Below are 72,089 nucleotides of genomic sequence, written 5' to 3' on the forward strand. Positions count from 1 at the left end.
AGGTCTTGTACATCTCATTGTTACAGTGGGTCAGCCTGTATCCCTATTTAAGCATTTTGTTTTTTCCCTTCCCCTCCCCAAATAAGAAAAATGTATATACAAGATGCAGAGATTTATTGGTGGTGGTTTAGGATTTTTTTAAAACCAGAATTGAAAATAACTGACTTCACATGAGCCCACACTGCAACTAGACATTAAAGTCTAAACTATTTAGGCACAGGTTAATGCCACATTAACAATGGAGATTAAAATATCAAAGAGACATCCAATGGCTGCCCCAGAAAAACAAGCCACAAAGTTTCTAGGACCAACTGCATGGTCATATCACCCTTTACTTTACTGTCACCTGTTTAATTTTCCAGAGGAAGGATGAGCCTTTAAAATGTACTAGGGTTTGAACTTGGGACCTTATACTTTCTAGGCAGGTACTATATACTATACCACTGGGCCATACCTCCAGCCCTGCCTTTTTTCTAGTATGACATGAACTGTTCAATATACTAAGGCAATCTTTTTCTCCTCTGAAGATCTGGTTTCAGAATAGAAGAGCGAAGTGGAGACGAGAACAGAGGACCCGAGTATATAGTCATCTAATTCCTACCGCTCTGAGCCCCCCGATTGGTATAATCATCAATGGGCCTTTTGGTCCAATTCCTGTTGTGGAGGCTACTTGGAAATATTTTCCTGTGGTGCCCCAGCCCATACGCTTCCCTCTAATGCCTGTGGTAACTCAGCCATTTCCACCACCCAGGATGCCCTGGCCGCCCATAGTGCCTGTGCCTATGTTTCCTGGGCATCCTGGGTTTTCTGGGCCTCTTGGTCCTGCTGAGTATCCTGGATTTCCTGGTCCTGCTGGTCCTGCTGGGTTTCCTGGGCCTCTTGGGTTTCCGATGTGTGTTGGCCCTGCTAGACCTCCTGAGGCTCTTGACCATCCTGGGTTTCCTGGGCATGTTGGTCCCCTTGGTCCCATTGATCCCTTTGGCCCCCTTGGTCCCTTTGGTCCAGTTGGTCCCCTTGGTCCCATTGGTCCTCTTGGTCCTCTTGGTCCCCTTGGTCCCATAGATCCCATGGGTCCCATGGGTCCCATGGGTCCCATGGGTCCTGTTGGACCTTCTGAGCCTCTTGGGCTGCCTGGGCTTCTTGGGTTACCTGGGCCTGCTGGGTTTCTGGAGCATGCTGATCCTGGGCTTCCTCTGCTTCCTGGGCCTCCCTTGGACATGGGCCCTCAAGATATGTCTAAGAACCCCTTCCACAACAATCATTTCCACGCTCCTCAATAAAACACAGTTTGCATGGCAACTTTTGTCCCAAAGTATTTTTCTGCCAGATTTAAAAAGTATCCACACAGGAACCAAGATTAGTTCACCAAATACCTCTCAAATGAAATCCTGACAACTATGTTAGTGCCTTGTTTATTTTTGTTGTTGGCCTTATGCTTATATGTTGTTCAATAAAGTTTTCCATCAGCCTCTTTTGTGTATTGGTTTTGAGTGCCAAATAGGGATGGTGGAGGATAGGTCGGAATTGCTAAGGGGATGTGATATGCATGGAATAATAAACAGGTTTCCTTTTATAAGATAACATAGGTAAGTCAGTATTGCTAGGCTGTGCACACCACAGCATTCTCCAATTGCCCAAAGCACGTTTACAGTGAGCTGCCAAGTGTCCTTCCACTCCCTCAAAGCCTCCCCATTCACATTTTCTCATTTCCCAGTTGGGAGAAAAGGTGGGAGGTGCTGATTCTGTAAGGAACAAATGGTATTTCCAGGTCATGGGAGTCATGGGAGGAGGCTAGGTGGGAGGAACTGAATCTCATGGGTAAAAATGATTTTTTTTTCCAGGTAGGATCATGTTCCAATGGTGCTTAGAAGGCCATGCCAAACCCTAAGCTCTTGGGGAAGCTTCCTAAAAGGCTATTATTCATGGAGCTCTAAGGGAGGGTAACGGCCAAACAGCTGCACAGTATTTTTTATATGCCAGTACCACTCCTGCCCAGTATTTTTTTGCGGGTCCAGGGGCTTGAACCTGCTCAGGGCTTGGTCTCTGAGCTTCTCTGTGCTCAAGGCTAGCATTCTACCACTTAAGGCACAGCTCTCCTTCTGCCTTTTTCTTTTCCTTTTTTATTGGTCAGTCCTGGGGCTTCAACTCAGGGCCTGGGCACTGTCCCTGAGCTGCTTTTTTGCTCAAGGCTAGCAGTCTACCACTTGAGTCACAGTGCCACTTCGGGCTTTTCTGTTTATTTGGTACTGAGGAATCAAAACCAGGACTTCATACATGCTAGGCAAGCATTCTACCACTAAGCCATATTCCCAGCCCCTCTGGCTTTTTCTGAGTAGTTTATTGGAGATAAAGAGTCTCACGGTCTTTGCTTGGGCTGGCTTCAAACCATGATCCTCAGATCTGGGTCTCTTGCGTAGCTAGGATTACAGGTGTGAGCCACCAGCACCCAGCTCCAGTATTCTTAATTCTGTAATCCACTTCCCTCCATTCTGTGGAGAAGATAGGGAAATAGGAGCCATTGTGGTCCTCAGACCCCCATCACACCAAAGGAGCTACAGGAAGGACCTCTATCAAGACAGAAAATAGTCCTTCACACCAGGCACTGTTGGCTCATTCTTATAATCCTACACACATGCCTAATGGCATCGTTAACAGGTGATTCTGAAACAACCACTCTAACTTCCTGCTATTGGTTTCTTTCTTGTTAGACAATGCATTTTTTGATGCTTTAAGTCTTAAAAACCATGGGGTCAGTGCAAATAAAAATTCCAGAAGCCTATTAGGATTTATCACCATTAGCTTAAAGGCCAAACAGCATCCAGCACATAAAATCATATCCAATCTGACACATACAAACAGAGCATTTATTTTAACTCAGGTTGCCTGGAAGATATATGTGGAAATATTCTACTCCACAAGTACATGAGGTATTCAAGAGACATTTATACTTGTGTATGTGTAGATGTGCATATGAGCATGCACATACAATACTTCTGGGATTGAACTAAGGGCTTGGGTGCCTTCCCTGAGCATTTTTGCACCCTAAAACTTGAGCTACATCTCAATTTCTGGCTTTTTAGTGGTTAATTGGAGGTAAGAGTCGCATGAACTTTTCCTGCCGAGGCTGGCTTTGAACCATGATCCTCAGATCTCAGCCTCCTCAGTAGCTAGGATTGCAGTCCTGAGGCACTGGCTCCTAGCTCACTTATAATGTCTCTAAACTCATTTTTACCTGCAGCAGTTTAAATGTTCCCCTCATTCTAAGTTTAGTATGTATGTATGCATGCATGCATGCGTTTTTGTGCCAGTCCTAGGCCTTGAACTCAGGGCCTGTTCCTTAACATTTTCCCTCAGGGCTGGCTGCCTTCCATTTGAGCTATAGGTCCATTCCTAGCTTTTTGCCATCCCCTTTCCCATTCACTGCCACCAGTGAGAAATGAGAATGCCCCAGAGTAAATTAACTAACAAAGGTTAACTACCATCCCACCTTAAACTATGTACTTCAGTAATGGGGTGGGGAGGGTTTGCATGAAACTGTAGAGCTTCTGCATGGCAAAGGACAAAGCTAGCAAGATCAATAGAAAACCCACGGATTGGGAGAAGATCTTCACTAGCCCTACAACAGACAAGGGCCTCATATCTCAAATATACTTAAACTCAAAAAAATTAAATCACCCAAGAATAAATCCTCAAAGAAACAACCACGCCATTAATAAATGGGCTAAAGACTTAAAGAGAGACTTCTCTGAAGAGGAAATAAGAATGGCCAATAGACACATAAAGAAAGGCTCAACTTCTCTAGCCATAAAAGAAATGCAAATCAAACCAACATTGAGATTCCACCTCACCCCACTTAGAATGGCTGTAATCAAGAAATCTAATAACAACAGATGCTGGAGGCAATGTGGCCAAAAGGGAAGCCTAACCCATTGTTGGTGGGGGTGTAAACTTGTTCAACCACTTTGGAAGGCAGTATGGAGGTTCCTTAAGACTCCACATAGAGCTCCCCTATGACCCAGCAATCCCACTTTTGGGCATTTACCCAAAGGATAACAAACAAGGTCATACTAAAGCTACCAGCACAACTATGTTTATTGCAGCATTATTTACCATAGCTAAGATATGGAACCAAGCCAGATGCCCCTCAGTAGATGAGTGGATCAAGAAAATGTGACATATATATGTGTATATATATATACATATATATGTATACACACACACACACACACACACACACACACACACACACACAATGGAATTCTATGCCTCCATCAAAAAGAATGACATTGCCCCATTTGTTAGGAAATGGAAAAACTTGGAAAAAATCATAGTAAGTTAAGTAAGCCAGGCCCAAAGAAACATAGGTCCCATGGTTTCCTTTACTTGCAATAACTAGTATATGTCTAGGATAATCTTACCAGACAAGCAGAAAAGGTCAAAAGCTATGTACATATGACCATATGACATGATTCAAAGTGAAATGAACCCCAAGATTGGGACACAAGTGGGTTTTTTTTCTTTTCTGTTGGTTTTACTGTACTATGTGATTTTCTTTGTTTCTTTTGCATGTTCTTCCCCCATGGTATAACATCTGTTGTCACTGTATTTGATTCTGGTGCCCTGCATCTTGTATATAGTTTTTCTGTGGTTACTATTATTGGTGTGATTCTTCTTTTATTTTGAAAATACCTTACAGAGGGGTTACAATTACATGAGCAAGGTAATGAGTGCATTTCTTATCAAGCATCTTTGCCTCCTCCATTGTTTCCCCTTACCATCCCTTCCCATTCTCCCCCCATCCCCTCTCCCTGCGCCCCCCTCCCCAGGCCAAACTTGTAACATTCATTTTTAACATCTTGTACATCTCATTGTTGCAATGGGTCCACCTGTATCCCTAGTTAAACGATTTGTTTTTTCCCTTCCCCTCCACAAATTATACCAACATCAAATACAGTGAGAACAGGGGTAATACCGTGGGGAGGGACATACAAAGCAACAAAGAAATATCTTATAAATATGTTAGACACAATAGGAAGAAAGAAAAAACATTTGAGTCCTTAATTTGCGATTCATTTCGCTTAACATCAACTTATCTGACCATTTCTGCTTGTCTCAGACATATACTAGTTATTGCAAATAAGGGAAACCATGGGGCCTATGTTTCTTTGCACCTGGCTTACTTAACATAATTTTTTCCAAGTCTTTCCATTTCCTAACAAATGGGGCAATGTCATTCTTTCTGATGGAGGCATAGAATTCCATTATGTATATATACCACAATTTCTTGATCCATTCATCTACTGAGGAACATCTGGGTTGGTTCCATATCTTAGCTATGGTAAATAATGCTGCAATAAGCATAGTTGTGCTGGTAGCTTTAGTATGGTATTGTTTGTGATCACTCCAAAAGTGGGATTGCTGGATCATAGGGGAGCTCTATGTGGAATCTTTTGAGGAACCTCCATACTGCTTTCCAAAGTGGTTGAACAAGTTTACACTCCCACCAACAATAATGCAGTAAGGTTCCCTACTGTCCACATCCCCTCCAGCATCTGTTGTTATTAGAGTTCTTGATTATAGCCATTCTAACTGAGGTGAGGTGGAATCTCAATGTTGTTTTGATTTGCATTTCTTTTATGGCTAGGGAGGTTGAGCATTTCTGCATGTGTCTATTTTCCATCCTTCTTTCCTCTTCAGAGAAGTTTCTCTGTAAGTCTTTAGCCCTCTTTTTTTACCGGGCAGTGTTTCTTTGAGGATTTGTTGTTGGGGATTTAATTTTTTGAGTTCCAGGTATAGTTTAGATATGAAACCCTTGTCGGTTGTATGACTAGTGAAGATCTTCTAACTATCCGTAGACTCTCTATTGATCTTGCTAGCTATGTCCTTTGGCATGCAGAAGCTCTGCCATTTCATGCAATCCCATTTGTCCAACCTTCCTTGGATTTCTTGTGTTTCTGAGTCTCTTTTAAGAAAATTTCGGCCTTGGCCAAGAAGACCTAGGGTTTCTCCTATACCATCCTGTAATGTTTTCAGAGTGTCTTTTTGGACTCCGAGGTCTTTGATCCATTTGGAGTTGATTCTGGTGCAGGGTGATATATAAGGATCTAGCTTTCATTTTCTACAAGTGATTAACCAATTTTGCCAGCACCATTTACTGAAGAGGCTGTCTTTCTTCCATTCTATCAAAGATTAGACGGCTATAGGACTGTGGGTTCATTTCTGGGTTTTCAATTCTATTCCATTGGTCCTGAGGTCTGTTCTTGTGCCAGGACCAAGCTGTTTTGAGTACTTATTTTTCTAATTTGGGGAAGGGAAGGGAAATAGCAAAATGCTGAAACAAAGACACAAGTTGACCCATTGTAACAGTGAGATGTATAAGACACTATGTTGAAAATGAACCTTACAACTTCTGGTGGAGGGGGAGGAGGTGAGGAGGTGGGGAGGGATGGGGTACTTGGGGAAAAAACAAAGGAGGGGGTGACAATGCTCCATAGGAAATGTACTCATTATCTTAGTCATGTAACTGTAATCCCTCTGTACAGTAACTTTATAATAATAATATTTTTCAAAATTTAGGATTAATATATCCTGGATTTGTGTGTGTGTGTGTGTGTGTGTGTGTGTGTTTGTGTTTGCACTAGCATGCCCACACGCTAGTCCTGAAGCTTGAAGTCAAGGCTGTCCTTGTTTTTTGTGCACAAAGCTGGTGCTCTACCACCTGAGCCACAGCTCCACTTTGCAGCTCTTTGGAAATCATCTCTCAGACTTTTCCTGATTGGGCTGGCTCCTCAGATCTCAGCCTCCTGAGTAGCTACAGTTACAGGAATATGCTACCAGCCCAGGGCCCTTTTTTCAAACACCTAACCAGAATCTTATAAATCTAACTTGACAATGCCTGATAATCAAAAAACGAACATTTTAAGCCATCATGTGGTCTCCCATTAGTTAAGGAAAAGGGAGTACAGTTGTTTTCTTGTGGCTCACACCTGTAATCCTAGTTACTCAGGAGGCTGGTGTGAAGCCATCCCAGACAGAAAAGTCTGTACGATTCTAATCTCCAATTGACCACCCAAAAAGCTAGAAACGGAGCTGTGGCTCAAATGGTAAAGAGCTAGCCTTGAGCAAAAAATCCAAGTGAGATCTAGAAGCCCTGAGATCAAGCCCTAGTAATGGCACAACATAAAAACATCTACAAATAATAATTTCGTTGAGAATATAAGGATCTGCCCTGGGCTGAGGAGGTGGTTCAGTGGTAGAGCGCTTGCCTTGCATGCATGAGGCCCTGGGTTCGATTGCTCAGCACCACATAAGCAGAAAAAAAAGCCAGAAGTGGTGCTGTGGCTCAAGTGGTAGAGTGCTAGCCTTGAGCTGAAGAGCTGAGGGACAGCATCCAGGCACAGAGTTCAGGCCCCAGGAACGGACCAAAAAAAAAAAAAAGGCTCTCCGCTGAAATAGGTGAGGAAATGGTTACTTGTTTTTTAATTTTGATCGGTCGTGGGCCTTGAACTCTGGGCTTGGGCGCTGTCCCTCAGCTCTTCAGCTCAAGGTGAGCAATCGACCGCTTGAGCCACAGTGCCATTTCGAGTTTTCTAGTGGTTTTTTGGGGATAAGAGTCTCATGGACTTTCCTTCCCTGGCTGGCTTTGAACAATGATCCTCAGATCTCAGCCTCCTGAGTAGCTAGGATTACAGGTGTGAGCGACCAGCCTCTGGCAAAGATGACTTTTTTATAGGGGGGGGGGGGGTGGAAGGGGTCCGGTCGTGGGCCTGAACTCTGGGCCTGGGCGCTGTCCCTCAGCTCTTCAGCTCAAGGCTAGCGCTCTATTACTTGAGCCACAGCACCACTTCCGGCTTTTTTTCTTTTTGCTTATGTGGTGCTGAGGAATGGAACCCAGGGCCTCATGCATGCAAGGCAAGCGCTCTACTACTGAGCCACCTTCCCAGACCAAAGGTGACTTTTTATAACAAAGGAAGAAGTTACTGTAAATATATCCTAAGCAGGGGAACACACTTTGATCTGATCTGTTTTCAGAAGAACAGACATGTGCCTGAAGTCTGATCTTCCAGTTGCTATTCCTAACAGTGGCAGTGCTCTGAGTACATATAGACGCATTACTTTTTCTTTTCTTTCTTTGCTTGTGCCACTCCTGGGGCTTGAACTCAGGGGCTGAGCATTGTCCCTGCGTTTTTTGTATTTGTTTTTGTTCTGTGTTTTGTTTTTCTGCAGGCTAGTGTTCTCCACTTGAACTATAGTTCTACTTCTTGTTTTTATGGTCCTTAATTGGACCTAAGAGTCTCACACACTTTCCTGCCTTGACTGACTTCAAACCACAACCCTCTCATCTCCGTGGCTAGGATTATAGGTGTGAGCCACCAATGCCCAGCTCTTTTTTATTAAATACCAATGCTTGGGCTTCAACTCAGGGCCTTTCTCTCTAGCTTCACTTGTTTGCTCAAATCTGACGTGTTCTACCACTTGAGCCACATCTCCTCTTCCAGCTTTTTGGTGCTTAAATGAACCTGAGCGTCTTGAAGAATTTTCTGTGCTGGCTAGTTTTGAACTGTGATCCTCAGATTTCTGCCTCCTGAACGACTAGAATAATTGGTGTGAGCCACTAGCACCTGGCAGAAGGTGCCAAATCATTCAAGCTGGTTCAATTCCCCCAAAACTGCTGAAATATGTAAAAACTTGAAATAGGTAAAATATGGTGCCCAAATACAATCCTTTGTAGTATTTCCTGATTGGCCACCTAACTTTACTAATTTGAATTCCCATAGCTCAGGGCCTCCTATAGGTAAAAGTGGAGGAGTTAGTACAAAGTGTGGCCCACAGAGCTTGTACTGGAGTTCCCAAACCTTGAGTGGGCACACTTGCTAGAGGTAAATGGTATCACAATATAGTCCTAGTCACATACCCTTTTTCCAGAGAATACCGTATTCACCAATATAAGTTGGGGATGGAGATTCATTTGAGATGTTCCTAATGTTCTAATCTCTCAAGGGAATAGGCTCTGTCAAAGAGAATGAGCGTTCTCCTCAGCTCCTCTCTTTGAATGAGAACTTTCTCATTTTACTTTGAGGTACCTTAACATAAGATCACTTTAATTTGGAAAATGAGACTGATGGTTCATCAGGTCTACCCAAAAGGAATGACAACAGGGTCAGGTGCCAGTGGCTCAAGCCTTTGATCCTAGCTACTCAGGAAGGCAAGACCTGGAGGATCATGGTTTGAACCCATCTTGGGCAGAAAAATCTGCTAGATTTCATCTCCAATTCAACAGCCAAATGGCAGATTGGAGCTGTGGCTCAAATGGGAGAGCACCAGCCAAGCGATCAAAGTGACCAAGCACAAGGTCCTGACTTCAAACCTCAGTCCCACCAAAATAAAAATAAAATAATCTTCTGGAAGATACCCAATTCAAAGACAATATAGGCTCACAGTCCCTCAGCACACTCCCTGTATTTTACAGATGAGGGAGCACAGGTCTGCAGAAGTGGAACAGCCTATCTAAGACAGCATGCAGAATACATCCCCCAAAAGCCAGCTTCTGAGTGGCCAGGTGTTCCCTTGATGCCCAGGATGCCCACCTCATCAGGCCCAGGTTCTCATCATCTACATCATTCCAGACTGCTTTCTCAAAAGAGATTGTAATCTTGGGGCTCCACCCCAAGTCTTGGCACTAGGCCATTTTACCTCAAGGAAAAGTAAGCAACTTCTGATGGCACACAATCTCGTGGTGTTTATGCTCCAGTGCTGAGCAGCAGGGGCTTGAGAGAGTGATGCAATTTGTACCCTCCTCACAAAAGGCTGAGTATGCTCCCACTGGGATAACCCTCACTTCCCCCAATCCCTTTGCAAAGCTGGGTCTGCCAACTGGCAGCTCAACACATAAGCAACAGCCAACTCTGGGCTTGTGTTGAATTAACTTTTTTTGTAAAGTAGGCTAATAGTTTGAAAACTGTTCTTGTGCAATTTGTATTCGTTTTAAAGTGTGGTTACTTATGCTTTGCCTCAATCAATGTCACACTTTCTCCTCACATGCTAATGTGGTGTTGTGGGCACCCCAAGGCACAACCGGTATAAGTTTAATGTTCAAATATACCCCAGTGGTCTGTATGCCTCCCCATGAGAAGTGAAGATCTTAAGGAGACTGTCTGGATTCCCAACATTTACATGCAAATATTTTTCAACTCTAGGAATACAAAAGACTCCTTCTGAAAGCACACTCTGTGGTCCTTCACAAACAAGGGAACACAAAGTGATTGAAGAGGCAGCAAATAGGCATGGGCACCTGGACACCTCGGAAGTGCAGCCCCCAGCCCAAACTAGGGGTTCAGAGAACTGAAAGTGAGAATATGATTTTCTATCCCAGGCCAAGAGTCTGGGTTTAAGAAATAGACAAGGGTAGCCAGGCACCGGTGGCTCACGCCTGCAATCTTAGCTACTCAGGTGGCTGAGATCTGAGGATCGAGGTTCAAAGCCAACTCACACAGGAAAGATCGTGAAACTCTCATCTCCAATAAACAACCAGAAAACTGGGAGTGGGGCTGTAGTTCAATGTAGCAGAGCACTCGCCTTAAGCTGAAGAGCTCAGGGACAGTGCTCAGGCCAAGTATCAGCCCCACGACTGAGGAGGAAAAAGTAAGGAAAGAAAGAAAGAGACAAGGGCTGGGCACTAGTAGCTCACACCTGTAATCCTAGCTACTCAGGAGGGAGAGATCTGAGGATTGCAGATCATACCAGCCCCCCACCCCCCCCACCCCCACCCCAGTGACATTTTTATCTCCAATAACCACCATAAAGCCAGAAATGGAGCTATGTCTCAAGTGGTAGAGTACCAGTCTTAAGCAATAAAGAAAAGGGACAGTACCCAGGCCCCGAGTTCAGGACTCAGTACCAAAAAAGAAAAAGAAAAAGAGACAAGGGTCAGAACAGAGACCAAGAAAAAGTGTCTAGTCAGTTCTCCTTGAACAAGGGAGTCAAGGAGACAAAGCAGGTGTTTTGGAGACCAGACAGAAAAATCAGCCTCTGGTGACCCAACATTGAAAGAAGTCCGTGCTCACAGCCTGGTTTCTGAGCTAATGGTGAGGTGTAGGGAGTTAGGTGTATAGAGAGTGGCGCTGAACCAGTGGTGTTCAAGGAGGTGGTTCTGGTCAGCTGTGCTTTCCAAAGAGAAAGGAAAAAATCACTTGTGTTCATGTGCACACCAGTGCCTAGAATCTTCTTCAGTCCTTATGACAAGGTAAATCAATGAGGTAGTCCTTTGTCTTTTTCTATCATCCCTGTGCTCCCATAACTGATCGCCTTCAGGTAAGTCTCACCAGGACTGAAATATCATGAAGAAAGTGGGAACATCAGGATACAGTTGGAGGAGGGGACATCCTAGAATGTGATTGTCCCTAGTGGAAGTCTCCATTTTCAACACCTTCTAAAACACCCAGGATAATTCTATTTCTTGAATTTGACCAGAGAGAATTTCCAAACACGTCCAGTGAATTCCATGGGCCCATCTGCCACTTCAAAACTCAATTTCAATAGGCGAACAAATATTGCAAGGCACAAGGTTATTCTGCATCTTCAAGGTCAAATCTGGCTTTCCATTGGGTAAACCTATCAAATTTGTAAATTCTGCTTAATATTCTACTTAAGTGTTCCGTTCCTTTATTCTAAGTCATTTTATCCCTGTTCAAACATCATAGAGTGTACTCACACAAATTGAAATGGCCCTGATGTCACTGGATGATATAACCTCATGGGACTACCACTGTACATGTATGTGGTCAATAGCTCACCAAACCGTCATTTTGTGGACCGTGACTGTAATTGTTATACACCACTTTTTCAAAAAAACACCATTAGACTTACAGGGCAGCATTGGTTCAACAGGATTGTATATTTATTACAGGAAAAATTGTCAGGAAAACTGTTTTTCCTACTTTTGTATCTCATTTTCATTTTATTGTTGTTCCTGTTTGTGTTGTGCTTTGAATGGCATTTAAAGAGGGCATGCCACACAATCAGGCTAATTGTATACATGCTTTTCAGCTATAGTCCTAGCGAGGAGTTGGATCTCCAGAGTAATGAGTCTGAGAAGACACCTCCCAGCAGGTCCCCACAGCACCACAGCATGCCATGCTCATTTCTGCTCTACCCTGCCTTTCCTCCTCCCCTTTCCTCCTCCCTTTTGCTTCTTTTCCAAAATCTCACCTCCCCAGCTATTTACTCCATCTCAGAACTCCTGTAGGCCCAAAAGGTGCTTTATGCATTTATCAAGAACCTCCATAACCTGTAGCATCCCACTGACTCTTCAGTGGCTATAACTCACCCTTTAACTGGACTGTAAGCACCTGCGAGTTCTCAATGGGACTCCTAGTTTTCTTTTTGGTGTGTGTGTGTGGGGGGGGGGTCATAGGGGTTAAAATCTGGGCCTGGGCGCTGTCCCTCACCTCTTCAGCTCAAGGCTTGTGCTCTACCACACTGAACTACAGCACCACTTCCAGTTTTCTTGGTTTATTGGAGAAAAGAGTTTCAGGGACTTTCCCGCCCAGGCTGGCTTTGAAGCGCGATCCTCAGATCTCAGACTCCTGAGTCGGTGGCATGAGCCACGGACACCTGGCTAGTTTTCTTTTTCTTATTATTATCTTCAAATAGTTGTACAAAGGAGTTGCCATTTAACAAAAGTTTAAAAATAGACTATATCTGGATCCCGGTCACTCCTTTCAACATTCTCACCCATTGCTCCCCTGTTTCTTTCTTCCTTCCTTCCTTTTTTTTTTGTTAGCAGGTGGGCTTGAACTCAGGGCCTCATGCTTGCTCAACATTTTTACTCACAGTTGGTGCTCTATAACCTGTGCTAAGCCTCCAGTCTACATTTTGCTGGCTAATTGGAGATGAAGTCTCAAGGATTTTTCTACCTGGGCTGACATTAAACCAAGATCCTTGAGGTCTCAGCCTCCTGAGTAGCTAGGATTTCAGGTGTGAGCTGCCAGTACCTAGCTACTTACTTACTGTTCTTCTAAGATGTTGCTTTACAATTAACATTAGTCAACAGTGATATTGGTAGGAGCAAAATTTTTTCTGAATCCGGTGCTGGTGGTGCGGGCCTGTCTTTTAGCTACTTGGGAGGTTGAGGCTGGGAGGATAGAGGTTCAAATGTAGCCCACATCAAAAAGTCCGTGAGACTTCATCTAGCTGTAGCACATGCCTATTATTCTGGCTTTGATACAGAGCCTAATATCGGTGGACCGTGTGCAGGTGTATGCCAAGGAAAGAAGCAAGAACTTGTCTCAAAAAATAAATAGCAAAAAACCAGGGCTATTTCCATGGCTCAGCAATATGAGAACCAGCCTAATAACGAGAGGCCCAGAGTCCAAGCCCCACTCCAAAAAAGATAAAATGCTGAAGGTTTATAACACATTAAATACAGGCTAGGCAATCTTCATGAGTTATGGGTTTTTTGAAGATGAAGAAACTAAGGATCTGCCCCAATTCACACAGCTAACAAGTAGCTGTGATAGAATTCAAACCAATCTTTGTCACTTTGTTTAATATATAACCTTTGAATTAAGTATTTCCTTCTATTTTCTAGAGGGAAGATGGTCTGCTAAATGTTTTTACAACTTTTCCAACAGAAAAGATCTGAGGATCATGTTGGTTCAAAGCCAGCCTAGGCAGATAAATTCAAGAGGCTTTTATCACAAATTAACTAGCAAAAAGCTGGAAGTGATGGTGTGGTTCATGTGGTAGAGCTCCAGCCTTGAGGGGAAAAAAGTCAGAGTGAGAGGCACAGAGTTCAAGCTACAGTATCAGTATACAAATAGCAAGGTACCATTTGCACAAATAAGCCTGTTATGATGGGTCTTGACTGTAATTCCAGCTATGTGGGAAGCACCGTAGTTCAGGTATGACACCACATCTAAAAACATAACACAAAAAAGAGCCAAGGAATGGCTCAAGTGTAGAATGCCTGCCTAGCAAGGACAAGGCCCTGAGTTCAAATCCTAGTAATGACCCACAAAAGAAAAGTGATAGACGCCTTTCTCTAGGTGAAGAATGGGCATTGTGTACTTGTGCTATCATTACAATCTTGAATTTTCATACTTACAAAAGCAACGCACAAATATTACCTATAATGTTCATTTGAAACCAGCATTTCTGATCAATTGATTGTTTGATAGTAGCTATTTTAATAGATGTCGAGTTTATGGTTTTGCTTTGCATTTTTCTAGTCATTAGTACTGTGGATTTTCACTTTTTTCTCTTTCTAAGAATCTGAAGCCTGTGGCCTGAGGCCAAGCAGGGCAAAAAGCTCATGAGATTCCCATTTCAACCAGTAAAAACCTGGGTGTCCATGGAACACTTTTCATCCTAGCAACATAGGAAATATAAATAGAAGGACCACTGTCCAGGCTAGCCCCAGTAATAAAGTGAAATCCTATTTGAAAAACAGAGGAAAAAAAGGCTGGCTGGAGACATGGTTCAAGTGGTAGAGCCTCTGCCAAGAAATCACCGGGCTTCTCACTAGATGAATGGATCAAGAAAATGTGGTATATATACACAATGGAATTCTATGCCTCCATCAGGAAGAATGACATTGCCCCATTTGTTAGGAAATGGAAAGACTTGGAGAAAATTTTATTAAGTGAAGTAAGCCAAGCCCAAAGAAACATAGGTCCCATGGTTTCCCTTATTTGCAATATCTAGTATATGTATGAGTCAAGCAGAAAAGGTCAGATAAGGTGATGTTAGGAAAATGAACTCTAAGATAAGTATTTAAATGTTGTTTTCTTTCATGCATTTGTTTCTAACGCATTTATAAGATTATTTCTTTGTTGCTTTGTATGTTCCTCCCCCACAGTATAACCCCTGCTTTGACTGCATTTGATGTTGGTATAATTTGTGGAGGGGAAGGGGAAAAACAAGTCGTTTAAGTAAGGATACAGGTGGACCTGTTGCAACAATGAGAATTACAAGTTTTCATGTCGAAAACGAACTTTACAACTTGGGGGGGGAGGATTAGGTGGAGAGAGAGGGAGGATGGGAAGGGATGGGAAGGGTAAACAAAGAGGAGGCTACAATGCTTGATAAGAAATGTACTCACTATCTTGCCCATGTAATTGTAACCCCTCTGTACAGTATTTTCACAATAAAAAAAAAAGAAATCACCGGGCTTTGGGTGCAAATCTAAGTACCATCAAAGAATAAAAATAAAATCCAGGGGCGGTCACTAATGGCTCACATCTGCAATCCTAGCTACTCAGGAGGTTCAAATCCAGCTTAGCAGGGAGCCCATGAGACTTTTATCTCCAAGTAATCTCCAGAAAGTGAGAAGCAGAGCTGTGACTCAAGTGGTAGAGCACTAGCCTTGAGCAAAAAAGCTCAGGGACAGCACCCAGGCCCTGAGTTCAAGCCTAATGACAAGTACCAAAATATAAAAGGAAAATCCAAAAGCTTGAGAAATATTGTGTCAATATAATGGCCTCAACAAAAAGAGCAATTCTTCATCAGAGAACCCCTGGGAAGCCAGGTGTTAGAAGGACCAGCAAATGTGACATCCAAGACTCACAAGTCTGTCTTGATTAAGAAATATTGAGGAAGAAACCTACCTAACATTTAAAAGAACCTTCAACCAGACTTGATGATGTACACCCATAACTCTAGCAATTAGGAGGTAGAGGCACAAGGATTGGGAGTTTGATGCCAATCTGGGCTACAAAGGTACATTGTCACACATACACAAAAGGAATACTTCGAATACAGATTTGTGATTTAAAATGTTTGTGTGTGTGTGTGTGTGTGTGTGTGTGTGTGTGTGTGTGCGCGCGCACGCGCGAGTGTCCCAGTCTCTTAAACAATCAGTGTCAGTATTGAAAATGGCCTACAAATTCAAAGGGACACAGAACATAAAAGCATCCCCATTCCCTCACTTCTTCAACCTCACCCCAGAATCCTGCCATGTTCTTTTTAGTGGCAACCTTGTACCTGCCTTGAGGAAGGTCTCAGCTTGTGTGGAGGGCTAAGAATTGGTAGCCAAATATTTCCTGTAGCTTATTTAAGTCTAGTTGAGTATTTAAATAAGTATTTAAGTCTAGTGAGGAAGGGATCAGCGACATAACTATGTCACTGATATAGTTCCTCCCAAGCACTTAATAAACCCAAGGAATGGCACCCCAGCTAGGATTCCACGGGGAGGCATTTGGGAGCGCCTGACCAGCCCAGCGCCTTTCCAACAGTGATTGGTCTATGTCCTCCTTGGTTGATGGGTATGCCCATAGTTTAGTCCCTGCGAACAATACAAGCCATCCTTTGGAAACCCTCCAATGAGCAGCATTGCTGTTTCCTGGGAGCAAGAAACAGGAACCATAGGCAGGCAGGTGCAGGCCACTGGTGGAGTAGGGTTGCCATGGGCAGCTCCCGTGAAAGTGCAGTACATTCCAGATACAGAAACCATTTTCTTTTCTTTTTTCATTCATTCATCCGCTCACTTTTTCAAGCCCCAGTACTGGGGCTTGAACTCAGAGTCTGGGTGCTGACCTGAACTTTTGTATTCAATGCCAGAACTCTACCACTAGAGACACAGCTCCACTGCCTGCCTTTTTCTGGTTCACTGGAGATAAGACTGGCACAGACTTTGCTGCCCACGTTGCTTTTGAGCCTCGATTCTCAGATCTCAGCTCTTTTATTTTCGTTTTTACGGCTCAGAAAGAACCCAAATTGTTATTGTTTTTTAATTTCTAAGTCTTTAATCTCCATATACAGACATGAATACACATGTATTTCTTCAAAAACATTGTTTTGTAAGCAATTTTTACAACATGAGCAGTTCCTTTTGTTTTCCTATGAATTTCATTTTATTGGCTGCAAAGTATTACATGCAAAGATACTTATGATTTGTTTAACTTTTTGTCATTTGTTTAAATTTACACACTTTTTTTTTTGCCAGTCCGGTGCTTGAACTCAGGGCCTGGGCACTGTCCCTGAGCTTCTTTTGCTCAAGACTAGCACTCTACCACTTGAGCCACAGCACCCCTTCCAGCTTTTTCTGTTTATGTGGTTCTGAGGAATCGAACATGCTAGGCAAGCACTCTGCCACTAAGCCACATTCCCGGTCCAAACTTTACCCTTTTTTGTTATTTGAGTGGTTTCTGATCTTTCATATACTTGCTAATAGTGTCTGATCATTTCCTTACTATAGGGAAGAGGGAGAGAAGTCAAGTCACTAAATGTTTTGTTGTTTTCATTTGAAAACACAGCTTTAAGTTTTTATTTGAACATTTCTGCTTCTCAATATGTACTACTTTACATATAATTTCCATTCTCATTTTAACAATTATTAAAAATTTTATAAAGAAAGAAATCTAGAAATACTTCAGCTGGTGCCGTCCGTGCTACCAAGAAACTCTGAGCTTTGACTTAAGGATTGGGAATTCCAGATTTTTGAACCTGATTTCAATAAAAAGCTCAATCTGGTATCTTCTGAATTCTTTGAAGATTTTGATTCCTATTAAAGCAGTAGTGGGTAAGTGTATATGTTGTTTGTGTGTGTATGTGTTTATGTGTGTTCTGAGTGCTGGTGATACATAGTCAAGTCTAAGACCACGGATGTAATTATTTTCACTTCATATACTTTAACAGATAATAATAGTTAGGATGAACTAAACTTACAAGAAAATGTCCCCAAATTCCTGACGTCCAACAAAATAGAGGCTAATTCTTCACCATGCCTTATGTGAGTGGGACTGCCAAGATGCCATGTTTCACTCAGCTACTCAGGGACCCAAGCTTCCCACACCATGTGTTCACAGCACATTTCCTCATTGGACACAATCAAAGGAAGAAAATGAGAAAGTTAATTCAATAGGTGCTTAATTGTTCAACAGAGCATGGGACTATTGTCCCCTCTCTACCCGTATCATATTGAACAACATGTTCTTGAGCAATAAATATCACCTGGTTCAAATTACACACATTGGAGACTGAAAGAGTTTTTCTTTTTTTCCAGAATGTAAATATATATACACCTACAATAGCTTTTTTTTTTTTTGGTTGGTTGTAGGGCTTGAACTCTGGGCCTGGGTGCTGTCTACCACATTGAACAAAAACACCACTTCCAATATTCTGGTGGATAATTGGAGACAAGAGTCTCACAGACGTTACTGCACAGGCTGGCTTTGAACCATGATCCGCAGACCTCTGCCTCCTGAGTAGCTAGGATAATAGGTGGAGCCACTGGCACTGGTTAGCGTTTTTTTTTAAACCTCGTTTTCATTTGCTGGAGTTGATTTCGGTAAGTATTATTTTATGTAGATTAGTGGAACAAAGAAATTGTGCCTTTGGGGCTGGGAAGGTGGCTCAGTGGTAGAGCGCTTGCCTTGCATGCATGAAGCCCTGGGTTCGATTCCTCAGCACCACATAAGCAAAAAGAAAAAAAGCCAGCAATGGCGCTGTGGCTTAAGTGGTAGAGCGCTAGCCTTGAGCTGAAAAGCTCAGGGACAGCGCCCAGGCCCAGAGTTCAGGCCCCATGACCGGATCTAAAAAAAAAAAAAAAAAAGAAATTGTGCCTTTGTGCTCCTCCCCTAAGAATATCCTCCTTTGGTCTCACTGTGGATTTCAGCCTCTTGAATAGTTAGGAATAACAGGCATGAGCCACTGGCTTCTGGCACGTACAGAAGTTTTTGTAGCAAGAGACAGACTTACAGAGAAAGCTGCATGGAAGCAGTATGCAGTAATAAAAACTGAGAACCTGTGTGCCTAGGGTACAGCTCAATAATAGAGGAAACGCTTAATGTGTTCTCAGCCGTGGATTCAATCCCCAGCACCAAAACAAACGACAAACGACACCAAAATTCTCACATTCTGAAATATTGAACATTTTTCAGTTAAATGAAAAAGTCAGTGTTTGAGAAATTCCACTCAGTTCCTAACTTTGGCAGTGGCTTTAATGAAACATTAAATGAAATGCAGTTTTTTCTTTCCCCCTCCTACCAATCACTTACCACATTCAATTGTGGGCAGCAATTTTTAGCCACTGCTTATTGTTTATTGGCAAAATAATTATCAACAGCTACAATAGAAACCATCGTGCCTCTAGAGTAGCACTGTCTAAAAGAACTCTCTGTAATGACAGAAATGGTTGACATCTTGTATTTACTAATACATGTCTCATATGGCCAAGTAACAAGCAAACCATTGCTATAAGACCGAGGAACATTTGAAATATTATTTAATTTTAGATCACTTAAGTAGACTACTGTGAAGACAATATGTCACTATATTACCCAAAAGAAATACACACATGGTGGGTGCCGGTGGCTCACACCTCTATTCCTAGCTACTCAGGAGGCTGAGATCTGAGGATTGTGGTTCAAAGCCAGCCGGGGCAGTAAAGTCCATGAGACACTTAGCTCCAATTTGCAACCAGGAAACCGGAAGTGTATTGGTACACTTGCCTTGAGCAAAAGAGCTCAGGAAAAGTGCCCCTGCCCAGGGGCTGGGAAGGTGGCTCAGTGGTAGAGCGCTTGCCTTGCATGCATGAGGCCCTGGGTTCGATTCCTCAGTACCACATAAGCAAAGAGAAAAGAGCCAGAAGTGGCGCTGTGTCTCAAGTGGTAGAGCACCAGCCTTGAGCTGAAAAGTTGAAGGACAGTGCCCAGGCCCAGAGTTCAGGCCCCACGACCAGAACCACCCCCCCAAAAAAGTGCCCCTGTCCTGAGTTCAAACCCCACAACCAACAAAAAAAGAAAAAAGAAAACACACACACACACACACACACACACACACACACACACACACACACACAATTTTAATATCTAACTCACATTTATTAAAAATTGAAGATTACAGAAAGCATGAGCAAGACTGCCTTCATTAAACAAGCTTCATTAACCTGCGTTTGACTAATAAAGTAATATCACAAAAAGAAAATTGGAGAATAAGTCTACACCAACTTCTGAAATTAAAAATAAAAGCAGCCAAGACAGACATTGTCCAAAGAAGGACAACCATAGACTGCCCTCTAGTGGCAAGAGATAAAGTTGCTGCCAAGAAGCTGAGCTGTCTGTGCGCCAACAGAAAACTGCTCAGAGATTTCTTTTACAAAATTGTAACTTGAATAGATTCCAGGGCAATATATAAAGAAAACATCATTTTTGTCAACAAAAATTAGGCCTAATTTTCACTTACTTTAAATGTGCTCTCTCTTACTAGAAATTTGATCTCTTCAGGAAAAATGTGTTTTGTTAATAATATTTGGGAAACAGAAGTGAGTTTATAGATCCCTAATCAAATTGTGAGCAGAATTTTAGACAAAAAAACTCTGTGGGTAAATGTTCTGGAATGGAACATGAAAGCAGCTGACTCGGAAATAAAATAGTGAGCAGCAATGGAATTTATAAAAGGTCAAGATATATTGACAAAAAAAAAACCTTATTATTACAAGAGATTTTCATTCAGCTATGCAGCTCAAAAGACAGCTCTCTTCCACATGGCCAGTTTTAATAACAACCATACATATTCATTTAGAATTAACTACTGAACTACCTTCACGTACACGAAGTAACTCAAAACAGAAATGACTTGTGTTACAACTATAGTTTTTCCCTTACGGGATTAAGGAAAAAGCAGACTCTATATACACCGCATTTAAGTACAGAATGTACAGAGGACAGATATATTGATAGATACACACACACAGATGTGTGTATATATTATGTGTATATATATATATATATATATATATATATATACACCCACATACACACAAAAGTGCATTAATAGGTAATACATTTAGCAGGAATACAGGAAAAAAAATCCTGGTTAACAATGATACATTACAGTATTTAAGACTATTTGGAGAATCTCCAAGTCAGTCAATTTTCTAATTGCTTTGGTTATGATAATGATGCTACATAACTAATTTTTGAAACTAAAAACAAAAACAAAAGCAAACCTGAAAAAAATTTGAAATTTTTAACCATCTCTGAAATGTTTTACATATACTTGTATTTGTTAACTTTTGACCACACTCCTATTAAGATTCCCAACACAGATTTAGACTGTGAATTAGTGTACTCAAACAGGAAATTAAATTTACCCAATATCAGGAACAAACATGACCAGATACACACTTAAAAGCCTCAGTTGGACAACCTAACCCCAGTCTCAATTTAAATTCAACAGATTAGCTACCGTTAAAGAGCAAGCAGCTCAACAAGACAGGTCATGGCTTTAGTCCATCATTCTTTAGAATAATTGAGCATCGTTAAGCATTAACTTGGCTACTATACATGTTAATTCTACAACTAGTTTTAAGAATCAAACTGGATACATAATTAAGCAAGTCTCCCTTTTCCACCTCAATCCTCACCACAAAAAAGGGACAGATTTCCACAGGTTTCATTCACCACAAAGGTTTAACAGAGACATGAGAGTACAGATAATGTAATATATGTGGAAGTCAACAAAAAGCAAACTAGGTTTTCTGAGTTTGGCATGAATGTCATACTAAAATGTAATCCACCAATATTTAATCTAGATATAAACATTGATAACTTCAATTTAAAAAAAGGAAGTGGAGAGCCGACAACAAATACTCACACTAAAACCTGAAAATAAAATTGTAGTGAGTCAATTCACATCTTCAGCTATGCCATGCAACTCAACTTCCTTACTCTTAACAGCCAGTTGGAAGAATTCTGAGCTGCTTCTAAGACTTTTGGAGTAAGAAAATAATTATCCAAAGAAACAATGCCTTAATATTCTAAAGAATATACTCTAGAAATTATGCTGACAAAAAGTGCCTACTAGCTCAAAATCTCAGATGGTTCTTACTAACTCCATGTTTAAGATAGGTTTCTTTTACCATATAAACTTACATGCAATAAACCCATTCCAAAGTTACCACAGTACATTTGTATTCAAATATCTTTTTAACTGACAGTCTTAGAGATTACATTCACCTCTACTTTAGACATGTTGAATGTCAGTGCCCTCAACATCAATATTATTTAATGCAAATAGGAACTTAACTATCAGCTACCCAAAACCATAAACTAAGTACCCCCCATGAATTTCAAACAAGCATCTTCAGAAGTGCTAAAGGTAACCTGTTCATTAAAAGAGGATTGAAAAAACAATTACACAAATGGTTTTTTAAATACCTAAAATTAGCAAAACAATCTAATCTCAGTTCTTGAAGTACCTTCCCTTACACCTTAAGAATTGTCTTTCCAGATAAGTAAAAGCTATCTAGTTTAATATAATATCCTTCCCAGGTGTGGTGGTGCACACCTGTAATCCCAGCACTTGGAAGGGTAAAACAGACCCTGCATGTTCAAAGCCTGCTATCCTGGCCTTTGGCTTCCTTCAGGGGAAAAAATTTGTTAAGCCATACTTTAGATAACTTCCAATGATCTAGCTGGCTGAAAACCAAGTTATGCAAATGAAATTTACGATCTGAAGTTTACATTTCATTTTACACTCTAGTAGTACCAATTGATTCAACTGAATGAGTTTGCTTGTTGATATCCAAACACCATGGGCCTAACATAAACCAAATCATAATACATCAATTGTTTTGGAGTTTGGAAAAAGCCTGATATCAGAGTTCATCACCTGTAAGGCACATGAGGTTGCACAGAGTAATACATGAACAAAAACTTTGTTAGAGAACCCAAAACAAACATGACTTCTATAATGTTTATGTATGAACATTTTTGGCTTAAATATGAAGATATTGGATAAACTTTACAATTGTTAAAGCTCATCAGAATCTGGACCTTTATATAAGTTTTGTGTGTGTGTGTGTGTGTGTGTGTGTGAGTATATGTGTGTGCAGGGCCTGGGCACTGACCCTGAGCTTTTTTGCTCAAAGCTAACCATCTACCACTTGAGCCACAGCTCCACTTCCTGCTTTCCCAGTATTTAATTAACTGGAGATAGTCTTATGGATTTTCCTGCCCCAGCTGGCTTCAAATGGAGACCCTCAGATCTCAGCCTTGTGAGTAGCAAGGATTACAGGCTTGTGCTACTGGTGCCCGGATTCATACAAGTTTTTCCTTTATGAGGGGATTTAGCACTTGCTAAATAAGAGGAGACATGCACTCAATTGAAAGGTTATTATTTTATAGGTCAGATTCTGGGCTTAGTTCAGCAACAACTAATTTACCTTAGGGACAGAGGAACTGGATTAAACTGTCAAGTGTCATTTTATGCTAAGTTCCTATTGGGACAGAATGAACTAAGCACTGCACTATGCATCGTGATATATTGCTTCCTTTAATAGTTGCAAAGCTAAGGAAAACAAACACATCATCTTAAGGTTCCTATTTTAAAAAAGCTGTGGTAAGGACTGACATAATATTATGATGTCTCTATTTAACAAACTGTCTGTGATTAGATTTGTGGGGACAATACCATACCCTCAGCTAAAAAGGTATATTTTTAAAGCAGAGACTTATTTGTTCTAGGGTAAGTTATCTTCAGATCAAAGAAACAGCACTGGAGCAGTAAGTCTTATCTTTTATTAATTTACACTTAAGAAATACTGACTTGGATTTGTTTTAAATTTAACTCAGGGAGATACCAGAGTAAATAAATGATTACTTATTCCAAGACAGATATAATTCAAACCTGATCTACATGAGGCATTAAAAACGGAACGAAAACACAGAACATTATCAAAGACTGGTTTCTGTTTTGAAGGCTGGTTTCTGTTTTGAAGGGAGAAACATTCCATAAGGGCCTTCTTGGATCCCAAGCAATGTCAAGTTATTTAATTTTGTAATAGGAGATTTCAGATGGGCGCCAGTGGGTCATGCCTGTAATCCTAACTCAGGAGGCTGAGATGTAAGGATGGCAGTTGAAGCCAATCCTAGGCAGGAAAGTCTTGTGAGACTCTTATCTCCAATTATGCACCAAAAAAGCTGGAACTGGAGCTATGGTTCAAGTGGCAGAGCACTAGCCTTGAGCAAAAAGCTCAGGGACAGTGCCCAGACCCTGAGTTCAAGCCCCAGAAAAACTGTTTTCAGTCTCTTTCAAATCCAGCTTATGTACAGTTTTTAACTTATACAATTTACACAAAACTTCACAGTGCACTTTTCTAAATACTGAAACCTTCATAAACTTTTAAAAATCAGCTTTGTGGCACTTTGGTAAACATGTTTAATAGTGACTTCAGTTAAATCTAAGGTAAATAAGACTATATGGTTGTTGAGAGAGCAGTGATCAGTCTTAAATCCTATTATAACCCTGTTCAGGAGTTTCTTTTACAGATCACCATCAAAGCGTTTCCAAGTAGGTGACATCTAAATGCTGCTCTATCTCTCAGAATGTGGCTTACTTCCCATAAAGAATAGGTAAATAGAGCAAGTAATCACTAGGTGGAACTCAGCACTTGTTAAGAGCAGGTAAAGGATACAGGTGTATTTTGCTCATCTCTCCCTTTGCTCTTCCTATACTTGGAAGGGAAATGAGGTGGACCCTTTGCATCTTCCTTCATGTTTTCTGGGGTCTCTCTCCAAGAATTTTTTGAGCGCTCCAAGTTGGTAAGGACCATCAAACAAGGAGCATGAGGAAAGTCAGAAAGACTGCTCCTATTAACAAACCTATATACATACACATTTTCATTTAAACTCTGACTGCATCTTCAAAACATTACGACCATTCATACTATAGAACTTAGCGGAACTGCAATGCATTTTTATTCTGTTTTAATTATTTTAAATTTCAAGGAACCAAAATGAAATTAAAAATTCAAAATACATGGTAATTTTGGTTTTAAGTAAACAAAGTTTAAGCTTTTATCAACTGAAAATTAAGAATTTATATTAGCCGGGCCCTGGTGGCTTACACCTGTAATCCTAGCTACTCAAGAGGCTGAGATCTGAGGATCGTGGCTTGAAGCCCACCTAGGCAGGAAAGTCCTTGAGATCCTTACCTCCAATTAACCACCAAAAAACCAGAAGGGGAGCTGTAGCTCAAAGTGGTAGAGCGCTAGCCTTGAGCGCAAAAGGTCAGGGATATCACCCATGCCCCAATTCAAGGCCCATGACTATCACCAACAACAACAAAAAAGAATTTAAATTGCTAGCTGAGCACTGGTGGCTCATACCTGCAATCTTAGCTACTTAGGAAGCTGAGATCTGAGGACTGAAGTTTAAAGCCAGCCCGAGCAGGAAAAAGTCCATGAGACTTTAACCACCCAAAGGCTGGAAGTGGTGCTGCACTTCAAACTTCAAGTGGTAGACCACTAGCCTTGAAGAAAAGAAAAAAAAGCAGCTCAGGGATAGCTCCTAGGTACTGAATTAAGCCCCAGGACCAATACAAAGAAAAAATTTTAATTGCTCATCTTTTTAACAAGCTAATGTTTAGAAAAGGTAGAAACCCTATTAGCCTAGAGACTCTATAATTTTTAAATGTTGTCTACAACTATTTCTACAGATTCAAAATATCCTCCTAAATGTTACCCCCAAGAACATTACAAAACTAACTCAGAAAGCAGCTTGATTGTCAGTAGTATCACTTTCCACCTTTTTTACCCACATGGATGTTGAAAGATATGGTAGGAGATAAGGATTCATATCATTTCTAACTTCTTGATAACAAACTCTGAAAATACTTAAAGAAATTCCATGTTATATTTAAAATTAGGGCTCTATTAATAACCAACAAGCTAAGGTGCCTTCTATATAACAATTCACAAAGGTTAAGAGAACTCTAAGGGGGTTCAACAGTTCAGTTAGAACATGAACCTGCTCACTATCATAAGCCCGAAACTGCTACACTAAATATTTCAAAATTAGAGCTGTGCTGGATTAAAAGAAAACCTACCAAAATAATTTAGACAGAGAAGAGAGATCAATCAATTTAGGTCTTTAGGATCATTTTACAGCCTAAAATTTCAGAAAGCAATTGAAAAGGGGAATAGTTATTGTTTAGCATATTGCAGTGTCCATTTCAATATTAATCAGCCTAGCCGTCAGTCTAAAATTCAGCTACTAGTAACATCATTTCTTCAGTAGTTATCACTTACAGAAAGAATTCCGATTTTTACGGAAGGAGAAAAACAGAGGCAAATCAAACTGAGAAAAGATTTGGGCCAATTCTTATACCCTTGAGTTACTAATGAGTGGAAACAGAACAAAACCTAATAAAGGCACTATTGTAAACAGCAATTGAACTTTGTGTGCACACTCACTTCCATACAGATTTCCATCTGGAATTGAAAATTATGCTATGGCCTTTTAGAAAAAGTAAACTAAGAAATATTGACATTAAGGGAACTGAATTACGATCCCTACACATGTACACACACTGATATAATAAACTACTTGTCAGTACTTTGAAATCTCTAAAATTGTAGAAATACTAGTCTTTGAAAAATCCCACCATAAAGTTTAAATGGTCAAAACACTTATTTAAACCAATGGTTCTTAAACCAAAATGTGTACCAGAATAATCTGACACTGGTTAAAACAAAACACAATTATGCTGCCACTCTTGTGGTTTGATTGGTCTGAAGTAGAACCAATAGCATGCATTTCTAACAAGTTGTTGAGTGATGCTGAAGCTGCAGGTCCTGGGACCACTCTCTTAGAACCACTGGTTTAAACTGTTAAAGGTACACCAGCAAAACCCTAACCAAAATTTTGGCCAAGATGCATGTAAACTAATAAAGATAGAATAATGCTTGGAAAGAATGCTCATAGAATCATTCTTATTACATCAGAACGTCAACATCTGCTTCATGGTCTTCCTCTGTCACTTTCAAGGACAGCACTTCTTCATTAAGGAAAAGCCCACTGAGCCTCTCCTTCCGGGCCTGCCTCTGCTCCTTCAGTTGCCTTTTGCGGAAGGCCTTCTGCTGTAACTTCCGCTGCTTGGATCTCTTCTGTCAAAGTAAAAAGTTTTAGATTAGTAAGGTTTAGTTCTTGGACCCAATGTGTTTTGTAGATCAAATTCTCTATTTTCTGAATGGTAAGACTTATGAAAATTTCCCTGAAGTACTATTCTTATAACAATTGAAGTGAGATATGGCTTAGAACTGCAAATGATATTTTAAGATTCTACTTTCATGCTGTTTGACTAGGCAGGGTTGATTCTTGATCATTTGCCCTCATATAGGTAACGAGACACTTTGAAAACTTAGTGTACTGTAGTACACATTGGTATCAATTCATGGCAAATTCAAAATTAATACGGCGGGGGAGGGGGCAATACTGAATATAAAATGAAGGGAACATTGACCCAATCTCTTCACCTTATACTTCTCACTTTTTTTAAAAAGGGCTAGCCATTTTACAAGTACTGGGAAAGGATGATGCCTTTCTCATAACAGCAAATACCATCTTAAAAGGCCATTAGAGGAAGCAGTGTGGCTCAAGTGGTAGAGTGCTAGCCTTCAGCTGAAGAGCTGAAGGACAGCTCCCAGGCCCAGAGTTCAAGCCCCACGACTGACCAAAAAAAAAAAAAAAGGCCAAAAATAAAAGGCCATTAGAATCCTAGTGGATACTCCAGGCTTTGTTACTGAATAGATGGAAAAATAGAACGATTACATTTCCACAAAGATAGCTTGGTAACTCACAAAGCCTGCTGTTCCTGGTACTTTGATTTAAGAGCCAGGGAAGAGTTTATTGTGTATCCTCAAGTGACCATTAGTTTCCCAAAGAGGGTTCCCTTTCATCTTTAAATTGGTTCCAGATTCTATGCAACTGCAAAGGACCTAACTCCTCTGCTTAGCCATGTACATATACACTAACACCTTTTTGTTTTTTTTTAAGTATACAAGGATATCACAGAGGATTTTTTTTCCAATTTTGAAAGTCAAACAAATTACAGAAATCATTATTACATTTAAAAATTACCTAAGAAGAAAATGGTCAAGATTAAAACATAAAGAAGACATTTAACAAGTACACAAAAGACATACACAACATTCTTAGGAGCAAATAGACAGCAACATCAGCAACATAGTGAGATTCGCTCAATTATGAGTTGCAGTCAATAAAGCAATTTTGAAGATTACTCATTATTTCCATCAATATCTTACTTAAAACAGACATAAAATCAGGAAAAATTGAAATTGATAGATGTGGGTCAAAAAAAAGTACTTGAAAGCACTCAATCTAGAGTGCTTTGTTCAACAGTAGAGCATCCAATTCAATTAAAACCAAAACCCACAGGCATCTAGATAGCAGGGAAAATTTCACTCTTGAAGAGATTTAAATCAAAGAGTACTAATATTAGTATTGAAAGATAGAGTTTTGTATTGATTAGGCATTTTACTTTTGAATCCCGAATCCGCTCTGCTGCACTTGCAGACAGGTTGCTGTCACTGTGTGCTCGACTCATGTTGGCACTGGAGTTTGAAGCAGAGTTTCCAACACTGGACCCACTGCTGCTTGCAGAACTGACCATGCTGGCACTGCTGCTGCTGGCACTGGCACTGGCACCGCTTACTCCACTGGTGCTTGCACAACTAAAGTTGCTTCTCTTCCAGGCCTCTCTTGCAGGCCGTTGACGAGGACTATGCTCCTTGATATAGTTTCTGACCTTCAGATACAAATAAAACTGGTTAGTGCTGTACCGTGATGTTCTATCCTCAAGATGCTGGAGGAAAAAAAAAATCATATTGTCCTTAATCCAAAAGATTGTCTAAATTCTGCAGATACAGAAGTTAAAATATAAGGACACAGGGGCTGGGAAGGTGGCTCAGTGGTAGAGCGCTTGCCTTGCATGCCTGAGGCCCTGGGTTCGATTCCTCAGCACCACATAAGCAAAAAAAAAAAAAAAGCCGGAAGTGGCGCTATGGCTCAAGTGGTAGAGCGCTAGCCTTGAGCTGAAGAGCTGAGGGACAGCACCCAGGCCCAGAATTCAGGCCCCACGACCGGACCCCCCCCCCCCAAAAAAAATATAAGGACACAAGAAATCTCTGAATTTGAGTCAGGCACCAATGACCTATACCTGTCATTCTAGCTATTCAGGAAGTTGAGATCCTCAGAAAGTTTTATTGCTAATTAATCACCAAAAAGCCAGAAGTGCAACTGTGGCTCTAGTGACAGAGCACTGGCCTTGAGAGATAAGGCTCAGGAACAGCATCCACGTCCCGAGTTCCAGCCTCAAGACTAGAAACAAAAAAATAAAAATAAAATAAAATAAAGGAAGATGCACCTATTTATTGCACCTTGGTGATCCTGTCCTAAGAATATTCTCCTTTGGTCTCATTCTGTGTGAATGCCTAGCAACCTGTATAATTTATCATGCCGTATTGTATTTTTTTTTTTTTTTTACCATCTAGTGTGTTTACTTGAAGATTTATAGGCACATTCTAGTTACTACAAATGAGGGAATAATATTTACTGAAATGCACTCCAAGAAATGAAAACAAGGTTTTTTACTATTCTTTGTTGCTATTTTTGTTTTATTTTGCTCTTATTTAGGTGTCTTTGAGCAGGTAAGGGGGAACACAGAAATGAAGGGACTGAGGGAGAACAAATGAGCAGTGGTGCTCACTGCACACTATGTTAAAAATGAACTATACAACTTGTGGATGGGGATGGGAGGGAAAAACTGGAAGAAAGCAAAGGAAGGGGTGACATTGTCCTGACCTATATAACTGCAATCCCTTCTGTAGATCACCTTTACAAAAACGATTTTAAAATGCCAAAAGAGGAAGAAATTGTGAAATTTAGAAAGTTATCTCAAAAAGGAAGAAATCACAGAATTCAGAAACAGTTAATCTCAAAACTGATAATGTTCACAACTCTAGAAAACACCATGGGGATGTGGATATTAAAATCATTACAAATTGTGATCAGTGGTGGATGGAAGGCTATTAGCTTTCAGAATTTAGGACTTACAGAAACTGAAACAATTCAATCGATGAAAAGAAGCATTTGGTAAAGATCTTTACTAATGATGACTTAATTATTGATGGTATCTATGATTATGGTGTTATTTTGCTAAATTTCAGCAGAGGCTAATGGTATTAGTCTGAAATGCTAGACCTCAATTTACCATACTAATTAAAATGGCTGGAGTGTGGGAAAGTCTGTATCTGTTGGGAGAAATACTATAAATTTCCATAAATTTAAGTGCAAAACAAACCTAAAGTAGAAAATAGCTAGGAGTGTGCCTCAGCAGTCGAAAGCTTGCCTAGCAAGCATGAGACCATGAGCTCAAACCTAGTACAATCAAAAAGCATTTTTGAAAGTAGAAGCCAAATATCAAGGAAAAACACAACAAAACTCTATTTGAAAAGTAACAAAAATGCTCACTTCAGAATAGCTAAGAGAAAATTCATTAGGCCTCACTCTAGTCAAAATTTAATTACTCTGTAACTATTCAAATCTCCCAGCTCGAATGTTTACCAAAGTATAATTCTTGTGCACAGCCGTTAGTTAGTGCTTTGGTTTTTTTCAATACATCTCTTGTATGCTTAACAATCCCTTAAATGATGCATTAAGCTGTAAAGTCTATACAACTGAGGAGCAAGTTCTAGATTCACATTAACCAGAAAGGTACTTTCAGGTGAGATGGCCATAACAGTTTTAAAACCATGAGGTTCTCAAATGTTACCACCAATTTACTTTTTCTTCACAGGACTAGTAATCAAGCCCAGGGAACCGTATATGCTAGGCTGTATCACTAAACTACATTCCCAGCCCTAGCATTCGTTTTGCTAATTTACATTTCACAACAGTGATTTTGTTCTTAACTTCTAGGTACATATGATTATCCAAGTCTACATTTTATAAGTTGGTAGTATCTTTAATAGCTATATAACATGCATTTACTATACATACCTGCTTCAGTTTTTCACCTGTGAGACAGTTAAGTTCAATAATAAACTCATCGCCTATTGCTCTTCCTCTCTATACTCTTCAGGGTTTTCACCACAGTCACGCACACGGATTCATCTTCCTCTAAACTGTCCTCTCCATTGCGCATCGTCATTCCACCCCTACCCCCCAGTCACATCCCCTCCACAGGGCTCTTTTTCCCCCTCTCTGTGGTTAGCATTACCCTGCCTCCTTTAGGGCCGGTGCCTCTCTTTTCATTCTTCTGCTTTCTTGTTGTGCTTGTGTCACCCCATCTGTCTTTCCACTGCTTTTCCTCAATTGGTAGAATCTCTTACAGTACCCTTCTTTGCGAAGGAGAACCGCTGCAGGGTCCTTTTGAGGCTGGCAGGCGCTACTCCAGCGCAGTCACGCCCCCTCGCGTCGCCGGATGGTTCGTCTTCCTCATACTCGGAGCTGCGTCACAGTGACGTGTGTGCAGGTGCGCCAGCCGTCCAACCGAATGCGACCGGCGGTGACGCTGCCCTACGCCGCGTCTCGGAACACACAAAGTCACTCCCACTCAATCCCATGCTTAGAACCGCACATACCTACAGACTTCCATTTAGACGCACAGAGACAAACACCCCAGACACGATCTTGTATTCATGGTGCGGGAAGGTGAAGCCTCCACCCCTTCTCAGGTGATAGGCAAAGCTGAACCCTTGGTGTCAGAGACAGGCCCTTGGCCAATAGGTTACCGAACCTGTTAGTCCAGTGCCTGGGACTGGGAGTTTCAGGTGACCCTGCCCTCTGGCCTGACCTTATTTATGTCTGGACCAGCTCAGGGATGAGGATTCCATGCCTCCTGCCCCTGTGATCATGCCCCATCTCCTGTCTCCTGTCTCATCTCTGGTCACCATGGTATCCTACTTCAGCTCTCCATTGATTTGTTGGTATTGTTTTTGTTCTTTATGTCCTCTCTAGCCTGTTTCCTAACCGTGTTAAGTGTGTTTGTGGGCAGCAGGCCTTTGTAACAATTGGCACCTGCAGACCGCTAGTGTTCCAATAAAGACTCCAAGATTCGATCCTTCACAATGTGGCTTCTTAGCTGAGTGCCGGTGGCTCATGCCTATAATCCTAGCTACTCAGGAGGCTGAGATCTAACGATCTTAGTTCAAAGTCAGCCCTGGCAGGAAAGTCCATGAGATTCTTATTTCCAATTAACCTCCACAAAATTAGAAGTGGCTCTGTAGCTCAAACTGGTAGAGTGCCAGTACTCAGGGACAGTACTCAGGCCCAGAGTTCAATCCCTGTGACGGAAAGCACACACACACACACACACACACACACACACACCCCTACACACACACACACACCCAAAGTGTGGATTCTCCATTTTCTAACCTTACAACAATAGATACTTTTACTGTAATAGCACGAATGCTAAATTGATTCAACTGTTTATTGTTTTATTTCTATTTAATGCAAATCCTCTTGTTTTTGAAGAGAGTCAAAATGAGCCTGAAGTGGGATACTTGATAAGAACGATCTGATTAACTTAGAAGTGTTAAAAAAAAAAAAACCCAACAGACTAACTAGATTAGTAATTTGCAAAGAATAAAAATATACTCTGAGCCTGATGTAGTGGTGAATCCCTTTAATCCCAGTATTGAAAAGACTGAAACTGGAGGACCTTGAGTTTGAGGACAGAATGAGCTACATAGTGAGGCCTTGCCATATATATATATATATATATATATTAGGATATATATCAAATTTAATAACTGATATGATTCAGAAGACATAGCAGGTCCTCATTAGGAGCATTAGTTAGAATATTGTAGAAGTATTCCATTAGTATGTACGGCTAATGTTAAAACAAATAAAAAGACTGAAAAAAAATCATGTTCCAAAAGAAAAAATGTGGATTGAAAATTACCAGATTTAAAAAATATATTTACATGAAAGGATCAAAATTTCAAAATATCTGGCATCTCATTCATTTATTTTCTCCAACATTAACTAAATCATTTTTCTAGCTTACCTACATTTACATCTATGTACAAACCCATTTGAAAAGAATGCTGGGATAAGGCACTTTTCTTCTGTTTGGGTACATGTCCACTCGTAGCCTAATCAAGCTTCTGTCATTATAAGAGAACAGGGAGAAGGGCTATGTGTTGGACAACTAGCAATCTCTGCCACATTTTTTCCCCAACATATCTGCCTCCTTACCTGAACTAGGAGATTTGGAGTGTGCTGCGTTTATTTTATATATCTACATATTTACTGTTTATTTAATGTACATTAATGAAGCTTATTCTGTGTAATCTGAATAGAAGTGATTCCATCTTTTACCTGTGCAATTTTCTATACTTTATCTTAATTTTATTGTGTCCTTGATTATTTAAGAAAACTTTGCTCTCTCTCTGACTCTCTCTGTCTCTCTCTCTTTTCTTTGTACTGGCCTGGGCCCTATTCTTAAGCTTGTTTCACTCAAGGCTAGGACTCGACCACTTGAGCCACAGTTCTACTTCTGGCTTTTTGGTAGTAAATTGGAAATAACAGTCACACAGCCTTTCTTGCCTGGGCTGGCTTCAAACTGAGATCCTCAGATCTCAGCCTCCTGTGTAGTTAGAAGTATAGGCATGAGGTCCTGGTGCCCGGGTAAGAAACACTTTCTCATTTATGAGCTATTATTTTGGTGGTACTGGGGCTCTAACCCAGGGCCTTACTCATACTAGGCAAGTGCTCTATCAGTGAGCCACAGAGCTATGGTTCTTAATAACCATACAATTTTCTATGTTTATTTTAAAATGTTTAATATACTTTATATGAGCAGCCAACTATCCTATTTTTGTATATAAATGTCCCAGTTACCTTTTCCTTCCAAAAATTGAATCCTAAATCTAAAATGAAATAAAATAACTTGCAAGATACCTTTTGCAACTAAAAACCATCTTTAAATTTTTCAGAGGCCCTTGGACAAAGACTTATTACTTTATCTTATAAACAAAGGGAGTTGAGGAGGCAACAATGCTTGATAAGAAATGTACTCGTTATCTTGCCCATGTAATTGTAACCCCTCTGTATGGTATTTTCACAATAAAAAAAAAAAACAAAGGGAGCTGATTAAGTTATGTTCAATTGATATTACAGTACTACTGACTGTATGGGAGGGAGTGTTAGAACAAAAGCGTTGGTCAGTCTTTCCCCTGGTAGATTGTGTGAAAAAAACCTTAGTAATATAAAATGTCAGAGATTGTGTGCAGTATGGGAGGCACCTAGAGATTTCTCAGTGTCCTAGTTCTCCATGATCTTTGTATTTATCTGAGTTTTGATGGTGCTTTTTCCAGGGCTGTGGAAACTGTAGCAGGGCTATCAGTCCTTTCAGTTACTATTTCAAATGTTTGCTTAGGCACAACCTTGATATTCATTTGAAATTGGCTTGTTTTAGGCCAGGAGTTATCTCAGGTCCTGAGAAATTGTGAGAACTGTACTGGATCAACATTTATATAGCAAGCCATGAAGTATGGGGCTCACCTCATTTGTTTGCTCACTAACTCAGGACAATTAAAGTAATATTACATTGTGCTGTTTTGAAATGATACTCAAATAAACGTTCTAATTATGTGGCAGGAGCTAGTTATCATGTGATCATCCACATAATCTAGAATATAATTGCAATTAAATGCAAAACTATTCCTGTAGAAAACTCTTAAACGATTTTATCTAGCTTGAAAAATACCTACTTCTTAGAGAAAGTGTAAGATGCATGTATATTTAAAATAAGTTGTATTGTTAGTTTGTGACTACCAGATTCTGGTGCTATAACCTGAGACACTAACATTGTCATTCAGCACTTGACTCTTGTTTCTTTGAACAATCCAGTTTCTTGTTTCTAGAGTAAGCCAAGGTCCATTGGTCCTCAGTAGCTCCAGGATCCTGGCATTTATGCATTTGGAGGTCATACCATAACCATTTTTTAATTCTGTAAAGTTTTTGTCTGTTTGTGGGGCTGGTACTCAGGGCCTGGGTGCTGTGCCTGAGCTCTTTTGCTCAAGGCTTAATGCTCTACCCACTGTGAGCCACAGCTCCACTTCTGTTTACTTGGGGTTTCTTTGGTAGGCCATGGCGCTTGAACTCAGGACCCGGGTGTAGTTTCTGATCTCTATTGCTCAGGTCTGGCATTCTACCACTTTGAGCATAACATCACTTCCGGTTTTTGAGTGGTTAATTGGAGATAAGTGTGTCACTGGGAGTTTTCTGCCCTGGGGTGTGTCTTTGAACGGAGATCCTCAAATCTCAGCCTCTTGTGTAGCTAGAATTACAGGGGCAAATTACCAGCACCTGGCCACTTCTGGTGTTTGAGTGGTTAGTTGATGAGTGTCACAGGGACTTTTCGGCCCAGACTAGCACTGAATTGTGATCCTTAGATCTCAGCCTCCTAAGTAGCTAGGATTACAGGCATGAGCCACCAGCACCTGGCTCCTTCTATAATTTTAAGTTGGTCATTCCCAATTAGATATTAATGATTGTTTTTCAAAGACTCATTTCCAGTGCTCTCTATCTTGTTACAATTGAAATGAAAGGAAATGGTCATGCCCATCAGGTAACTAAATAACTGAAGCAAGTCGACCAACACTCCTTAGCCGCAGGTTTCTTTTTTTCATATTCAATCACTATGGTTAAGAAGTATTTGAGGAGCTGGGAAGGTGGGCTCAGTGGTAGAGAGCTTTGCCTTGCATGCAGAGGCCCTTGGTTAGATTCCTCAGCATCACATAAGCAGAAAAAGTCAGAAGTGACACTGTGACTCAAGTGGTAGAGCACTAGCCTTGAGTTGAAGAGCTGAGGGACAGCGCCCAGGCCCAGAGTTCAGGCCCCATGACCAACAAAACAAAAACGAAAACAAAAAAGAAGTATTTGAGGGGAAAAAGAAGAAGTATTTGAGGGGGGAAAAGTATCTTATATAGACAGATTTTTTTTCTTCTTATGTCCCCAAAGGATGGAGATTAATATCTATTTTCAAGGCATTTATATTGTAACAGTCACTGAAGGAATGTAGGAGCTGATATAAAGTATATGAGATGTGTGTATCTATTGTGCAAATGCCGTGCCATTTTATTTGACACTTGGAGCATTCATGGATTTCCCTGTGTTTGGGGGTCTTGGTAGCAACCATTTCTCTCAGGGATGACTGTACATAAAATTTTAAGGAAAATACTGTGCCATTTTATATAAGAGACTTCGAGCATTCATGATTTTTCCTGGGTTTTGGGGTCCTGGAACTAACCCATTAATCTCAGGAACTAGTATATATAAAATTTTAAGGAGAGTCTGAGTTGTTGTTGTTGTTTGGGGGGTCCAGTCCTGGGGCCTGAACTCTGGGCCTGGGCGCTGTCCCTCAGCTCTTCAGATCAAGGCTAGTGCTCTACCACTTGAGCTACAGCACCACTTCCGACTTTTTTCTTTTTGCTTATGTGGTGCTGAGGAATCGAACCCAGGGCCTCAGGCATGCAAGGCAAGCACTCTACCACTGAGCCACCTTTCCAACCCTGAGGAGTTGAGTTGTTTCATTGTGTGTTATATTGGTAGGGCACAGTGTCCAGCAGAATAGCTTGTGGAACAACCTTGCGAGCACAGGGTGCTTGTTTACTGCCGGTTTCCTCCCCTTACTCCTGAGTTCTTTCACTCCCACATGTCTCTGTTTTAGTTCTCTGCTTCCCTTTAGATCAATGTAAAGAGGTTTTCCATAAAGCCAAATGAATTTCATGCAAGGAATTTTTTTTTATCAAACTATTCTTTTCATTTTATATGAACATATATGCTTCATTTTATAAAATAGTAGTGGGTTGTTAAATTGTATTCATTTGGTAAAGAATTTGGCATTGTTGGGTTTTCCTGTGAATATATATATTTAAAAGTTATACATTGAAAATCTGGAGGTGTTTGCCTAGAATACAGAAAAGAGAAGTGGTAGGAGGAAAGAACAGTATGTGACACCTAGTAAGTTGAACAACTTAAGTTCCATAATGTAGTTTCAGTGGTGGTGGGGAGTCATATCTGGTGTGTGTAAGCTTCTTTGGGAGTTGGGGAAGGCTTCCCAGAGGAGGAAGCATTTGGAATGAGGCTTTAAGGATAAGAGGGGGAGAACTGGCCAGGGAATTCCAAGCAGAGTGCATAATTCACATCAAGACATCAAGTAGAAAAGAGCTGTATATGTCCCACAGTTCTGATTAGCTGGGTGGCTGAAGTGTAGGGTTCCTGCCTTGAGGCACCAGAGAGCAAAGTAGGGATTTTTTTTCTACTTGACCGCTTTCTCCTTTTGCTCATTGCACAGTTCTGGGCACACAGACTACTGGAGCTCAATAAATACTTGTTGAACTGGCAGAGAGTGATGGGAACAGGGCATGTGGATGCTTTTCTCACGCACCTGCCGTATAACTCTGGCAAAGCCCTTTTCTAAGGGGCTGCTGTTTGCTATTTAGTCATCCAGCAGTAGTGGAAAAACAGAGGAACAAGTTTGGGAGAGGCCTCGGCCTTCCTAGAGTTGAATCCTCGATTCAAGGGGGTTAGAAGGCGGGGCCAAGCTGAGGCCAGAAGGGCCAAGTCATGCGGGTCTGCAGCAGCGAAGGCTCAGTTCCTCCTCCGCTCCAGCAGGGGGCGAGGGGAGCGGTTCCTACTGTCCTTCCCCTCCAGATCGACGTCAGGCGGGCTGCAGCGAGTGGCGAGCGCAGTGGGCGGGGTCCAGGCCGGGCGGCGGCGCTGAGCTCGTGGGCTGGGCTGGAGCGCAGCGGTGGCGACGACGGCGGCGGCGGCTGCGGAGGCCACTGAGGTGCTGACTGGGTGGCTGCCGGCTGTTTTAGTCTCGAGTAGCTTCGGTACGGCCACTCATATCTCCCGTAGCCGCGAGCTACCGGGCTCGGCCTGCCTGTGAGCTGACGCGGGTGCCCTCGGGAGCGGCGACCGCGGATAGGTTAAGAGTGGGGGCAGGGGCAGGCGCGCGAACAGCCCAAAGCCAGAGAGGGAGCTCAAACCCGGCTGTCTTGAACCATGTCCGACGAGGCGTCGGCCACTACTTCCTATGAGAAGTTTCTCACCCCCGAGGAACCCTTCCCGCTCCTGGGACCCCCTCGTGGCGTGGGCGCCTGCTCCAGCGAGGAGCCAGGTTGTCTGGACATCAGCGACTTCGGGTGCCAGCTGTCCTCCTGCCACCGCACCGATCCGCTCCATCGCTTCCACACCAACAGGTACGAAGGGCTTCGAAGGGCCAGGGTGGGCTCCGCACACCTCTGCAACGTGCCAGGGAACAGAGTCGCGCCCTCGCTCGGTTCCGGCTTGGTCACTGTGGACTGAGTTTCTGGTCGTCCCCTCCCCCACCTTCTACTACTATCCTTCCCCTGGCTCCCTCCCTGCACTCTGATTCTCCTTAGGACTGACTCTACTGGCGTTCTATCTTCATTTCTTCCCTTCCCTACATTTTCCTCCAACCCTTTCCGTCCCCCCCCTCCCAATATGTATCCTGAGTATCTCAAACCCGCACTCTAAAATTTTAGGTGCTCTTCTATTTACACTCATTTCTAAAAGTTTAACCCCTTCCATTTGCGCAGTGCATAGGGCTCAACATCTACCTATTGGTCGTTTGAAAGTATTTTTAAAGATAGCACTCCCTTGCCCCAAATTTTACTCTTACAGTCCTCTCCTCACCACTACCCCAACCACAGTTTTGTTGTTTTTTTTTTTTAAATTAGAGCACTTGGAAATTATTCCATTCTTCTTTTTCCTCCCCCTTTTTGAACTGTTTGCCTTATTTTTGTGAACTCTCCCACAAGGTATAAACATAAATCTGAAACATTCTTTTCTGTAACATACCCACCAGGGTTGCTCCCCCAGTGCACTCGGAGAGAGGGAGGGGCAGAACAAGGCTTAGATGCATTTGTTTGGAAGATTTATCAGACAGTGCATCTTCTATCTTGTTTTATTAGAAGACAGTGTTTGGGACGATTGTCTCTTGCACATATTCTCTCATGCTTGTATTACAGCAAAAGTTGAAGGAAATTTGAAGATGCATTAGATATAGCCTTCACTTTTAAAACAGCCTGGTATTTGAGAGCCATGTAAATGCATTGACTAGTGTGTGGACAAATGACTAGGACCACAGTTCGTCTATGGAAATCCTGGAGATAGAGTCGTTATGATTTTTGACAACTTTCCTGAATTTGATCAGATTCTTCCACATTTTAAAATCTTTTGTCTATTTCCCCCTCATCTCAATCTAGATTTACCTAGGTCTTATGCAAAGCACAAGGATCAGGATTCTTAAACAAAAACTCTAGTCTTCAGAAACAAGATACTATAGTTAAACATTCAGAACATCAGCATAACATTTCTAAAGGAGATGGCAATGTGTTTCTTACAGGCACTCTATATCCTCCTTACAAAAATGAACAAGCCAGGCGCCGGTGGCTCATGCCTGTAATCCTAGCTACTCAGGAGGCTGAGATCTGAAGATCACGGTTTAAAGCCAGCCAGGGCATGAAAGTCCGAGATTCTCTTTATCTCCAATAAACCACTCGAAAACAGGAAGTGGCGCTGTGGCTCAAGTGGTAGAGTGGTCGTATTGAACTGAAGAGCACAGGGACAGCACCAAAGCCCAGAGTTCAAGCCCCATAACCGACAAAAAAAAAAAAAAAATGAAGAAACAGGCCCAGAGGAGGAAAAAAAAGAAATGAACCTAGATTACCCTTTTGGACCCAGAGATGGATCTTGGATCAGAACTAATGGATCCAGTGTTATCAGTGCTCACAGTAGTTTCATAGACTAACTCACAGAAACTTGTTTAATCGGTGGTGTAACCAACACGCTTGTAATATTGCTGAAATGAAGTGTTTAAAGTTATTTACATAGAAAAAGAATATAAAATTATTTTTGCAGATATTTGATATTTAAGTATTGTAGTAGCAGCAGAACAAATACCATACCCAAGAAAGTAAAATGTTTTCAGAATTAGCCTGCTGTGATGATTGAGGGCCAGAGTGAATATACAGGTTAAGGGTAAGCATTGCTAAAATGGATGGTGATGGAGAGTGAAGCAGTGAAAATAGTGTATTACTTACAGTATGTTCTGTTCTTTCTCCTCCAGAGGTTTTTCTTGTGTTTTCCCCTTAAAGATTGGTAAGGTCAAGGCTGTTTGCCAGAATGGGTCATTGAAGGTAGTAAGAGGAGGTTCCTGTTAAGCTCTACTTTATCCAAGTCAAGCATTATTTTTCCTACTTAACTGTCAGCTTTTAAAAAGCTCTCTGTCTTCTACCCTACTTTGGAATGGGAACAGGGGGTCTTATTTTCTGTATGCTTTTCAGCAGAAAGGAGAAGCAGAATTAGCAATATTTACAACAGATGATGTTTCTGCCCTAAGCCGCCTTGTTTGTTTTTTTAAATCTTTTTTCCTAGAATGTTCTGCCTCTTTATCACTCAAAATGTTTTGATAGAACTATATGCTATGAGACATTTCTTTTCAGGGAGCTGCAAATGACTGAAAATACATATGTGGGCACAGTTTAATTTGTGGTCTTTTATTTTAGAGGTGAATATGTCAGTTTTTTTTCACATAATTTGCAAAATTCAGCAACAAACCAAAATAAATAGTATAAATAGTTTTATACTAAATTCTGCTTTGGGTTTTATTCATTACAAAACTTTTATTGTGTATAGAAAGCTTATCAGTGGGTAGGTAACTTTACCTTTATTTTGCTTATTTGTTATAGGATAAGAAAATAGGGAGAGGGGCTGGGAAGGTGGCTCAGTGGTAGAGCGCTTGCCTTGCATGCATGACGCCCTGGGTTCGATTCCTCAGCACCACATAAGCAAAAAGCAAAAAGCCAGAAGTGGCGCTGTGGCTCAAGTGGTAGAGCGCTAGCCTTGAGCTGAAGAGCTGAGGGACAGCGCCCAGGCCCAGAGTTCAGGCCCCACAACTGGACCCAAAAATAAAAAATAAAAAAAAAGAAAATAGGGAGATTGTTTTAATAAGGCCCTTTATACAGGCCTGGTGAAAATGACAACTTCATGCCTGCTCATTTAATGAACTCTGGGCTATATTTGCAGTGTCACTAACCAAGAGAGTCATGGCACTATTACTAATGACCTCTAAAGTTGAATGCATGCACCTTTCTGATTAGTCAGCATGTAACAGAAGTTGGCATGTCACTTTTGTAGGCTTAGTAGGAAATAAAAACAGCCTTTTTTTTAGAACTCCATTTTCCAGGTGCAGTAGTCTATACCTGTAGTCTCAGCTACTCACGAAACAGGTGGGAGGATCCTTGGAGACCAACCTGGAAAAAAGTAAGATGCTATTTCCTCCAAAAAAATAAGGAGTTTATTATCTAATTGGGTTTGTCTAGAATTTTGGAAAAATAGAGTACAAAATTAATAGACTTAAACCTTAAATAAATGTCATTGTTAAAATAAGCATGTGTTTAAGACATTTTATTTGGTTTGGGGGACAGAGTTTTTCTGTTTTAGAGTTTCTGATATTGATAGGTCCTATCATTAAATTGTGAGATGAAAGAGGTTGATACAAATTACTAGATGAGGTATTCTCTTCATCTTTCAGAAGTACATCAATACTTTGACTTTACACTATTTTGAAAAAAATGTGTGCCATTTGTACACTTTAGGAATACTTGAACACTCAGAATAAGTCATTTGTGTAGGATTTTAAAGCCCATTTCAGTCACCATTAACTAGAAAAATCCCCAAACTATTGTGTGTCTGTTTTGTGGTGCTGGGATCAGCTCAGGCATGCCAAGCATTTGCCTTAACCAATAAGCTACATCTGGCCCCAGCCTGTTTGGTGTGCCTCTTGTCCCAGCCCTATTTTTCCTATCTAGGTATAGAATTAGAGATAGAGAGCAGCTATAGGTTGTTGGTGGGAGAGCTACATGGAAGAAATTTGGTTTAGGGACTTTGAAACAAGTAGTGAGGGCGGGTGCAGCTTTGGCAAAACATCCACATTAATAATACAAATTTGGGAGTAATCAACAGAAATTCTACTAGTGTGATAGGCATGAAACCATAGGTTATAATAGTTGAGAGACTAAGATTATTTAGTAAATTTAGCAGTGAATGTAGTGATAATATTTTTCTTTGTTTGATTTTTCTTAGAATAAAGATTTTAGCTCCTTGGAAGCAAGCCACAAGAAAGGAAAAAGTTGGGAATACACAGAGGGTGGAATGAGTAAATCAAGTTATTAAGTTAAATACCATATCATTAGGGTTCGTATCAGCGTTTTTCTTTTCAAGTTTTGGAGAAAGTTGTACTTAGAAAATGTTATACTTGTTGCTAGAATTCTAATGTTAGGTAGTTTTCTCATAGTGTAATGGGATGTAAGGGCCTGTAAACTTGAATGATTTAATGCTGAGCTGACATTGGCTTAAAAATGTCACATCAGTTTAAAAGAGTTGCACTTAAATTTTTTGGTAAAAGCCCACTAAGACAATTGGTGGCATGTAAAGACTTGAAGAAATACCATAGTATTTTTCTAGTAAAGAAGGAAGTTTTTAAATGTACATAATTCAAGAAAATACTGTTTAACAAAAGATGAGGAAAAATCTAATAATAGGTAAATAACAGGCTTATTTTCTGGAAGTCATTATTTCAGCAGCTTATTGGTATTGGAAACACTAAATCCATTATCTCTAAGATTAAATCCTTATGCTACTGGCAAACTGATGAAGATTATCTCATTAATAGTATCTCATTAGTGAAAACATACAAAAGAAAACAGATGGATATATTTCAAGACAAAAAGGTTCTAAAAATCTGTCATAAGTTCTACAAACAAAATATAGAATGAGGAACTTAATAGTCATTAATGAAATATTAATACATAGATAAACACCATAGCAAAAATAGTACATATTTTATTTATTTTGAGACAGAATCTTGCCCAGACTGGGTCTCAGATTATGAGATCCTCCTGCCTCTGCATCCAGAATACTGGGACTTTAGGTATTTACTGCCATGCCTTGCCTGGTTAATAAATATTTAAAATTTTGATCTTTGCATTAATAAAAAATTATATAAAATAAGTTATATGCATGTTTCTGCCCTAGGAATAAGTAAAAAAAATAAGAATTTTATGCCAGGCATTGGTGGCTCACACCTGTAATCCTAGCTACTCAAGAGGCTGAGAGGTGAGAATTGAAGTTCTAAGCACAGGAAGGAAAGTCTGTGAGACTCATCTCCAATTAACCACTAATAAACCAGAAGTGGGACTGTGGCTTAGAGTGGTAGAGTGCTTGTCTTAAGCAAAAAGAGCTCAGGGCCATTGCACAGGCCCTGGGTTCAAGCCTCACAACTGACCCCCCCCCCCCAAGAAAAAAGAATATTAGTGACTAGGAGGTTGTGATGAGATGAATTTTTTTTGGTATGTTGGCTGGGGAACGTGAAATTGGTGCAGTTTTTCAGAAAGTTACTTGGGTAAATGTGCTAGGACCCTTAGAAATATATATATATATATATATATATTCTTTGGTTAATTACCTTTAAGTAGGTATCTATCATTAGGGGAATAAAGTAAACAAAATGATATATTCAATAAATGAAATATAATACAGATACTGAAATGTTTCCAAGTAATATGTAGGTTGAGCCATCTATAGGACAAAAATCCAAATTCTAAGCCATTTGAATTCTACCATGTTTTCATATATTAATTTGGAGTCAGAATAATAGGTGCATTAAAAATAGCCTGTAAAGGGGCTGGGAAGGTGGCTCAGTGGTAGAGCCGCTTGCCTTGCATGCCTAAGGCCCTGGGTTCGATTCCCCAGCACCACATAAGCAAAAAGAAAAAAGCCGGAAGTGGTGCTATGGCTCAAGTGGTAGAGCGCTAGCCTTGAGCCTGAAGAGCTGAGGGACAGCACCCAGGCCCAGAATTCAGGCCCCACGACTGGACCCAATAAATAAATAAATAAATAAAAGATAAAAAAAATAAAAAATAAAAAAATAGCCTATAAAATGTATAAAATTATCTTTAGGCTATGTGTATAAGGTACATGTGAAACATAATAAATACTGTATTTAGACTTAGTTTTCATCAACAGTATACCTCATTATGTATACACAGATACTTCAAAATCAAAAAGAATCCAAAATGTGAAACATATTTAGTCCAAGTCATATAAAGGATATGCAACTTAGCAATGAAAATATTCAGCATATAAGAGAAAAAAGCAGAATACTAAAAGCACCAAGCTATTATGTGTTAGCTATAATAAAATTATTGGTCATTTTAATCTTCAGTCCTTTTTAAAATTTCAACATTGGGGTACTGCTGTTTAAATTCAGAATTTCATGCTTGCTAGGCAGGCATTACCTCTAGAGTTATTCCCCAACCCCATTTTTTGTCTTTGTTTTTCAGACTGGGTCTCTATTTTTTCTGGTATAGGTCAGCCAAGGACTGTGATTGTCTCACTCTGTCTCTGTAATACCTGATGTTAAACTATTCACTAATATGAAACACCACACTTAGTTTTGGGGTTTTTTTTTTGAGATAGGGTCTCACTTTTTGCCTAGGTTACCCTCCAACTGAAATGTTCCCATTTTCTCAATCATCCCATATATATCTCCCAAATAGTTAACCTGTGTGTATGTGCATGTGTACTCATGTACACGTGTGTCAGTACTGGGGCTTTTTTTCTGTTAATGTTTGGCACTCAGCCACTTGAGCCACACCTCCACTTCTGCTTTGTTGTGGTTAATTCGAGTTAGAAGAATCTCACGAACTTTCCTGCCCAGACTGAGTCCAAATGATGATCCTCAGATCTCAGGATCTTGAGTTGCTAGGATTATAAGTGTGAGCCACCAGTGCCCATTATTAGTGCACTCTTTTCTTCATGTAATATCACAGCTATGACCTTGTAAGACATTAGTGTGTATACAAGAGCCACTTCGTTAGATTTCTATTTATGTATTTTGTTGGTGCTTTTCTTTGCTCTGAATGGTTCCTCTCATCCTTTCATTTAATAATAGTAATTGGTCCCATGTATTGAGCACTTTTATGTGTGCTAAGTTCTTTGTTTGCATTCTCATAATCCTCACAGTAAATCCCTTTTAAATATGGGAACATAGACTTGGAGAGCTTGTGATTTGCTAAAGATCAAATAGCTAGCAAATGACAGAGCAAGAATTTTAACTTGGTGTGACTCTACAGCTTACTCATAACTACTGTGCTATACATTTTATTTATGGATGAAAGGTTTACTTTATTCTTAGTTTGTATATCCCTTTTCAATATTATTCAAATTTCAGACACCTAAGAAAATAGTGTAATGAGGCCTTTAACAATGATTTACATACAGTATTATATAACCATTCTCCAGACTCTTCCTTATTATTTCAAGGTGAATCACAGAGGCTTATTTTATCCATAAATATCTTAGTATATTTGTTACAGGTTTTCTTTTTTGGTGGTACTGGGGCTTAAACTTAAGGCCTCATGTTTGTCAGGCACTCTACCTCTTCAGCTGTGCCCAGGCCCCAAAGTAAAAGCTTTAATAAAACCCCACACTGCTGGGTGGCGTACCTCTGTAATCCTAGTTACTCAGGAGGCAGAGAGAGATGTGAGGATCACAGTTTGAAGCCAGCCTAGGCAGGAAAATCTGTGAGACTCTTATCTTTAATAAACTACTTAAAAATGCCAGAAGTGGCACTGTGTCACAAGTAGTAGAGTGTTATCTTTGAGCAAAAGAAGCTCAGGGACAGTGCCCAAGCCCAGATTTCAAGCCCCAGGACTGGCAAACAGAAAACCACCCTCCTCCCCAAGCCCCATACTACCATTATACCTAAAAACACATTTATCCTATCATAAATATGTCCTGTTGATATTAACAAGTTCATATCTCTCTAGTTCCTGTTGTGATTTCTTTTGTATTTTGTTTTTGAAGGTGGAACCTAACTTCTTGTGGAACAAGCGTTGCCAGCTCAGAATGCAGTGAGGAGCTGTTTTCATCTGTTTCTGTCGGAGATCAAGATGATTGCTACTCCCTGTTAGATGATCAAGACTTTACCTCTTTTGATTTATTTCCTGAAGGGAGTGTCTGCAGTGATGTCTCTTCTTCTATTAGCACCTACTGGGATTGGTCTGATAGTGAGTTTGAATGGCAGGTGGGTTTTAAAATTTTTATTGACATCATTACTACATATATAGAAATACAAATTTCACTTTTAATATTTTCATCTCTACCTCAAAAATATTTAAGGTACTTCCAGAACTGGAGATTTTTGACACACTTTGAACTTCAAAATTGGATGATTTATATTCTTTACCTTTTAGCCTTCTGATGTTATAGGCAACCTTTTACAGGTTTTCATCTGCAAAGTAATCAATACTTTTTTATTTTAATTTTTTTATATATTTATTGAAAATGTTGTACAGAGGGGTTACAGTTACATGAGTAGGGTAGTGAGTACATTTCATAGCAAGCATTGTTACCTCCTCCTTTGTTTTCACAAAGTAATCAGTACTTTTTTATTCATGAATCCACACAATTTTTTCCCTGCTTTATAACAAATAGCCTCATATGAGGGTTATGCTATTGTATGTAATACCATAAATCATTATGGTCATAAATGCATAAATTTGGTTCTGTTATCAGAAATGTAAAATAACTTGTCATTTTATATTTTCTACATAGAGATACTTTTTGCCTGACAGTTTTTTCTTTTTGTGGTACACATAACACATAACATGGCCTCCTGGCAAATTGTTTGGAAATGCTGCCTTATAATAAGTGTACTCTTACCAGAAAATGCTGATTATTTTATTGCAGCATCCATTTTCTGATTTTAAAATGCATTAACATTTAAAGTAACTTACTTTGCATCACTAAATGTTTTATTCAACCGATAAATTTGAATGCTTGCTATGTTTGAAGGCCATTTAAATACTTAGTTGTATTCCAAAAGATTAGTCAAACATTTTTTTTATTAAAATATTTTTATCTGTATACTCAGCACTTGGGAGGCTGAGGCAGGAGGATAAGTTTGAACCTGACATGTGTCATTGAAGAAAGTTCTACTCAATTGTGTGTACCACTGTTAAGAGTTAAGTTACAAGTATATTTACATGTGCAGATAGGCTCCTCCTTCATCTACTGTTTAGCTCTATACATTTTTGTCAGCTGTGTGGCTTGAACTCAGGGCCTGAGTACTGTCTTTGAGCTCTTGCTCAAGAGGCTAATAGTCTACCACTTTGAGTCACAGTGCCACTTCTGGTTTTCTGGTGGTTGTAGAGTCTCATAGATTTTCTTGCCCCTGTAGGCTTTGAACTGTGATCCTCAGATCTCAGCTTCCTGAGTAGCTGAGATTACAGGTTTGAGATACTGGCACCAGTACCTATAATTTTACTGAATTTATTTGTTAATCTTAATTGCCCCCCCCCCCCCGCCCGCCCGCGCGGGCCAGGTTCTTTAGAATTTTCTATGTTTGAGTTAATGTCATCAGTGAATAGACTGTTCCCTTTTTTTTTCCCTCTGGCAGTGCGAGGTGCCAGTGACTTATGAGCCTGAATTCCTAGCTACTCAGGAGCCTGAGATCTGAGGATTGCAGTTCAAAGCCAGCCTGTGCAGGAAAGTCCATGAGACTCTTATGTCCAATTAACCACCAGAAAACTGGAAGTGGTGCTGTGGTTCAAGTGGTAGAGTGCTTGCCTTGAGCTGAAGAGCTGAGGGACAGTGCCCAGGCCTCAAGTTCAAGCCTCACAACTGACAGAAAAAAATTAGCAGTAATTTTTAATCATGTGATTTATTTGGAGTTATTATCATTCCTAATGTTTCAAGGTGGCACACATTTGAAATTTTTAATAACTGATTTCTTCACTAATTTCATGAGTGGTTAGAGTAGAAAAACATACCCAGCCGCTCACTGTTAATGTGCATGAGTGATTACAATGTTGGAACAGATAGGAGGCCTGCCTTATTAATGTGTTTTCCTACTCCTGAAATGGGAGTCTGGGTACTCAGTTTCCATGGATATTTACCATTTAAATATGCAGGGCGGTTGAAAATGCTGTCTCGTCTTTGTCGGAGCTCAAAATAATGAGCAGTGAATTATCCAAGAGGATAATTACAAATTACATGTTAGAATTAATACAGAGTAAAACTCACTATAGTTTTAAAGTTCATATTAACTTTGTTGTGGCTAAAAACTACCGTCTGTTTAAATCTTTTTTAACAGATGTTTCTATTGCTACTAAAGTAAATATTAATATCTTACAGATTCTCTGGGATGAGAAATTCTTAACTACTTGATAAGGCAGTATTTTAACCTTAGAATGAAGTTGTATCTTAACATTTGGAGTAACATCAAAGCTTCAGTTTTACTGACAGTTTTCTTTTCTACTAGTCCCTTCATGATAGATATATTTGACTAGTCTTTAGCCTGAGAAATTATTTCGATTTGTTCAGCAAGAAAACTTATAAAATCTAAAGTGAATAATTTGCTGTCTTATTTGAAGCCTATAGGCGCAATCTGAAATTACACATCAGCTGTTACTCATAAAATTCTGCTGCATCCTGCAGAAAATATGGCAGAAATTTGATTTAATTCTCTCTATGTGTCACAATTACTGATTATAATATAAATATACCATATATTGCCCATGAAAAATACAGGATGGGACTCATTAAACATTTTTATTCTGAAATATACTATCAGTTACGAAGTAGAAAATTGCTGGTCTAGAAAATATACAGGAGACCATGCAATTAATTCTCTTCTACAGCTGCTACTCTCATCCTGCAGTTGACTATTTGACATCAGCACTTAGGTGACCTTATTATTTAATAGTAACCTATTATCTACCGCTGCTTCCAATTACAGTGTTTCTACAGGAAAAATACAGATTTAGCTGTGTGACAATTTATAGTATAGGAAAAATGTCTATTGTATATTCAAAGACTATTTATGCTTGCTTCCTTTATCACTATAGTCTCCACATCTTGAATTCTTCCTTCCCTTCCTCCCACCTTCCCTCCCTCTGGACACATCTGGTTTTTTTGGGGGGGGGGCATCCTGGGGGTTGAACTCAAGGCCTGGGCACTGTCCCTAGCCTCTTTTGCTCAAGGTTAGCACTCTCCCACTTGAGCCACAGCACTACTTCTGGATTTTTCTATTTATGTGGTACTGAGGAATCAAACCCAGGATTTCATGCATGCTAGGCAAGCAATCTACCACTAAGCCACATTCCCAGCCCTGGACACATCTTTTTAATGGAAAGAATCTAGAGAGTCAATAGGAATGCAGAAAAAAAGAATTTTGTAACTAATTGCAAGAACTATCCATTATGTCAGAGAAGTAATAGAAGCCACCCAAAGAAAAGCAGGATGCATGATTTCCCTCATTTGTAAGAACTAGAATATGTCTACAATATTCTTAACAAGAGATCTCAATAACCCAACTGCTTAGTGCATAGGATCATATATAATGAAGCGATCAACATGAACTCCAATATATGGAAACAAGAGGTTCTTAGGCCTTGTATGTAGTTTTTTTTTCCCCACTGTTCCTCTTGTATATAAGATTGTTCAATATGTGGAAGGGAAAGGGAATCACAGAAACAGCAGGACAAAGGATGAACTAAAGCAATATAGATACTCACTTGACACTATGCTGGATATGAACATTACAACATTCAGGGGCAGGGAGGAGAATAGAGAGGGGTAAGTGGGAGGCAATGAGGGATGGGGTAACAATGATTAAAAACAAATGTACTCATTACCTTATGCAACTGTAACCCCCATGCTCAATCACATTTTCGATAAAAATAAAATATAAAAAAGAGAAACCAGTATTCTTCAGAGATGCTTTTTGGAAGAGATGGGGCTTGCTGTGATGTAGAAGGGAAGTATGCATGGTGGTTTAGAGCAGAACCTCTTGAACCTCATCTGCAATGCTTAGTAGCTGTAGACTTTGGACAACTTGCCTAGCCTTTCTGCTAAAATTTCCTTACTTGTGAAAAGAGAGATTTATAAGAGTACCTTGAGTTATTGTGAGAGAGTAATATGAAATAATTGAAGTAAAATGCCCTGATCAGTAATAACCTATTGCTTGGCAAATTTAGCTAATATTTATTTTATTAGTGTATACATTTTTTTTGTTGGTTGTGGGGCCTGAACTCTGGGCCTGGGTGCTGTCACTCAGCTCTTCAGCTCAAGGCTAGCACTCTACCCCTTGAGCCACAGCGCCACTTCTGGTTTTCTGCTGGTTCATTGAAGATAAGAGTTTTATGGGCTTTCCTGCCTGGGCTGGCTTTGAACCAAGATCCTCAGATCTCAGCCTCCTGAGTAGCTAGGAATTCAGGTGTCAGCCACCATTGCCCAACCCTTATACTGCTTTTTAACCAGTTGTTTCCTTACACAGTTTGGTACTTAGAAACTGTTAGAGACCAAAGCCCTACTCTTCTACAAGTCATGAGGCAGCTTCTGGTTCTTCTGTTGAGCTATCAATCCCTAGCACTATTTTTCTGTTTTATATTTTTTCATCTTGCTCTATTTTTTAAAATGATTTCATTAAATTATTCTTACTTGATTGCCTTTTCCTTCTTCCCTCTCTCTCTTTCTTGTGTGCTGGCACAAGGGCTTGGACTCAGGGCCTGGGTACTGTCCATGAGCTTTTTATACTCAAGGTTGATGCCTACCACTTGAGACATACCTCTATTTACAGCTTTTGCTGGTTAATTGCAGATGAGAGTCTCAAGGACTTTCCTGCCCTGGCTAGCTTCAAACTTCCATCCTGAGATCTCAGCCTCCTGAGTAGGTAGGATTAGAGACATAGCCAAACTCCTTTTACCTCTGCCATTCTGAAATGCTACCTTGTAATGCTTTACTTAGCCACTTTAGCAAAATGTAACTTTCTTGAGTTTTTATTCTACCTTTTAAAGGGCCCAAAGCAAAGACCCTTGAAATAGAAATAGCTGGTGCCAAAGTTCACATTATAGTTTTAAACCAAAAAAACAATAAAAAGGTGTTGTTTTTTGTCTTGTAACCATGAATGCATTATGTTTGAAAATAGTAAGATGCTGTTTTCGAAGAGGTTTTGTCTTTTAGCTGGATATCTTAAATATATTTATATAAGTTAAATTTATTCTGGCTTTTGAACCTGATGTATACACTTAACACATATTGTTTTTCAGGTATGTATATATGTCCAAATTCATTCAAATGTATATTAAATATTTACAGGTTTTCATTTGTCAAGTATGCACACTTTCAGTATGCAATAAATATTTTTCTGTTTGTCTTTAAGCTGATATTCTGTGTTTAGGCTTGTTTTTATTTCTACTTTAGTCTATTTTCTAATTTTATTTTATACTACTTGTAGTCTTTTTTTTTTTTTTTGTCAGTCGTGGGGCTTGAACTCCGGGCCTGGGTACTATCCCTCTAGCACTTGAGCCACAGCGCCCCTTCCGGTTTTCTGGTGGTTTATTGGAAATAAGAATCTCATGGAGTTTTCCTGTCCGGGCTGGCTTTGAACTGGGATCCTCAGATCTCACCCCCCCTGCATAGCTAGGATTACAGGCGTGAGCCACTGGCACCTGGCTAATAATTGTAGTCTTTAAAGTGTTTTGCTTTATACCAACAGCATATTTTAAATTAATTGCTTTGACATTGTTAATACAGACTTGAGGACAAGAACCATGTATTATCTGTCTTTACATTGAAAATATGTCTAGCACAATGTCTGGAAAAAAGCCAGTTAGTGACAGCTTACTTAGAGTTCCTGAGGTAAAGAATGGTACTACTTCCTCATTATGCTATGTGAGCTTTCTGTAATATGGGCACATATAATTTAAAAACCTTAATGATGACTATTAAATCAACATTTTGTCAAGTTTTGGATACAATTTTAACAATTTTAAACTTTTGGAAAACGTTGAATAACTCAATATATTCAAAGAATATATTGATGTTGATATTGCTGCTTTGTGTAAAGTATGTGTAGATCAGAATTAATGTCCTCTAATTCAGTGTTTTCTATTACTCTTATATTAAAGTAATGTGTTTATTTTTTGATACCAGGTCTTGTATAGTTCAAGCTGATCTGGACCTCACTATGTAACCCAAGCTAGTCTTGAACTGAGTATGTTCTTGCCCCGACATCCCATTGCTGTGATATAGGTCATCGCCACCATGACTGGTTAAAGTAACTTTAAATTTATATGTAAAATTCTTTTTATTTATATAAAGTTGCCAGGCAGTGACATCACCAGTGGGAGTGATGTACTTTCTGACGTCATACCCAGTATTCCAAGTTCACCTTGCCTGCTTCCTAAGAAGAAAAACAAGCACAGGAATTTAGATGAACTTCCTTGGAGTGCAATGACAAATGATGAGCAGGTAACATATTGATACTCTTTTATATAAAAAATATTTTTACTTGTATAAAGGTTTTTTATACAACATGCCAATTTATGAGTATAATGCAAACATGTTGATATTCTTATGTTGATATTCACATATGTGTGGAGAGCATGTGAAGTTGATTTTATTACCTACTTTACAGCTACTCAAAAAATTCTTCAGAAAATCTAAATTTGAGCATTAACTAGTTCTTAGAGAACCAGTGTAGATAATACAAATATTTACATATCAGCTTCTGATATATAGAAAACATTGTACTGAAATATTAAAGGATCACAGATTTAAGCTTGATGATTTTTGTAATTTTTAATCATATAGGTGGAATATATTGAGTATTTGAGTCGGAAAGTCAGTACTGAGATGGGCCTCCGAGAGCAACTTGATATTATTAAAATCATTGATCCTTCTGCTCAAATTTCACCTACAGACAGTGAGTTTATTATTGAACTTAACTGTCTCACAGATGAAAAACTGAAGCAGGTATGTATAGTAAATGCATGTTATATAGCTATTAAAGATACTACCAGCTTATAAAATGTAGACTTGGATAATCATATGTACCTAGAAGTTAAGAACAAAATCACTGTTGTGAAATGTAAATTAGCAAAACGAATGCTAGGGCTGGGAATGTAGTTTAGTGATACAGCCTAGCATATACGGTTCCCTGGGCTTGATTACTAGTCCTGTGAAGAAAAAGTAAATTGGTGGTAACATTTGAGAACCTCATGGTTTTAAAACTGTTATGGCCATCTCACCTGAAAGTACCTTTCTGGTTAATGTGAATCTAGAACTTGCTCCTCAGTTGTATAGACTTTACAGCTTAATGCATCATTTAAGGGATTGTTAAGCATACAAGAGATGTATTGAAAAAAACCAAAGCACTAACTAACGGCTGTGCACAAGAATTATACTTTGGTAAACATTCGAGCTGGGAGATTTGAATAGTTACAGAGTAATTAAATTTTGACTAGAGTGAGGCCTAATGAATTTTCTCTTAGCTATTCTGAAGTGAGCATTTTTGTTACTTTTCAAATAGAGTTTTGTTGTGTTTTTCCTTGATATTTGGCTTCTACTTTCAAAAATGCTTTTTGATTGTACTAGGTTTGAGCTCATGGTCTCATGCTTGCTAGGCAAGCTTTCGACTGCTGAGGCACACTCCTAGCTATTTTCTACTTTAGGTTTGTTTTGCACTTAAATTTATGGAAATTTATAGTATTTCTCCCAACAGATACAGACTTTCCCACACTCCAGCCATTTTAATTAGTATGGTAAATTGAGGTCTAGCATTTCAGACTAATACCATTAGCCTCTGCTGAAATTTAGCAAAATAACACCATAATCATAGATACCATCAATAATTAAGTCATCATTAGTAAAGATCTTTACCAAATGCTTCTTTTCATCGATTGAATTGTTTCAGTTTCTGTAAGTCCTAAATTCTGAAAGCTAATAGCCTTCCATCCACCACTGATCACAATTTGTAATGATTTTAATATCCACATCCCCATGGTGTTTTCTAGAGTTGTGAACATTATCAGTTTTGAGATTAACTGTTTCTGAATTCTGTGATTTCTTCCTTTTTGAGATAACTTTCTAAATTTCACAATTTCTTCCTCTTTTGGCATTTTAAAATCGTTTTTGTAAAGGTGATCTACAGAAGGGATTGCAGTTATATAGGTCAGGACAATGTCACCCCTTCCTTTGCTTTCTTCCAGTTTTTCCCTCCCATCCCCATCCACAAGTTGTATAGTTCATTTTTAACATAGTGTGCAGTGAGCACCACTGCTCATTTGTTCTCCCTCAGTCCCTTCATTTCTGTGTTCCCCCTTACCTGCTCAAAGACACCTAAATAAGAGCAAAATAAAACAAAAATAGCAACAAAGAATAGTAAAAAACCTTGTTTTCATTTCTTGGAGTGCATTTCAGTAAATATTATTCCCTCATTTGTAGTAACTAGAATGTGCCTATAAATCTTCAAGTAAACACACTAGATGGTAAAAAAAAAAAAAAAATACAATACGGCATGATAAATTATACAGGTTGCTAGGCATTCACACAGAATGAGACCAAAGGAGAATATTCTTAGGACAGGATCACCAAGGTGCAATAAATAGGTGCATCTTCCTTTATTTTATTTTATTTTTATTTTTTTGTTTCTAGTCTTGAGGCTGGAACTCGGGACGTGGATGCTGTTCCTGAGCCTTATCTCTCAAGGCCAGTGCTCTGTCACTAGAGCCACAGTTGCACTTCTGGCTTTTTGGTGATTAATTAGCAATAAAACTTTCTGAGGATCTCAACTTCCTGAATAGCTAGAATGACAGGTATAGGTCATTGGTGCCTGACTCAAATTCAGAGATTTCTTGTGTCCTTATATTTTTTTTGGGGGGGGGGGGTCCGGTCGTGGGGCCTGAATTCTGGGCCTGGGTGCTGTCCCTCAGCTCTTCAGCTCAAGGCTAGCGCTCTACCACTTGAGCCATAGCGCCACTTCCGGCTTTTTTTTTTTTTTTGCTTATGTGGTGCTGAGGAATCGAACCCAGGGCCTCAGGCATGCAAGGCAAGCGCTCTACCACTGAGCCACCTTCCCAGCCCCTGTGTCCTTATATTTTAACTTCTGTATCTGCAGAATTTAGACAATCTTTTGGATTAAGGACAATATGATTTTTTTTTTCCTCCAGCATCTTGAGGATAGAACATCACGGTACAGCACTAACCAGTTTTATTTGTATCTGAAGGTCAGAAACTATATCAAGGAGCATAGTCCTCGTCAACGGCCTGCAAGAGAGGCCTGGAAGAGAAGCAACTTTAGTTGTGCAAGCACCAGTGGAGTAAGCGGTGCCAGTGCCAGTGCCAGCAGCAGCAGTGCCAGCATGGTCAGTTCTGCAAGCAGCAGTGGGTCCAGTGTTGGAAACTCTGCTTCAAACTCCAGTGCCAACATGAGTCGAGCACACAGTGACAGCAACCTGTCTGCAAGTGCAGCAGAGCGGATTCGGGATTCAAAAGTAAAATGCCTAATCAATACAAAACTCTATCTTTCAATACTAATATTAGTACTCTTTGATTTAAATCTCTTCAAGAGTGAAATTTTCCCTGCTATCTAGATGCCTGTGGGTTTTGGTTTTAATTGAATTGGATGCTCTACTGTTGAACAAAGCACTCTAGATTGAGTGCTTTCAAGTACTTTTTTTTGACCCACATCTATCAATTTCAATTTTTCCTGATTTTATGTCTGTTTTAAGTAAGATATTGATGGAAATAATGAGTAATCTTCAAAATTGCTTTATTGACTGCAACTCATAATTGAGCGAATCTCACTATGTTGCTGATGTTGCTGTCTATTTGCTCCTAAGAATGTTGTGTATGTCTTTTGTGTACTTGTTAAATGTCTTCTTTATGTTTTAATCTTGACCATTTTCTTCTTAGGTAATTTTTAAATGTAATAATGATTTCTGTAATTTGTTTGACTTTCAAAATTGGAAAAAAAATCCTCTGTGATATCCTTGTATACTTAAAAAAAAACAAAAAGGTGTTAGTGTATATGTACATGGCTAAGCAGAGGAGTTAGGTCCTTTGCAGTTGCATAGAATCTGGAACCAATTTAAAGATGAAAGGGAACCCTCTTTGGGAAACTAATGGTCACTTGAGGATACACAATAAACTCTTCCCTGGCTCTTAAATCAAAGTACCAGGAACAGCAGGCTTTGTGAGTTACCAAGCTATCTTTGTGGAAATGTAATCGTTCTATTTTTCCATCTATTCAGTAACAAAGCCTGGAGTATCCACTAGGATTCTAATGGCCTTTTATTTTTGGCCTTTTTTTTTTTTTTTGGTCAGTCGTGGGGCTTGAACTCTGGGCCTGGGAGCTGTCCTTCAGCTCTTCAGCTGAAGGCTAGCACTCTACCACTTGAGCCACACTGCTTCCTCTAATGGCCTTTTAAGATGGTATTTGCTGTTATGAGAAAGGCATCATCCTTTCCCAGTACTTGTAAAATGGCTAGCCCTTTTTAAAAAAAGTGAGAAGTATAAGGTGAAGAGATTGGGTCAATGTTCCCTTCATTTTATATTCAGTATTGCCCCCTCCCCCGCCGTATTAATTTTGAATTTGCCATGAATTGATACCAATGTGTACTACAGTACACTAAGTTTTCAAAGTGTCTCGTTACCTATATGAGGGCAAATGATCAAGAATCAACCCTGCCTAGTCAAACAGCATGAAAGTAGAATCTTAAAATATCATTTGCAGTTCTAAGCCATATCTCACTTCAATTGTTATAAGAATAGTACTTCAGGGAAATTTTCATAAGTCTTACCATTCAGAAAATAGAGAATTTGATCTACAAAACACATTGGGTCCAAGAACTAAACCTTACTAATCTAAAACTTTTTACTTTGACAGAAGAGATCCAAGCAGCGGAAGTTACAGCAGAAGGCCTTCCGCAAAAGGCAACTGAAGGAGCAGAGGCAGGCCCGGAAGGAGAGGCTCAGTGGGCTTTTCCTTAATGAAGAAGTGCTGTCCTTGAAAGTGACAGAGGAAGACCATGAAGCAGATGTTGACGTTCTGATGTAATAAGAATGATTCTATGAGCATTCTTTCCAAGCATTATTCTATCTTTATTAGTTTACATGCATCTTGGCCAAAATTTTGGTTAGGGTTTTGCTGGTGTACCTTTAACAGTTTAAACCAGTGGTTCTAAGAGAGTGGTCCCAGGACCTGCAGCTTCAGCATCACTCAACAACTTGTTAGAAATGCATGCTATTGGTTCTACTTCAGACCAATCAAACCACAAGAGTGGCAGCATAATTGTGTTTTGTTTTAACCAGTGTCAGATTATTCTGGTACACATTTTGGTTTAAGAACCATTGGTTTAAATAAGTGTTTTGACCATTTAAACTTTATGGTGGGATTTTTCAAAGACTAGTATTTCTACAATTTTAGAGATTTCAAAGTACTGACAAGTAGTTTATTATATCAGTGTGTGTACATGTGTAGGGATCGTAATTCAGTTCCCTTAATGTCAATATTTCTTAGTTTACTTTTTCTAAAAGGCCATAGCATAATTTTCAATTCCAGATGGAAATCTGTATGGAAGTGAGTGTGCACACAAAGTTCAATTGCTGTTTACAATAGTGCCTTTATTAGGTTTTGTTCTGTTTCCACTCATTAGTAACTCAAGGGTATAAGAATTGGCCCAAATCTTTTCTCAGTTTGATTTGCCTCTGTTTTTCTCCTTCCGTAAAAATCGGAATTCTTTCTGTAAGTGATAACTACTGAAGAAATGATGTTACTAGTAGCTGAATTTTAGACTGACGGCTAGGCTGATTAATATTGAAATGGACACTGCAATATGCTAAACAATAACTATTCCCCTTTTCAATTGCTTTCTGAAATTTTAGGCTGTAAAATGATCCTAAAGACCTAAATTGATTGATCTCTCTTCTCTGTCTAAATTATTTTGGTAGGTTTTCTTTTAATCCAGCACAGCTCTAATTTTGAAATATTTAGTGTAGCAGTTTCGGGCTTATGATAGTGAGCAGGTTCATGTTCTAACTGAACTGTTGAACCCCCTTAGAGTTCTCTTAACCTTTGTGAATTGTTATATAGAAGGCACCTTAGCTTGTTGGTTATTAATAGAGCCCTAATTTTAAATATAACATGGAATTTCTTTAAGTATTTTCAGAGTTTGTTATCAAGAAGTTAGAAATGATATGAATCCTTATCTCCTACCATATCTTTCAACATCCATGTGGGTAAAAAAGGTGGAAAGTGATACTACTGACAATCAAGCTGCTTTCTGAGTTAGTTTTGTAATGTTCTTGGGGGTAACATTTAGGAGGATATTTTGAATCTGTAGAAATAGTTGTAGACAACATTTAAAAATTATAGAGTCTCTAGGCTAATAGGGTTTCTACCTTTTCTAAACATTAGCTTGTTAAAAAGATGAGCAATTAAAATTTTTTCTTTGTATTGGTCCTGGGGCTTAATTCAGTACCTAGGAGCTATCCCTGAGCTGCTTTTTTTTCTTTTCTTCAAGGCTAGTGGTCTACCACTTGAAGTTTGAAGTGCAGCACCACTTCCAGCCTTTGGGTGGTTAAAGTCTCATGGACTTTTTCCTGCTCGGGCTGGCTTTAAACTTCAGTCCTCAGATCTCAGCTTCCTAAGTAGCTAAGATTGCAGGTATGAGCCACCAGTGCTCAGCTAGCAATTTAAATTCTTTTTTGTTGTTGTTGGTGATAGTCATGGGCCTTGAATTGGGGCATGGGTGATATCCCTGACCTTTTGCGCTCAAGGCTAGCGCTCTACCACTTTGAGCTACAGCTCCCCTTCTGGTTTTTTGGTGGTTAATTGGAGGTAAGGATCTCAAGGACTTTCCTGCCTAGGTGGGCTTCAAGCCACGATCCTCAGATCTCAGCCTCTTGAGTAGCTAGGATTACAGGTGTAAGCCACCAGGGCCCGGCTAATATAAATTCTTAATTTTCAGTTGATAAAAGCTTAAACTTTGTTTACTTAAAACCAAAATTACCATGTATTTTGAATTTTTAATTTCATTTTGGTTCCTTGAAATTTAAAATAATTAAAACAGAATAAAAATGCATTGCAGTTCCGCTAAGTTCTATAGTATGAATGGTCGTAATGTTTTGAAGATGCAGTCAGAGTTTAAATGAAAATGTGTATGTATATAGGTTTGTTAATAGGAGCAGTCTTTCTGACTTTCCTCATGCTCCTTGTTTGATGGTCCTTACCAACTTGGAGCGCTCAAAAAATTCTTGGAGAGAGACCCCAGAAAACATGAAGGAAGATGCAAAGGGTCCACCTCATTTCCCTTCCAAGTATAGGAAGAGCAAAGGGAGAGATGAGCAAAATACACCTGTATCCTTTACCTGCTCTTAACAAGTGCTGAGTTCCACCTAGTGATTACTTGCTCTATTTACCTATTCTTTATGGGAAGTAAGCCACATTCTGAGAGATAGAGCAGCATTTAGATGTCACCTACTTGGAAACGCTTTGATGGTGATCTGTAAAAGAAACTCCTGAACAGGGTTATAATAGGATTTAAGACTGATCACTGCTCTCTCAACAACCATATAGTCTTATTTACCTTAGATTTAACTGAAGTCACTATTAATCATGTTTACCAAAGTGCCACAAAGCTGATTTTTAAAAGTTTATGAAGGTTTCAGTATTTAGAAAAGTGCACTGTGAAGTTTTGTGTAAATTGTATAAGTTAAAAACTGTACATAAGCTGGATTTGAAAGAGACTGAAAACAGTTTTTCTGGGGCTTGAACTCAGGGTCTGGGCACTGTCCCTGAGCTTTTTGCTCAAGGCTAGTGCTCTGCCACTTGAACCATAGCTCCAGTTCCAGCTTTTTTGGTGCATAATTGGAGATAAGAGTCTCACAAGACTTTCCTGCCTAGGATTGGCTTCAACTGCCATCCTTACATCTCAGCCTCCTGAGTTAGGATTACAGGCATGACCCACTGGCGCCCATCTGAAATCTCCTATTACAAAATTAAATAACTTGACATTGCTTGGGATCCAAGAAGGCCCTTATGGAATGTTTCTCCCTTCAAAACAGAAACCAGCCTTCAAAACAGAAACCAGTCTTTGATAATGTTCTGTGTTTTCGTTCCGTTTTTAATGCCTCATGTAGATCAGGTTTGAATTATATCTGTCTTGGAATAAGTAATCATTTATTTACTCTGGTATCTCCCTGAGTTAAATTTAAAACAAATCCAAGTCAGTATTTCTTAAGTGTAAATTAATAAAAGATAAGACTTACTGCTCCAGTGCTGTTTCTTTGATCTGAAGATAACTTACCCTAGAACAAATAAGTCTCTGCTTTAAAAATATACCTTTTTAGCTGAGGGTATGGTATTGTCCCCACAAATCTAATCACAGACAGTTTGTTAAATAGAGACATCATAATATTATGTCAGTCCTTACCACAGCTTTTTTAAAATAGGAACCTTAAGATGATGTGTTTGTTTTCCTTAGCTTTGCAACTATTAAAGGAAGCAATATATCACGATGCATAGTGCAGTGCTTAGTTCATTCTGTCCCAATAGGAACTTAGCATAAAATGACACTTGACAGTTTAATCCAGTTCCTCTGTCCCTAAGGTAAATTAGTTGTTGCTGAACTAAGCCCAGAATCTGACCTATAAAATAATAACCTTTCAATTGAGTGCATGTCTCCTCTTATTTAGCAAGTGCTAAATCCCCTCATAAAGGAAAAACTTGTATGAATCCGGGCACCAGTAGCACAAGCCTGTAATCCTTGCTACTCACAAGGCTGAGATCTGAGGGTCTCCATTTGAAGCCAGCTGGGGCAGGAAAATCCATAAGACTATCTCCAGTTAATTAAATACTGGGAAAGCAGGAAGTGGAGCTGTGGCTCAAGTGGTAGATGGTTAGCTTTGAGCAAAAAAGCTCAGGGTCAGTGCCCAGGCCCTGCACACACATATACTCACACACACACACACACACACACACAAAACTTATATAAAGGTCCAGATTCTGATGAGCTTTAACAATTGTAAAGTTTATCCAATATCTTCATATTTAAGCCAAAAATGTTCATACATAAACATTATAGAAGTCATGTTTGTTTTGGGTTCTCTAACAAAGTTTTTGTTCATGTATTACTCTGTGCAACCTCATGTGCCTTACAGGTGATGAACTCTGATATCAGGCTTTTTCCAAACTCCAAAACAATTGATGTATTATGATTTGGTTTATGTTAGGCCCATGGTGTTTGGATATCAACAAGCAAACTCATTCAGTTGAATCAATTGGTACTACTAGAGTGTAAAATGAAATGTAAACTTCAGATCGTAAATTTCATTTGCATAACTTGGTTTTCAGCCAGCTAGATCATTGGAAGTTATCTAAAGTATGGCTTAACAAATTTTTTCCCCTGAAGGAAGCCAAAGGCCAGGATAGCAGGCTTTGAACATGCAGGGTCTGTTTTACCCTTCCAAGTGCTGGGATTACAGGTGTGCACCACCACACCTGGGAAGGATATTATATTAAACTAGATAGCTTTTACTTATCTGGAAAGACAATTCTTAAGGTGTAAGGGAAGGTACTTCAAGAACTGAGATTAGATTGTTTTGCTAATTTTAGGTATTTAAAAAACCATTTGTGTAATTGTTTTTTCAATCCTCTTTTAATGAACAGGTTACCTTTAGCACTTCTGAAGATGCTTGTTTGAAATTCATGGGGGGTACTTAGTTTATGGTTTTGGGTAGCTGATAGTTAAGTTCCTATTTGCATTAAATAATATTGATGTTGAGGGCACTGACATTCAACATGTCTAAAGTAGAGGTGAATGTAATCTCTAAGACTGTCAGTTAAAAAGATATTTGAATACAAATGTACTGTGGTAACTTTGGAATGGGTTTATTGCATGTAAGTTTATATGGTAAAAGAAACCTATCTTAAACATGGAGTTAGTAAGAACCATCTGAGATTTTGAGCTAGTAGGCACTTTTTGTCAGCATAATTTCTAGAGTATATTCTTTAGAATATTAAGGCATTGTTTCTTTGGATAATTATTTTCTTACTCCAAAAGTCTTAGAAGCAGCTCAGAATTCTTCCAACTGGCTGTTAAGAGTAAGGAAGTTGAGTTGCATGGCATAGCTGAAGATGTGAATTGACTCACTACAATTTTATTTTCAGGTTTTAGTGTGAGTATTTGTTGTCGGCTCTCCACTTCCTTTTTTTAAATTGAAGTTATCAATGTTTATATCTAGATTAAATATTGGTGGATTACATTTTAGTATGACATTCATGCCAAACTCAGAAAACCTAGTTTGCTTTTTGTTGACTTCCACATATATTACATTATCTGTACTCTCATGTCTCTGTTAAACCTTTGTGGTGAATGAAACCTGTGGAAATCTGTCCCTTTTTTGTGGTGAGGATTGAGGTGGAAAAGGGAGACTTGCTTAATTATGTATCCAGTTTGATTCTTAAAACTAGTTGTAGAATTAACATGTATAGTAGCCAAGTTAATGCTTAACGATGCTCAATTATTCTAAAGAATGATGGACTAAAGCCATGACCTGTCTTGTTGAGCTGCTTGCTCTTTAACGGTAGCTAATCTGTTGAATTTAAATTGAGACTGGGGTTAGGTTGTCCAACTGAGGCTTTTAAGTGTGTATCTGGTCATGTTTGTTCCTGATATTGGGTAAATTTAATTTCCTGTTTGAGTACACTAATTCACAGTCTAAATCTGTGTTGGGAATCTTAATAGGAGTGTGGTCAAAAGTTAACAAATACAAGTATATGTAAAACATTTCAGAGATGGTTAAAAATTTCAAATTTTTTTCAGGTTTGCTTTTGTTTTTGTTTTTAGTTTCAAAAATTAGTTATGTAGCATCATTATCATAACCAAAGCAATTAGAAAATTGACTGACTTGGAGATTCTCCAAATAGTCTTAAATACTGTAATGTATCATTGTTAACCAGGATTTTTTTTCCTGTATTCCTGCTAAATGTATTACCTATTAATGCACTTTTGTGTGTATGTGGGTGTATATATATATATATATATATATATATATATACACATAATATATACACACATCTGTGTGTGTGTATCTATCAATATATCTGTCCTCTGTACATTCTGTACTTAAATGCGGTGTATATAGAGTCTGCTTTTTCCTTAATCCCGTAAGGGAAAAACTATAGTTGTAACACAAGTCATTTCTGTTTTGAGTTACTTCGTGTACGTGAAGGTAGTTCAGTAGTTAATTCTAAATGAATATGTATGGTTGTTATTAAAACTGGCCATGTGGAAGAGAGCTGTCTTTTGAGCTGCATAGCTGAATGAAAATCTCTTGTAATAATAAGGTTTTTTTTTTGTCAATATATCTTGACCTTTTATAAATTCCATTGCTGCTCACTATTTTATTTCCGAGTCAGCTGCTTTCATGTTCCATTCCAGAACATTTACCCACAGAGTTTTTTTGTCTAAAATTCTGCTCACAATTTGATTAGGGATCTATAAACTCACTTCTGTTTCCCAAATATTATTAACAAAACACATTTTTCCTGAAGAGATCAAATTTCTAGTAAGAGAGAGCACATTTAAAGTAAGTGAAAATTAGGCCTAATTTTTGTTGACAAAAATGATGTTTTCTTTATATATTGCCCTGGAATCTATTCAAGTTACAATTTTGTAAAAGAAATCTCTGAGCAGTTTTCTGTTGGCGCACAGACAGCTCAGCTTCTTGGCAGCAACTTTATCTCTTGCCACTAGAGGGCAGTCTATGGTTGTCCTTCTTTGGACAATGTCTGTCTTGGCTGCTTTTATTTTTAATTTCAGAAGTTGGTGTAGACTTATTCTCCAATTTTCTTTTTGTGATATTACTTTATTAGTCAAACGCAGGTTAATGAAGCTTGTTTAATGAAGGCAGTCTTGCTCATGCTTTCTGTAATCTTCAATTTTTAATAAATGTGAGTTAGATATTAAAATTGTGTGTGTGTGTGTGTGTGTGTGTGTGTGTGTGTGTGTTTTCTTTTTTCTTTTTTTGTTGGTTGTGGGGTTTGAACTCAGGACAGGGGCACTTTTTTGGGGGGGTGGTTCTGGTCGTGGGGCCTGAACTCTGGGCCTGGGCACTGTCCTTCAACTTTTCAGCTCAAGGCTGGTGCTCTACCACTTGAGACACAGCGCCACTTCTGGCTCTTTTCTCTTTGCTTATGTGGTACTGAGGAATCGAACCCAGGGCCTCATGCATGCAAGGCAAGCGCTCTACCACTGAGCCACCTTCCCAGCCCCTGGGCAGGGGCACTTTTCCTGAGCTCTTTTGCTCAAGGCAAGTGTACCAATACACTTCCGGTTTCCTGGTTGCAAATTGGAGCTAAGTGTCTCATGGACTTTACTGCCCCGGCTGGCTTTGAACCACAATCCTCAGATCTCAGCCTCCTGAGTAGCTAGGAATAGAGGTGTGAGCCACCGGCACCCACCATGTGTGTATTTCTTTTGGGTAATATAGTGACATATTGTCTTCACAGTAGTCTACTTAAGTGATCTAAAATTAAATAATATTTCAAATGTTCCTCGGTCTTATAGCAATGGTTTGCTTGTTACTTGGCCATATGAGACATGTATTAGTAAATACAAGATGTCAACCATTTCTGTCATTACAGAGAGTTCTTTTAGACAGTGCTACTCTAGAGGCACGATGGTTTCTATTGTAGCTGTTGATAATTATTTTGCCAATAAACAATAAGCAGTGGCTAAAAATTGCTGCCCACAATTGAATGTGGTAAGTGATTGGTAGGAGGGGGAAAGAAAAAACTGCATTTCATTTAATGTTTCATTAAAGCCACTGCCAAAGTTAGGAACTGAGTGGAATTTCTCAAACACTGACTTTTTCATTTAACTGAAAAATGTTCAATATTTCAGAATGTGAGAATTTTGGTGTCGTTTGTCGTTTGTTTTGGTGCTGGGGATTGAATCCACGGCTGAGAACACATTAAGCGTTTCCTCTATTATTGAGCTGTACCCTAGGCACACAGGTTCTCAGTTTTTATTACTGCATACTGCTTCCATGCAGCTTTCTCTGTAAGTCTGTCTCTTGCTACAAAAACTTCTGTACGTGCCAGAAGCCAGTGGCTCATGCCTGTTATTCCTAACTATTCAAGAGGCTGAAATCCACAGTGAGACCAAAGGAGGATATTCTTAGGGGAGGAGCACAAAGGCACAATTTCTTTTTTTTTTTTTTTTTTAGATCCGGTCATGGGGCCTGAACTCTGGGCCTGGGCGCTGTCCCTGAGCTTTTCAGCTCAAGGCTAGCGCTCTACCACTTAAGCCACAGCGCCATTGCTGGCTTTTTTTCTTTTTGCTTATGTGGTGCTGAGGAATCGAACCCAGGGCTTCATGCATGCAAGGCAAGCGCTCTACCACTGAGCCACCTTCCCAGCCCCAAAGGCACAATTTCTTTGTTCCACTAATCTACATAAAATAATACTTACCGAAATCAACTCCAGCAAATGAAAACGAGGTTTAAAAAAAAACGCTAACCAGTGCCAGTGGCTCCACCTATTATCCTAGCTACTCAGGAGGCAGAGGTCTGCGGATCATGGTTCAAAGCCAGCCTGTGCAGTAACGTCTGTGAGACTCTTGTCTCCAATTATCCACCAGAATATTGGAAGTGGTGTTTTTGTTCAATGTGGTAGACAGCACCCAGGCCCAGAGTTCAAGCCCTACAACCAACCAAAAAAAAAAAAAGCTATTGTAGGTGTATATATATTTACATTCTGGAAAAAAAGAAAAACTCTTTCAGTCTCCAATGTGTGTAATTTGAACCAGGTGATATTTATTGCTCAAGAACATGTTGTTCAATATGATACGGGTAGAGAGGGGACAATAGTCCCATGCTCTGTTGAACAATTAAGCACCTATTGAATTAACTTTCTCATTTTCTTCCTTTGATTGTGTCCAATGAGGAAATGTGCTGTGAACACATGGTGTGGGAAGCTTGGGTCCCTGAGTAGCTGAGTGAAACATGGCATCTTGGCAGTCCCACTCACATAAGGCATGGTGAAGAATTAGCCTCTATTTTGTTGGACGTCAGGAATTTGGGGACATTTTCTTGTAAGTTTAGTTCATCCTAACTATTATTATCTGTTAAAGTATATGAAGTGAAAATAATTACATCCGTGGTCTTAGACTTGACTATGTATCACCAGCACTCAGAACACACATAAACACATACACACACAAACAACATATACACTTACCCACTACTGCTTTAATAGGAATCAAAATCTTCAAAGAATTCAGAAGATACCAGATTGAGCTTTTTATTGAAATCAGGTTCAAAAATCTGGAATTCCCAATCCTTAAGTCAAAGCTCAGAGTTTCTTGGTAGCACGGACGGCACCAGCTGAAGTATTTCTAGATTTCTTTCTTTATAAAATTTTTAATAATTGTTAAAATGAGAATGGAAATTATATGTAAAGTAGTACATATTGAGAAGCAGAAATGTTCAAATAAAAACTTAAAGCTGTGTTTTCAAATGAAAACAACAAAACATTTAGTGACTTGACTTCTCTCCCTCTTCCCTATAGTAAGGAAATGATCAGACACTATTAGCAAGTATATGAAAGATCAGAAACCACTCAAATAACAAAAAAGGGTAAAGTTTGGACCGGGAATGTGGCTTAGTGGCAGAGTGCTTGCCTAGCATGTTCGATTCCTCAGAACCACATAAACAGAAAAAGCTGGAAGGGGTGCTGTGGCTCAAGTGGTAGAGTGCTAGTCTTGAGCAAAAGAAGCTCAGGGACAGTGCCCAGGCCCTGAGTTCAAGCACCGGACTGGCAAAAAAAAAAGTGTGTAAATTTAAACAAATGACAAAAAGTTAAACAAATCATAAGTATCTTTGCATGTAATACTTTGCAGCCAATAAAATGAAATTCATAGGAAAACAAAAGGAACTGCTCATGTTGTAAAAATTGCTTACAAAACAATGTTTTTGAAGAAATACATGTGTATTCATGTCTGTATATGGAGATTAAAGACTTAGAAATTAAAAAACAATAACAATTTGGGTTCTTTCTGAGCCGTAAAAACGAAAATAAAAGAGCTGAGATCTGAGAATCGAGGCTCAAAAGCAACGTGGGCAGCAAAGTCTGTGCCAGTCTTATCTCCAGTGAACCAGAAAAAGGCAGGCAGTGGAGCTGTGTCTCTAGTGGTAGAGTTCTGGCATTGAATACAAAAGTTCAGGTCAGCACCCAGACTCTGAGTTCAAGCCCCAGTACTGGGGCTTGAAAAAGTGAGCGGATGAATGAATGAAAAAAGAAAAGAAAATGGTTTCTGTATCTGGAATGTACTGCACTTTCACGGGAGCTGCCCATGGCAACCCTACTCCACCAGTGGCCTGCACCTGCCTGCCTATGGTTCCTGTTTCTTGCTCCCAGGAAACAGCAATGCTGCTCATTGGAGGGTTTCCAAAGGATGGCTTGTATTGTTCGCAGGGACTAAACTATGGGCATACCCATCAACCAAGGAGGACATAGACCAATCACTGTTGGAAAGGCGCTGGGCTGGTCAGGCGCTCCCAAATGCCTCCCCGTGGAATCCTAGCTGGGGTGCCATTCCTTGGGTTTATTAAGTGCTTGGGAGGAACTATATCAGTGACATAGTTATGTCGCTGATCCCTTCCTCACTAGACTTAAATACTTATTTAAATACTCAACTAGACTTAAATAAGCTACAGGAAATATTTGGCTACCAATTCTTAGCCCTCCACACAAGCTGAGACCTTCCTCAAGGCAGGTACAAGGTTGCCACTAAAAAGAACATGGCAGGATTCTGGGGTGAGGTTGAAGAAGTGAGGGAATGGGGATGCTTTTATGTTCTGTGTCCCTTTGAATTTGTAGGCCATTTTCAATACTGACACTGATTGTTTAAGAGACTGGGACACTCGCGCGTGCGCGCACACACACACACACACACACACACACACACACACACAAACATTTTAAATCACAAATCTGTATTCGAAGTATTCCTTTTGTGTATGTGTGACAATGTACCTTTGTAGCCCAGATTGGCATCAAACTCCCAATCCTTGTGCCTCTACCTCCTAATTGCTAGAGTTATGGGTGTACATCATCAAGTCTGGTTGAAGGTTCTTTTAAATGTTAGGTAGGTTTCTTCCTCAATATTTCTTAATCAAGACAGACTTGTGAGTCTTGGATGTCACATTTGCTGGTCCTTCTAACACCTGGCTTCCCAGGGGTTCTCTGATGAAGAATTGCTCTTTTTGTTGAGGCCATTATATTGACACAATATTTCTCAAGCTTTTGGATTTTCCTTTTATATTTTGGTACTTGTCATTAGGCTTGAACTCAGGGCCTGGGTGCTGTCCCTGAGCTTTTTTGCTCAAGGCTAGTGCTCTACCACTTGAGTCACAGCTCTGCTTCTCACTTTCTGGAGATTACTTGGAGATAAAAGTCTCATGGGCTCCCTGCTAAGCTGGATTTGAACCTCCTGAGTAGCTAGGATTGCAGATGTGAGCCATTAGTGACCGCCCCTGGATTTTATTTTTATTCTTTGATGGTACTTAGATTTGCACCCAAAGCCCGGTGATTTCTTTTTTTTTTATTGTGAAAATACTGTACAGAGGGGTTACAATTACATGGGCAAGATAGTGAGTACATTTCTTATCAAGCATTGTAGCCTCCTCTTTGTTTACCCTTCCCATCCCTTCCCATCCTCCCTCTCTCTCCACCTAATCCTCCCCCCCCAAGTTGTAAAGTTCGTTTTCGACATGAAAACTTGTAATTCTCATTGTTGCAACAGGTCCACCTGTATCCTTACTTAAACGACTTGTTTTTCCCCTTCCCCTCCACAAATTATACCAACATCAAATGCAGTCAAAGCAGGGGTTATACTGTGGGGGAGGAACATACAAAGCAACAAAGAAATAATCTTATAAATGCGTTAGAAACAAATGCATGAAAGAAAACAACATTTAAATACTTATCTTAGAGTTCATTTTCCTAACATCACCTTATCTGACCTTTTCTGCTTGACTCATACATATACTAGATATTGCAAATAAGGGAAACCATGGGACCTATGTTTCTTTGGGCTTGGCTTACTTCACTTAATAAAATTTTCTCCAAGTCTTTCCATTTCCTAACAAATGGGGCAATGTCATTCTTCCTGATGGAGGCATAGAATTCCATTGTGTATATATACCACATTTTCTTGATCCATTCATCTAGTGAGAAGCCCGGTGATTTCTTGGCAGAGGCTCTACCACTTGAACCATGTCTCCAGCCAGCCTTTTTTTCCTCTGTTTTTCAAATAGGATTTCACTTTATTACTGGGGCTAGCCTGGACAGTGGTCCTTCTATTTATATTTCCTATGTTGCTAGGATGAAAAGTGTTCCATGGACACCCAGGTTTTTACTGGTTGAAATGGGAATCTCATGAGCTTTTTGCCCTGCTTGGCCTCAGGCCACAGGCTTCAGATTCTTAGAAAGAGAAAAAAGTGAAAATCCACAGTACTAATGACTAGAAAAATGCAAAGCAAAACCATAAACTCGACATCTATTAAAATAGCTACTATCAAACAATCAATTGATCAGAAATGCTGGTTTCAAATGAACATTATAGGTAATATTTGTGCGTTGCTTTTGTAAGTATGAAAATTCAAGATTGTAATGATAGCACAAGTACACAATGCCCATTCTTCACCTAGAGAAAGGCGTCTATCACTTTTCTTTTGTGGGTCATTACTAGGATTTGAACTCAGGGCCTTGTCCTTGCTAGGCAGGCATTCTACACTTGAGCCATTCCTTGGCTCTTTTTTGTGTTATGTTTTTAGATGTGGTGTCATACCTGAACTACGGTGCTTCCCACATAGCTGGAATTACAGTCAAGACCCATCATAACAGGCTTATTTGTGCAAATGGTACCTTGCTATTTGTATACTGATACTGTAGCTTGAACTCTGTGCCTCTCACTCTGACTTTTTTCCCCTCAAGGCTGGAGCTCTACCACATGAACCACACCATCACTTCCAGCTTTTTGCTAGTTAATTTGTGATAAAAGCCTCTTGAATTTATCTGCCTAGGCTGGCTTTGAACCAACATGATCCTCAGATCTTTTCTGTTGGAAAAGTTGTAAAAACATTTAGCAGACCATCTTCCCTCTAGAAAATAGAAGGAAATACTTAATTCAAAGGTTATATATTAAACAAAGTGACAAAGATTGGTTTGAATTCTATCACAGCTACTTGTTAGCTGTGTGAATTGGGGCAGATCCTTAGTTTCTTCATCTTCAAAAAACCCATAACTCATGAAGATTGCCTAGCCTGTATTTAATGTGTTATAAACCTTCAGCATTTTATCTTTTTTGGAGTGGGGCTTGGACTCTGGGCCTCTCGTTATTAGGCTGGTTCTCATATTGCTGAGCCATGGAAATAGCCCTGGTTTTTTGCTATTTATTTTTTGAGACAAGTTCTTGCTTCTTTCCTTGGCATACACCTGCACACGGTCCACCGATATTAGGCTCTGTATCAAAGCCAGAATAATAGGCATGTGCTACAGCTAGATGAAGTCTCACGGACTTTTTGATGTGGGCTACATTTGAACCTCTATCCTCCCAGCCTCAACCTCCCAAGTAGCTAAAAGACAGGCCCGTACCACCAGCACCGGATTCAGAAAAAATTTTGCTCCTACCAATATCACTGTTGACTAATGTTAATTGTAAAGCAACATCTTAGAAGAACAGTAAGTAAGTAGCTAGGTACTGGCAGCTCACACCTGAAATCCTAGCTACTCAGGAGGCTGAGACCTCAAGGATCTTGGTTTAATGTCAGCCCAGGTAGAAAAATCCTTGAGACTTCATCTCCAATTAGCCAGCAAAATGTAGACTGGAGGCTTAGCACAGGTTATAGAGCACCAACTGTGAGTAAAAATGTTGAGCAAGCATGAGGCCCTGAGTTCAAGCCCACCTGCTAACAAAAAAAAAAGGAAGGAAGGAAGAAAGAAACAGGGGAGCAATGGGTGAGAATGTTGAAAGGAGTGACCGGGATCCAGATATAGTCTATTTTTAAACTTTTGTTAAATGGCAACTCCTTTGTACAACTATTTGAAGATAATAATAAGAAAAAGAAAACTAGCCAGGTGTCCGTGGCTCATGCCACCGACTCAGGAGTCTGAGATCTGAGGATCGCGCTTCAAAGCCAGCCTGGGCGGGAAAGTCCCTGAAACTCTTTTCTCCAATAAACCAAGAAAACTGGAAGTGGTGCTGTAGTTCAGTGTGGTAGAGCACAAGCCTTGAGCTGAAGAGGTGAGGGACAGCGCCCAGGCCCAGATTTTAACCCCTATGACCCCCCCCCCCCCCACACACACACCAAAAAGAAAACTAGGAGTCCCATTGAGAACTCGCAGGTGCTTACAGTCCAGTTAAAGGGTGAGTTATAGCCACTGAAGAGTCAGTGGGATGCTACAGGTTATGGAGGTTCTTGATAAATGCATAAAGCACCTTTTGGGCCTACAGGAGTTCTGAGATGGAGTAAATAGCTGGGGAGGTGAGATTTTGGAAAAGAAGCAAAAGGGAGGAGGAAAGGGGAGGAGGAAAGGCAGGGTAGAGCAGAAATGAGCATGGCATGCTGTGGTGCTGTGGGGACCTGCTGGGAGGTGTCTTCTCAGACTCATTACTCTGGAGATCCAACTCCTCGCTAGGACTATAGCTGAAAAGCATGTATACAATTAGCCTGATTGTGTGGCATGCCCTCTTTAAATGCCATTCAAAGCACAACACAAACAGGAACAACAATAAAATGAAAATGAGATACAAAAGTAGGAAAAACAGTTTTCCTGACAATTTTTCCTGTAATAAATATACAATCCTGTTGAACCAATGCTGCCCTGTAAGTCTAATGGTGTTTTTTTGAAAAAGTGGTGTATAACAATTACAGTCACGGTCCACAAAATGACGGTTTGGTGAGCTATTGACCACATACATGTACAGTGGTAGTCCCATGAGGTTATATCATCCAGTGACATCAGGGCCATTTCAATTTGTGTGAGTACACTCTATGATGTTTGAACAGGGATAAAATGACTTAGAATAAAGGAACGGAACACTTAAGTAGAATATTAAGCAGAATTTACAAATTTGATAGGTTTACCCAATGGAAAGCCAGATTTGACCTTGAAGATGCAGAATAACCTTGTGCCTTGCAATATTTGTTCGCCTATTGAAATTGAGTTTTGAAGTGGCAGATGGGCCCATGGAATTCACTGGACGTGTTTGGAAATTCTCTCTGGTCAAATTCAAGAAATAGAATTATCCTGGGTGTTTTAGAAGGTGTTGAAAATGGAGACTTCCACTAGGGACAATCACATTCTAGGATGTCCCCTCC

The 72,089-nt window shown here is 39.7% G+C and overlaps 2 protein-coding genes across 2 annotated transcripts; one reads left to right on the plus strand and one right to left on the minus strand.

Moving 5' to 3' along the window:
- Positions 1–25,818: 25,818 nt before the first annotated feature.
- On the minus strand, positions 25,819–30,945 carry LOC122114935 (protein FAM199X-like). The gene is made up of 4 exons (XM_042688205.1): positions 30,876–30,945; positions 30,801–30,817; positions 28,282–28,548; positions 25,819–26,887 (listed from the first exon to the last, which is right to left on the minus strand). The coding sequence occupies exons 1-4, from the start codon at positions 30,943–30,945 to the stop codon at positions 26,717–26,719; spliced, it is 525 nt and encodes a 174-aa protein (XP_042544139.1). The 3' UTR covers positions 25,819–26,716.
- Positions 30,946–37,575: 6,630 nt separating this feature from the next.
- Positions 37,576–57,655, plus strand: LOC122114910 (protein FAM199X). The gene is made up of 6 exons (XM_042688170.1): positions 37,576–38,026; positions 45,720–45,939; positions 52,020–52,169; positions 52,512–52,673; positions 54,926–55,192; positions 56,587–57,655. The coding sequence occupies exons 1-6, from the start codon at positions 37,830–37,832 to the stop codon at positions 56,755–56,757; spliced, it is 1,167 nt and encodes a 388-aa protein (XP_042544104.1). The 5' UTR covers positions 37,576–37,829; the 3' UTR covers positions 56,758–57,655.
- The last annotated feature ends 14,434 nt before the right edge of the window (positions 57,656–72,089 follow it).

This window comes from Dipodomys spectabilis, unplaced genomic scaffold, assembly GCF_019054845.1.
Source record: "Dipodomys spectabilis isolate Male_0828 unplaced genomic scaffold, ASM1905484v1 ptg000113l, whole genome shotgun sequence".
Taxonomy (NCBI): Eukaryota; Metazoa; Chordata; class Mammalia; order Rodentia; family Heteromyidae; genus Dipodomys; species Dipodomys spectabilis.

Coding starts and splice junctions, on each gene's coding strand:
- LOC122114935 (XM_042688205.1), bottom strand. CDS start 30,945: ATGCGCAATGGAGAGGACAGTTTAGAGGAAGATGAATCCGTGTGCGTG. Junction 26,888..28,281: donor AGCGGATTCGGGATTCAAAA/GTAAAATGCCTA, acceptor TTACTTTGACAG/AAGAGATCCAAGCAGCGGAA.
- LOC122114910 (XM_042688170.1), top strand. CDS start 37,830: ATGTCCGACGAGGCGTCGGCCACTACTTCCTATGAGAAGTTTCTCACC. Junction 45,940..52,019: donor ATAGTGAGTTTGAATGGCAG/GTGGGTTTTAAA, acceptor ATTTATATAAAG/TTGCCAGGCAGTGACATCAC. Junction 55,193..56,586: donor AGCGGATTCGGGATTCAAAA/GTAAAATGCCTA, acceptor TTACTTTGACAG/AAGAGATCCAAGCAGCGGAA.